Below are 57,312 nucleotides of genomic sequence, written 5' to 3'. Positions count from 1 at the left end.
CGAAAAGCGCAACATCCTAATATACCCGAATCGTCTCGTGATACGCCCAATCGTCGCTCTTCAGCGTGTAACGCATCAACGGAGCAAAACAGCCAAGAATCCCGACTGCGCAAAAAAAGAGACTCGCATCGCTCGCGCTCGAGAGAACAAATACAAAGTCATAACCGATTTCCCACTAAAGTACGTCGCCGAGAGAAAAAAGCAATACCGAATCGTAGGTGGCGGGGATCGGGAATGTTGTTTACCGATCTGTCGACCTCGTTAATTTTCACGCCGCTTGCGTGCGCGACGCTTTTGTTTATGTATATTGCCGAGCAATATATTGCGAGAAAAAGAGACACGAGTCGCGACGCCTAGGACTGCCTGGTACTTCGAGGAATGCGCCTCTATATAATTACTCAGCTTGCGCTAATTTTCGATTATGGAAGGAATACACTTACAAGCGAGACGATTCACTGCGCAGGCATTTTTTTCGCGAGTGCGTGCATCCGCCAACGCGAATGCGTGTTATACCTTATATTGTGCAGCTCCGCGGGAGATAAACGCGCGACGCTCGACGTGTTCGAATTGTTCGTATTTTTATTTGCGGTCGTCGAGTCGTGACGCGCTTCGTTAAATAAATGCCCGAAAAGGCTTAAACAAGCGCAGAAAATTATGCTAATCGCTGTTATAACATAGAGGTGAGTCAGTGGATTTTGGTGAATCAGGAGCTTTATTTATTAAATACATGTAGGATTCATGCAGCTTCGTGTAAACAGGAAGATTGCCGTCTCGCGGTTACGCGTAAAAATGATTTTCTAATCGAGCCGCTGTTCGCGCTTTCGATTTGAATTGCTTTTCTTTCGAGGAAAATCTCTTGCTCGACGTACGTACGCAAAATAAAAAACAACAATCTGATTCATTCCGTTATAATTTGAGCCGACGATACACATAACACCTCTCCAGACGAGCCAAACCTATATGTATAGTTCAGGATGACCTAATGCTCCATAGATCAAGAGTTTATACACTGCGTGCACGAGCTTTCCCCCGAGGCTTGCGGGTCGCGTCACCCGTACACACGCAGATCTCGATCATCATCGCTTCCATAGGTCTAAAAATACAAGTGCAGACGGTGAGAGAAAGAGAGTGAATCAATTCGAAGGAACTTTGCTCTCCCTCTCGCCCCGCTGGAGAAAGATTGTACATCGTTTTGCGCGGAGGGCAATGTGCGTGTGTGTGTGTGTGTGTGTGTGTGTGTTGGTGCGTAGGTGTATTGGCGAACGGCACTTCTGGATGCGCGCTACTTGAGAGAGCTAAATTAAGAGTTTCTGATATTTGCCCGCGGTCCCGATCGACAGGGCTTCGCTGCGCTGCAAGTTCGCGGAGTTTCGTCTAGATCGTTTGTGTGCTTCTTTTTTTTTCTTCGAGCTGCTTCCGCGGAAGACTGCTCGAGCTGTAGTTTCTTGGAAAATTGTCGTTATCAAGGCCGAGCTAGCGGTGATTGGAGCTTATTTTTGACGCTTTGAAAGAGTCGAGGACAAGAAGAGGTGCCGTGGTGGTTTTTATTGCGAAAATTCGATCGACGATCGAAATTCTAAATTTTTCCAAATACGCGAGATATACGAGGCCCTACATAACGACCCAGCTTATGAATCGGCAATGTTTATTTACGCCCGGGCTGGCCCCTCTCAGTCCAGCACCGACGCTGTAATTGAACGCTCGTGTCGCGGCGCTTGCGTTTCGTAGAGTATATACGTGTCTGATAGTTCGCGAAAACGGTACCGTCTATAGCTCGAAATTCGCGGGTTTTTAATAATTTTAATTGCGAAGTTCAGAGTCGATAATTTCGGTTAAAAAAGTGAAGTGCGACGGGAGAGACAGAGTGCGTGTTACGCCAGTATCAAGGGACACTGAGATGCTCGGTAGCAGCAGCAGCAAGAACGGAAACTTCGATGGCTCAGCCGTTGACGCCGCGGAGCTACTTTTACAAAGCTCGAACTGCTGCGCGCAGCATCGCTCGTGAGTTTGCATTCATTAACGTACGTGAGTATTCCGAGATCTGGCGAATTTTTTTTTCTTGTTCAAATCAATTTTTTGTCGTTCATCTCGCGTGGGAAGTTATCTATTGTAATTTTATAGAGCAATTGATGAATTGGAGGTATTGTTTGAATGGTTAGAGTTTAAAATTTTTTAGAGATAATTAATATAGTACTCTTGGCGTGGAATATTCTGGTCGTAGGATAAGGACTTTGATTTCATGGTAATGAAAGTCGCCTCAAACCCACCATAACACACGTGTGTATGTTGGTATGTAGCGTAGCGCTATTGTTTCATCTGGACATCAATCGAAATTGTTGATAAGTTTTGGTACACCATCGCATCCACGATACCCTTTTATACTGCCGAATATAAAATAAGTATCAGTAATAGATTAACTAAAATAACTTGCGCTTAAATGATTCCCAAACTCACGATGAGAAGACGTCTCGATCTCTGAAAAAGTGAAACTTAAAAATTCGTCGTACTGAAACCTCAAGAAAAATGTCGTGGTCAAGATTTTAAATTTCTGAAATGCTGCGCAGTGCTTTGGACATATTAAAATTGTCAAGTCAAACCCAATCCTATGGTCGTCCTATTCACCGTCGGTAAATTCATCGCACATTGGAAAAATAGCTTGCCGCAAAATAGGTTAGTTTTGAAATCATACACGTATTTTTAACTATAGCCCCCAAAAACAAATCTAACCTAGTTATATGCGACTCACTTAAAAGCAGAGCTTTGTTTACTTTTTCGATTCAAGGTTAGAAAAAGATAATCCAAATTTTCGAATTCGTTTTCGATCCGCGCACAGAACTAGCGAAACGAGTTATTCAATTAGCTCTGTAGCACACCGGCAAATCGATTAACCGTGAGAACCACTTCGTCGAGCTCTCTCTCTCTCTCTCTCTCTCTCTCTCTCTCTCTCTCTCTCTTTCTCTCTCCTCTCGCGTATATCTGCATCGACGACAAATTTTTCCCACCACAGAAATATCCCTCTCCGTCATCGTCCGCCGAAAATACCTCAGCCCTCCACTCGCGCAGCTCATATCTTTCTTGCTCGTCGAATTCGAAAATCGCGCGGATTCCAGCCTACTTTTTTCAACGTCGCATAAAGAGCCATCCGCAATGAGAGTATCGCTCCGGAAACAGAACGTGAGAGAGAGAGAGAGAGAGAGAGAGAGAGAGAGAGAGAAATCTCGGTGCCCTGGGTGGTCCCCGCGAACGAGGCCGAAAATCTCCCGAGGAGGACAGAAGCTGCCCGCGGGGTTGAAAAAAGGGAAGAGTCTCCCTCTCTCTCTCTCTCTCTCTCTATCTTCTTTATGTATAAGTATATATCTATATATACTCATCCGCGTGCCTGCCTGGAAGAATGCGACCGATGTCTCTATCCGCTTCTTTTGTCAGCAGCTGCAGCGGAGAGTTTCTACTCCATCTTCTTGGGGTATGATATAAGAGGGAAGGCCGCGCGTTGTCGCGGGGACCACACGAATCGATAATTACTCGTCCGCAGGAGAAATTGCCACCGCCTTTTCCGCGCTCTCGGCTGCCGCTTCGGCGTTTTTCTGTACGATGCGAGAAGAAGCGCGTCGGCGGCGCGACCGGTTCCTCGAGAGAAAGAGAGGCTTTTTAATGTAGGTCCGCGTTAACTACTTCGACGGTTAATTCGTGCGCGAGCAGGCTTCGATGGCTCTCCGCGTGCAACGAACCCTTTACTTATTTTTTATTGGGCTTTTTTTGAGTCGAGCGGTGATGGAGTTGTTGCCGATTTGAAAATAAGTAGCGGTATACGCGCGAAATTCAATCAATGCGATTTCGAATGCATAATCCGGCCGTTGTAGGATACTGTCAAATAGTTTAATTTCCAATCTTCCTTCTCTCTAGAAATAGGTACAAAGTAAGAAGATTATTCCGGTCTACTCCTTCCACATTTTCCCCGCCATAGTCGGTGGGGGTATGATATGCGGGAAAGAATCCTAATTATGAGTGACGGGTCATATCAGAATATCGGCGCCGGATTGACTATCTTTTGGGAAAATGGAAATTGAGCGTGGGCTCGAAAGTAGGACGTAGCAGCTTGCCGAATTTACGCAATTAATTTGCGTCTGCCGCTTAAAATAAAAATTCAATATTTCTCTTTCGATCATTTTCGTTCGCTTCGCTGTTTTAAACGCACGATAAGATTCGAATAATGGGCCTTACACTGTCGTACGTTGTTGGCTTATAGTAGGATGTATTTAAAAGTCGCGCAAACCAATTAAACCCACATTAGTCTCGACAGGCCGAGTGAAAGCTGTCGATGATAGTTTCTTGTACACACAGCGAGATTATCATACCGAGCAGCATAATTATCTCGTGTAATTTTTATTCAGTGACTAACGTACGATAACGCAATTCGATAGTAGCGTCATTTTTGCGCGATAAGCAATATCGCACAATTCGCACAGCTACTATAACACTAGAGACGCGTCTACTTTCCAATAACAAAATCCCTCAGTCTCAAATATACAAAAAAAAACTTCCGTAAGCTTTCTACATCGAAAACGCGCAGCTGATGAACACACCGCGCGTAAAACAAGACCCGTTGCGCGCCTTGGGCCGATTTACATCAGCCGATCGAGCCGCGAGTCGCGATTTCGGCATAGTACAGTCGCGTGTGTACAGTGCGTATACGTGAGCCGCGTCTCGTTTGCATCGGGGCCGGAAGTCCTGCGGCCTTGAAGCCGCTCGATACACATCGCATCGGTTCAACGTATTATATTCGCGAGCGTTCAATCGAAAGTATTATTAATAGCGGCCGGAGCGCGCGAGTTGCGAGTCACTTTGACACGCCGACTGCAAGCCAATTTAGGAGTGTACTGCTGTTGCGCTGTCGGAGTTTTAGAGATTGAGATGCGCTTTGGAATTACAAAAAATTATATTATATGGGTGATGCAAAACCAATTGATCGCTGCTATTAGAAAGAAGTGCTTGCACCATTTATCGCCAGGACAAAGTTGCTGAGTCACTCTCTAGGCTCTAAATGCTTCGTTTATGTCATCTTATATTTATGTCACATTCGAATGCATAAGATCCGCTTTTTTCTGAGGAAAGCCTGCGTAGTCACCACTTAGCTCTCCGGGTATAAACCGGTGGGTTGCAGTTTATAAAACCGTTACAATACACATAAATTGAGTGAAATCATGGACACCAGTTGCACGAAAATAGACCAATTCGCATCACATCCGGATGTTCATCATCGTCCTAAAGTTACGTATCTTAAAATAGTGCAAATCATGCGTCAATCTCTCTCTCTCTCGCATCCCTATAAGCTTCTCGTCTATGAAGTTTTCCGAGACTTCTATACTTTTTACTTAGTCGTCCTTATCAATTGAAAATAAAGCAACGCGCCCGACTACAAACAGTCTCTTCCTCTCTGTGCGGCAATTTTTCCTGTCGTTCTTTTTATAGAAAAAAATACACACTCGCGAGTCGGACAAAATAGATAAAAAACGAAAATATGTTAAAACTCGAAGATAAGCCGTATGTGTGCTCTCGGGACGGCATGCCTCCGTCAATGGAGAAAAATTGCTCGCTCTCGTGCGTGAGCTCCTCTCCTTTTTCTGTTTCATATACACATGCATGCATAGCATATGCACACTCGAAGGAGAAGAGAACGTGCGTGCGCGCACGCCCTTCCTTCGAGACTCGCAATCGCGCGCGAACTTTCGCAGGTGATGCTCGAGTTTCCGCGTCTCGTGAGCAGCTCACGTGTAGAAAAACGCTGTTGAATTCACTCACGCGAATCGAGAAATGCTGCGATTTATCGGTGGAAATTGAAGGTGGGGCGTAACAAACAACGAAATTCTGGATTGGTGATGATTTTTCCCCCTTACGCCAGGTGCGAGTCATGCGTGGAGATGAAAAAGTTGAAGGTCTTTGTTGTATGCAAACTTGTTTAATGTATTTGTTAACATTTTTTTTTTAATTTTTTACAAGCTTTATATCAGCGTTAAACTCGCTGCTAAGATCTTACGCACTCAGTCGTTAGATGCATTTGTTTTTATCTACATTGCTTTGATAACTCGAAGAATTTGATAATCTCAAATTATTGTAGGTGTATAGATGTACTACGTGAATCACTCGACTTTTCATTAATCTCAATAACTTTTCAAAGCTATAAGTATTTATCGTTGTCTAAGCTGAAAGTCTGATGTTTTTTGCAATAAATATTTCTTTGGAAATGTATATCAAATTCCAAAAATAGAATTCTTCATGAAAGTCTTATATTTATAGCTAGCATTTTCAGTAACATATTAAGTTAGAACATCATAATTTGTACAGTACTGACATTGCATTCTGTCAGAAAGAAACGCCCGTGAAGAGAGTCACGTATACAGTATTATCCGAGCTTTCACTTTCATTTCTTATTAATATGATCTTGTTCGATCGCGGAGAATATCCGCATATCAATAAAATGTAAGCTTCCTGAAGCTGAATAAAATTCCCCGATCTCGTAAAAACTGACACATCGCGATTCGAGGAATGATCTTTATTTTATCTCTTTGAATCTATATGCAACTATTACAAAATTAGAGTGATTAATCGCGTATTAAAGTTCAGTTTTATACATTTTTCATAAACTATTTTGAGCGAGCAATAAAACATTTTCAATAAATATGGCCACAACGTTCGAACGTCGCCATATCCTGACCTAGGTTATTCGCATTATTAATATCGCTCTTGTCTCCTTTCAATAAACACGTGATCCAACAATAAAAGAAACGTGCCAATGCTGAAAGCTCATTATCGAATAAATACACACAACGTGACCATGCGTATGCTCGCGATCTCTCGCGAAGGCGAGTGATGTGCATTTTTTTCCATAGTTGTTATTCGCTGCTTAGAGCGAGATTTAAAAATGCATACTGCCGCCTCGATTTACATTGGTCGTCAATATTATGATGATATTTTTGTACCAATGAACTCTCCTCGATAGCTCCACGCACTGATCAACACGTGAATTTCTACATAAAAATGTCGCCGATAATCGGGAATACGCAGTTTTTTTTACTCGTAAATATTTTGATGCTATAAGTGTGTGTATGTGTTGCTTCAGAAAAAATTCATGTTTCCTGTGATTTTTAAATCGATTAAATATTTAGCAAAAAGTATAACGGCACCGACGCATTTTACTCGAAGGAGTAGAGAGGGACGAAGGTTGAAGGGATTTTTAATCCGGGGTGCTCTAAATTAAGGTATGATGTGATTAATGTTGACATTAACCGTATTTGTAAGACGCAGTGACATCGATAATCTTCTAGACGGGTTACGGGCCGATGTGGTGTTTCCCAAATCCGTTTGCCGACAATACGCCAGAGATGACTGTCGCCGGCGTGTGGCGTTGGGGTTGAGCGCAGTCAATTCCGAGAGTCAAGGCGATTAAAGTTTGATAGCGTTACAGAGCGTGAGCTTTGTCATCTCTGCCTGCACGAATCTTCGTTTTTTCTTAAAAGTGATTTTTTTTACTTGTAAAAAGCAATTACATAAGCTTCGCGTTAATTGTTATGAAAATAAGCCGCTTTCACAAAACGTAAATTTTTACTCCCTAAAAACGCATGTTCGCCTTTGTCAATCCCGAATACGCGTACTATCACGTGCTGGAAGAAATATTTTTATTTTGAATTGATAATTGATTTATGAGTAAAGCGGTCGGTTTAATTGTAAATCATGTGTTGTTGTGTAGCGTAATTGTTGTTAAAAATACGAACGATTTTTATTAGTAAATTCGCTCTATCGACCGCTTCCTGAACAAAGTGCATGAATAAGGAAAAATGTATGCGCTATATCGCTTATCAATATTTTTTCTGCAGGAGTCACTGACTCCTGCTCGATACGTGTACACATCCTTGTTTATCCTTTGCCTTTCAAACGTGCATATTAATTATTGTCCATCCGGCGTGTTTACTAACAAATACACGCGTCCAAGTTTTAATTTAAAAACAAACGTCGAATTATCTTCGAAGGTTACAAGTTTTTTAAATTAAATAAAAAAAACTTCCCTGTACGCTTTTCTCCGACTCAAACGCGCCCGGCACTCTTTTCAGCCGTAGCTTGCATTGATTTTCGCACAGCGTCCCCAGAGACGATCGAGTTGACCAACAAAGAAATTGGATGGGTGGGACACCTTTAGACCCCCGATTATAGCCCCACCTCTCGAACAGGTTGAAGTGGCTCTCCTTTCAGGTACACAGAGCGGCGTCGCCGAGACGGGCTAATCCTCACCCCTCTATTGGCGGCCACGTACTTTTTCAATTAGCGCACTCGACGAGAATAATCGGCTACGGAGTTAGACTGGCGGGCGCGAGAATTTATGGTGGACCACTGGTAAGGCTAGCGACAAAACCACAAATTTTCGGTCGACGCCGACGCCGGGGAATATTATATTCCGAGTGGAGGTGTGGACGCGGATTCTTTGTCGGCGGAACTTTGAGCAGAGGGCTCAAGATTTTCGAGCATGATACGCTAAATACTTTGAAATAACAAGATGAGATGCGCGAGATACACTTGGTTTCTCATATTTTGGTTTACGATGTGCGATAAATGCAACATTCGTAGTCGCGAAAATAAACCGACAGGTGCGTCTAATTTTCCGCTGTAAAAATACCTTTGTAATGAAAAAGCGGGAAACAATAAATTTCCGAAGAAGCGCGGCGGCAGACAAGTGAATAAGAGAAAAAAAAGAAATAATGACGGAACTTTTGCATTGACTCAAATTGTGATGTACGACGGCTAAGTGAGACGAAAGTGCCGCGTCATACGATATTCTCTCGTTGTAATAAGATAAAGGAAGATTTCCAGATACGATGCTATTCTCGCGCCTCGCGTACACTGTACGATTTAGTGATGCACCTGGAATCAACATTTTAAGACGAACAATTTTTCGATAAACTGCTATAAATAAATTCATTCGCCAACGGCTCATCGATCACGCAGGCGCCGCGTGCGCTTCACGGAATGATGAATCGCAATTCACTAAAAAAAGAAAAATCGCACTAAGCGGTTAAAAATCTTACTCACGCTTCCTCCAACTCTCTTTCTCTCCGCGGCGACGACAATCGAAATACCGAAGACATGCACAATCGGCGCCAATCACCGATTCGAGTCAAAACACGATCGTCCACGACGCCGGTCTAAATGCCTTCTAAAAATACACCTCCTCTCGAAAACGCGCTTCATTTCTCACTGTCACCGGCACGATCCAATCAATCGACTTCACGCGTCAGAGCCGAATAGCCCGCGGCGCCTCGCTCGCGAATTCCTCGAAGAGAAATGGGCAACGAGAGAGTCAATCGTCACGGGCTGCGCGTATACGTATATAAAGTCGCGACGACTGGACTACTGGCGTCGTTACGTCACCGGAGACGCGACGATAATGCGAGCGCGTGCGAAGCTGCTGTATAAACGCGCGGGCGCCACACGGCGCGTATGTGCGAGTTGATTCACGTGGAGAGCAGCCGGCGAGGATGAATGAATGAATAGTCGCCGGAGTTTCTGGGGCACGAGGTATTGCGAGCGAGCCATTATAAGACCGAAAGTTCGCGGGTTGGAATACTGCCCGAAATAGAGATTCCGCCACTCGTGGGAGAGCTTTAATTGAATGGTTAACAATTTTTTTTTCCTCAAAATCAATGTTGCGCGAAAAAAGAGTTCTCTAAGTCATCGTTAGTGTCCCGCATCTGGCTGAGCGTGGGCGCCGGTCATTAGGGCCACCCTCGCCTCCCACGCGCTCCCTTTGCAGTCTCTGTGTCACGAAGTACGCCGAGCAAAAGGCCAGCTTGAATTGCTGGATTTTGAAGAGCTTCTCTATCATTCACGCGCGCAGCGTCAAAGCTCATCGTCGTTGAAGAGGTGCGTAATTTCACGTCCTTCGAGTGGCCCGCTCTCATCGAAGCTCATGGAAAATGGAGAGCTTATAGAAAAATCGAAGCGATTTCTCTATACCGATCGCCGGCCAATCATTGCATCGAACGACAGGAATGGTCGCATTCCGCGAAAATCTTATTGACACACAATAAGCGCAGAGAGCGAGGCGCGTTAAAGCGAATCCAAGATTACAGGGCACTTCCGCGTGACGCAAAGACTCTACCCTTGTCCGGAAATTCCATACCTGCCGTTGCGAGTAAAAACGAGCACCGCCGCCGCGATCTCGGGCCGAAATCTTCGCGGAAGCGAATTTCGTCTTGCGGATTTTTGGCTGCTTATGCGTGAGCTGAGCAAAGAGAGAGAGAGAGAGAGATGGACAGGGGGAGGTATGCAAGAAGTGAAAGGACAAGTGGTGCAGTTTGCGGATCCGCGAGTTTGACGCACGAGAGAGGTATGCCGAGTGGCTGATGTCGGTACTCGTGGGATTTTTTTTTCTGCGCGATTGTTAAAACTGGCGTTCGGAAAAGTTCTCTATCAATAGGAAAAATCTCTCGTGCGTGTACGTCGGCGTGCGAACGGAAAATTCAAAAATAGACTTGAAATTGCATTCCTCCACTAGCGCGGCATTGGTGTATAGGATAAACGCTCTAATAAACCGCTGATTTCATAACTAATCACCGCGATCGTCATTCCGCCGATTACGCGCGCGTGCAGCGTTTATTTACTATTGCACGATGAAAATTTCCAACTCCGTACCAATACATGCCTTGTGTGCATAGACGCTTGAAATCAGTCCTCCCGCACAACCTCGTGTGTGTACTACGGAATCCACGTCGCGTGCCAAGCCGTAGGAGGACTTGCAATACTCTCGGGTCCAGACGATTAGCCGCTCCGGCAGCGCTACAGTGCATAGTACAATACGCGTGTGTATGAGTGAGCGCGCGGGATTTCCCGAGCCGGCGTCGCGGTCACTCGACTCGCGGCTTAGTCACTCTCGCTTATCGAATAATCGCGAGATCGTAATTCTCGCTGCCGTAACCTGCGCCGTGCGAGATTCTTCTCCCAAACTGCAGCGAGCAGATGTCGATCGGAATCTTGACGTTTTTGAGAGTCTGCAATAACAGGTATCCTATACTTTTGGGGAATTTTGAGCTGTGACGGAGCATTTTCCGTTTTTGTGCATAGGCATAATTAGCCTGGGAAAATCGAATTTCCCGATGTGATTAGCCAGCCGTGAAAAGTGCATTTTTGCCGACACTTTTTGCAATCCTCTGTACACCGGCTTTATGGTTATATACACGCAGAACAAAAAGTTAGGTGTGCACTATCGCATAACCGGGGTAAACCCCGCGCGAAAATTTGCATCGCGCGACGGAGCGTAGCGAGATAAAAAAGAACGCACCGCACTCCTTCCTCGTGTGCCGCGCGCTGAGCTATTAACGGCATGTAGAGGCGCGTTTTTCCGACAAAATAGAAACTTCCTTAATGATTCAGCATTAAAGACGTGTGTCTCGCGTACGCACGACGTTCGAGAGTCGCAGCGGAAACTTATAGTCTATCTCAACCGCAGGCGCACTTCCGAGGAGCAGCTGCATTTTTTTCCGTAACTCGCCGATGCGCGCGAATTATGTGGGTATAATCGACTCCTACGTAATTTGGAAAAACTTCAAGAACGAAAGCGTGGAAGCGCCTGCATGACTAAGGCGACAGTGCTAAGCGAGCTTCTCTATTGATTTGTGTGTGTCTTCCCGATGTGTTGGCCGCTCGGGAGTGAGGGAGAGATACACGTTACTTATATTGCTACTTCCGCGCCGAGCTCTGGCTCGCTCTGCTTTTTTAATGATATTTATTGGGCTAACGAACGCTAAAGTGTTTCGGAAGTATGGCGATGATTCACGGGGGTGCAGTGACGAGTCGGAATCTCGCAAGGTTTATTTACCGCTTTTTTTCACGCGTCGCGATCTGTATGTGGACCAAGGTCGTGATTTTTTTTCCTAAATTCTATTTAGGATCTCTGTACAAAGGCGGCCAGACGAAATCACATAATTAAAATCATACCCCGGAAAAACGATCTCCCAACAAGCAAACGCCACAATTACACTCTTCCAGCGTCGAGTTACACGTACGTACACGCGCTCTCTCTCTCTCTCTCTCTCTCTCTCTCTCTCTCTCTCTCTCTCTCTCTCTCTCTCTCTCTCTCTCTCCCTACAACTGCGTGATTTTCCTTCCGCGGTGCGCTTTCATCATCACCCCCATTGTGCGCCTATAAAACTCTGGCTCGCGCGCGCGATTCGTATTTTCTCGATCTCCGAAAGCATAATACTGCGCACTGCATGCACGCGCCACGTATTCGGCAAAGAAAAGCGAGCCGCAGCTGCTAGTCAGGACCTGCAGGGATTCTTTTGCTATTCAGGAGAGCGAGCGCGTGTCGCCTAAGGGCTGCTGCCGCAGCAGCAGATGCAGCTTCGAGGATATTTTTCTCGCTGCGCTGCCGCCAACCATTGAAATGCGACGCGCGCACGTGCATGCGTGCGTCTACGATTTGACTCGGAAAATTTTACGAACGCCTTGATTTTGTCTTTTGAGTTTTATGGAGCCGATGTGCGATCGAGCGATTGAACAGGTTTGGATTTATTGGTGTACTTGGCGGCTTTCATTCGACGCGATGAAGATCGAAATTGTCGCATTTATAGCTTTATGGTTCGCTGATTGCACGAGACTTTCTCAATCGGCGCGTAAGAGGTTGAGGATCCTGAATTTACAAAAAGTGACAAGCGATTTTCAAGAGTTACTCAGCGTTTTTTTTTTCATTTTGGGACATCACAGTGAGCGAAATTTTGGATCGGATTTGGCAAGCGTGATTCACCGACGCGCAATGTGTATCAAGCGCTATATTGCGGCAGGTCTGCCCTTAAAATTGACCGAGACGCCATAAACTAGCGGCCAATTAAGATAAAATGTGCGCAACACTTTTTTGCAGCACGACTGAAAAATTCATTATGAAATTACGGCAGTGAGTGTGCGTGTTAACGAACACGTTTGATCGCTCACGTGCCGGCGGACACGCAGCAGCAGCAGCAGCAGCAGCAGCACTTGGACTTTGAATACATTAAGGAAATGGCTCTCGCGAGAAGATCTCGCGCTGTAATATGGAAGAAAGTTGTCCCGTTGCTCCGGATGAGGTAGATTCTTGAGGTGCATTGCGTAAAGTTGCGAGATTTTTTCGCGACTTTGCGTGGGAGTCTTGCAATAAATTTTTTGAGCGATCGTAATGCGCACGTTTGTAATTTATGGTTTACGACTACCGGTAAAGAAGTCGGAATTGAGTTGTTCGAATGCATCGTATCTTAACGACAACTCGATAATTTTTATGGCGCAATGAAACGTAATTTTAATCAAATAAATGATAAATTATCCGAGTTGAAAAAAACGATGTTCTTCTTGTAATTTAATTAGTGGCTTGAACCTGCAATAAGAAAAAAAAACATAGAGGAAGCGAAGCATCAGCTTTGCGGGAAGTGTTAAACGCCGAGGCTAAACGAGATACAGAAAACCAGTCGTTTGGTCATTATCAGCTGGTTATCGCATCCCGATCTTTCGGTTTGCCGGCGGCACGAGACCGGCACGCTGATGAACTCAGCGCAATTTGACGTCCTGCGAAAGCGAGTTTACTTTCTTGGCGACGCATTTTTTTTCCTGCATCGTAAAATTCGAAATACGAAAAATTTTAATCAACGTCCAAACCTGCCTCGTCTGATGCATGCGGGACATCAATGACAAGCTCTAACAAGGAATACACGTGTTATCCCACCAGATCTCACCGCAGTACACACCGAGAGAGCCAGAAGCTCTTATCTGCACAATACAGAGCGGAAAATCTCGGCGCACGGATCAGAGAGAAAGAAAAAAAAATGCCGCTATAATCCATCGTTGGCGAGAGTTGACGCAGGAGTGCTGGTCAGCAGCCGGCCGCAGGAGCATCGTCTGCTAGCAGACGACGACTCGCGCGCGACTCCGGAGTAGGGATGGAAGGAAGTGCCGGCGAGGTGGGGGTGCGGAACGCGCTGGTGTGCGTGCGTGCACTCCTCTCCCTCCTCCCACGAGCTCTCTTCCCCTCCCCTCCCTCCTCCCGCCGGGGGAATTATGAATGAGTCGCGCTGCCGAGGCGTCAGGGGTGGGGGATGATGCTGCTGTGGGGGCGTTAGACGAAGAGGAGAGCTTGTGTGTGTGCGTGTCTCTCTCTCTCTCACTCTCTTTCTCTTTTGCATCGGGAGGGTAGTGGTGGGGCTGTAGGGAGAGAGAGAGAGAGAGAGAGAGAGAAATAGACGGTGCAAAAGCGGGATACAGCAACGGCGGCGGCCACGTGCGTGCGGCGATCGGCGACAGGAGAGAAAGCAAAGGTGAAAAGAGAGAAGAGAAGACGAGCAGCACCTTCCACTTCCACCTTCCGCAGGTTCACTCCTACTACTACGAGCTGCGACAGAGAGCGAGAGAGAGAGAGAGAGAGAGAGAGAAAGAGAGAGAGAGAAAGAGAGAGAGAGAGAAAGAGAGAGAGAGAGAAGAGCCGACTGTGGGATTTGTTACCTACCTATACCTTCAAGCGCGCGCGTCACACGCAAACGCCGCGCCACGGGAGGTGATACAACACAATCTCTCTCTCTCTCTCTCTCTCTCTAGCTTGGCTCGGCCGCGGCGGCAGCCACGAGGAGCGAGCGAGGACTCACTACTCACTCAGTCACCTTCTGACACTCGGCCGAGCAGCTCGCGCTCACACAAACACACACACACGCAAGCGCGCGCGCTGCAGTTCACGCGCGCCCTTAAAGACGCTGCAGAAAGGGGGATAGATAAGAGACAGAGTGACGGAGAGGGAGTAACCACTGCGCTCTCCCCCCTCCCCGCCGGTAGCACTCACCGCCACCACCACCCACGAGAGAGTGAGAGAGAGAGCGGACGCAGCAGCAGCAGCAGCAGCCACCCCCTCTCGATTCGCTCTCTCGTCGCAGATCTTTTGGGGATCCGTTATAAGTATCAGTGCGTCGCGTGTGTCCGAGATCAGTGCTCGAGGCTTCGTGATAGCGGCATGTCGTCAGCTGCTCTACTACTGCCAAGCTTTTGGAGAACGCATTGATCAGTCGAGATACCGATCTGTACTGCATACAGTACACGAGCCCCAGTCAGCAGTGTTGTCATGCCAAGCAGCAGCAGCGCAGCCGATCCTCAAATCGAGTCTGCCGAGCCAACGGCGAGGACCTACATCGACATGTCGAGCAGCAGCAGCAGCAGCAGCAGTTCAGTTCAGGCCTCGGTCTGCCCCTCGGACGAGAGGACAATGCAGCGGATACTCACGAGGGACCAGAGGACGACGTATCACAGAGTGCGGAGTTGCAGTGACGAGAGACAAGCCGGCGTTGCGAACAGTGTAGTGATGACCGCGGCTAGTAGTAAAAAGTCGTCGTCGTCGTCGTCGACGACGACGAGGTGTTGTGGTGAACGTCATGATGATTGTGGGTGTAGTAAGAGCAGGACGCGGGACCTTGTTGTTACCGACGAGATCGCGAGAACCATGTACTCGGATGTTAGTATTAATAATAGTACTGTGACCAAAAGCTGTGATGATAACGAAGAGCTTCAGAAGGATTGCGAGCGGGGCTGCGCAGTGCCGAGAAGCTATCAGATTCAGGAGCTTGGGATAAGGAGAGCAAAGTTCGTTGTCGCCTGCGGCACGTGGCTGAGTAAGTTGTCAATCTCATTTTTTTTTACTAGTAAGATCGAAGTGACATTGGATGAAATTGGAGGCAAGTAGTATACGGCAGTGCGAACGGGGTCGGGGAACGTGTGCGACGGGAGGCTGACACTTGTTGCTTCGGCGGGACAGATTTGCACCTGGCGGGCTTCTCGCTTGAAAACTCGACTTTTTTTGCATTTTCAATCGATAGAAAGCGTCGCACTAATTGAATTATTTTTAATTACGATCGATTCAACAAATTATAGCTTTTAAATTAAAATCGCGATGAAGGCTAATTCCGGCCATTGCAACGCATCCGGCGCATGGCTCGTAAAATCCCCGGGAAAGTGTACGTCGGCAAGTGGCTATTTACACCTCAGACTAATTAAAGGCGTACCTCAACCCATTATAGGACATCAAGTGTCTCGGTATTCCCCCTTTGCGCCCGGTATCCCTTCCGAGCGTCGGGCCTAATCCTTTAAGCCCCTGGTGTAGCCCCATAACAATATGCGAAAATTCCCCGCGTCTGCCGTCGGCGCCAGAGAGTTGTCGATCGAAGGGGTGAATAGCAGGTCGATGCCGATTCACGGGGTCAGTCCGAGTTGTGTTCCAGAGTCGATACAATTTTCTGAATTTCTGCTGCCGCTGATTTACTTCGCCGAGGTTTCCCTATGGCAATTCGTAAGTGTCTCTTCTTATATACTCCGCAAAAAGTGTGTTAATTAATCTGCATATTTTCGAGCGGCTCGTAGATCAAAACGATTCGCGTATAAATTACGAAATAACGCGCATTCTTATGGTAATGCGAGGAGTCTACTCTACTCTCAGTTAATTTTTTTTTGCAAGCAACAAGCAACGCATTTCTCGAATACACTATTATAATACAGCACGTATACAAAAAACGCATATTTTCGGAGTTTTCGAACGTCTTAATCGCCGCCGATAAGACAGCCTATTAGCTCCCGTTTAGCCTCGTCACACAGCGAAAGATGGAATCGGCCATCACCTTTCCCGGAATAAACGACGCATTTCGCGGAAGGTTCCGAAGATTTCTCTGTATAACGCGGACGCGCACCTCGCCAAAACTTCGTACACTCTGCCGAAAAAAGGAGAGAAAAAAAATGTAACAGGTCAACGCTTCTTTCCTTCTTCCTCTTTGTCATTCTTATTACCAGTGTATATACTGTCCGGTGCGCGTACGGACACACACACGCGCATAGTAGCCAAACCAGAGTGTCGCGGTTCAACGCACGTCTCTTTCTCGGCGTTTTTTTTTCGTCGTTTAGTTTTCGTCGTGATTCAGGCGGAATTCCCACGGCATCAAAAGGAGAGAAATATGAAATTCTGTATATATGTACTTACTAACGGCTCGCGTGCGCTCGACGCGTCGCTCCAGATTTACGCGTGTCCGAGACGACGCGGAAAAATTACACAGTAAACACATCCCGAGAGTTGTTGCCATGTGACACTTTATTAGAGACGAATCAACAGCGAGATTTCCAGTCGCATCGATAGGCAAACATTTTCTCCGGACAGCTTGAAAAAAGAAGTAAATCGCGCAAAAAGCCCGTGTGAATCCCTCTCTCCAGCTCTCCTTGCATACAAAGTGTATCGGCGGCGCGCGCGCCGGAGGATTCCCCGCGGCGCCTTCCGCGCTTGCGCGCGATTTTCCCGCGGCAAATGCTCCTTTTTTCTCGCTCTACGGCCAACAAACAGGCGCGCATGACGTCAGTGTCTCGCGTGTGAGTCGCGAGCCGATGAACGTATTAGTCATCGCTGCTCGACGGACTCTCCCTGTGTGTGTGTGTGTGTGTGTGTGTGTAGTTGCTAACGGTTTGCGCGACTGTGCTTATCGATACCCAGAGCTCGTCGCATCTCCCGAGATGCAGCCAAAGTTTCTTTCCCTTCCTCCGTTATTATATAAATTAAATTAACGAGTGACTCGCGGAGGAAAACAATTGCAAAATACTAGGAGCTTTTTCGAGCTTCCAGCGCGCACAGGTGTGTGTGTGTCCAAAGAAAAACGTCGCGCGGCGGAGAACAATTAGCACGTCGTCGGGGGGCCGCATTAAAAATAATTAGCGAGGGATAACTCGCATATTTTCCAGCGGCTCGTTTTCCGCGTCATTTTAACCGCGATAGGCAGTTTTTCGGGGCAGTTTTCGTCTGGTGCGAATCCCGATCGTGACTCGGCGTGACGCGGGGAATTCGAGTAGTCTGAGTACCGTGAGTCAATGCGATCTCTCTTAGAGCTGCTGCTAGACGTTGCGTCATAAATCGTCACTTCGTCTATTGCAAGATACGACGCCATACAGCGCCGTCTATTTTCGCGCCTCTCCGATCTTTTTTCGCGCGCTCGATCCCGCCGCGGGCCTAACGGTTGGTTGTCCCTGTTTTCCCGATAACGTCGCGCATCCATCACACCTCCCGAGACACGACGCGCGCGCCGCTGACCGGGAGTCCCTTCGGGCGCGCGCATACGCGCTAAATTGGCGAACGTGTGCCGGGAGTTCGACCTACCGCAACGAATCCCGCGGAGAGCAGCTACATTGTCGTAATTGCGTATAATTGTCGCTCGGCCGAGCAATGCGCGAGGACATCGCAGGCCATTACCGCATTTTTCCGCGGAAGCTTTTTGCGCACGCGTCGGTCCCCCTTTGAGATCCTCGCTCGCCTGGCGATTTTTTATACGCATCGAGCTTCTTGCGGTCAAAAGTTTAGGTGTCGCGAGTGCGAAAGCGAGAGAGAGAGAGAGAGAGAGAGAGAGAGAGAGAGAGAGAGAGAGAGAGAGAGAGAGAGAGAGAGAGAGAGAGAGAAGGAGCTTGTGCTGCGGGGGGAAAAAATTCCGAGCCGAGCGTTGACGCTCGGTCAAGTGCGATAACGAGTCGCAGTCGCGCACACCCCCGCACGGGCAGCTATAATTGGCCCTTTTCTTCCGCTAATTGCCGCGCTGTGTGTGAGTATATCAATGTACTAAGGGACTGTGATTTTTTTCTGTTGCAGGGCTAGGTAGCCTATTAGTAGCGCTGCTCGCGATCTCGGTGCAGGGCGCCCCCACGATGACTTCGGAGGACAGACGACTGGCGTCGGTACCCAAGTGGACGAACCCTTGCGGTTTCGCAGCCGAGGAGTTCGAGGGCGACATCGACGTCATGCAGCTCAACGACGAGACGCTGCTATCCAACATCGTCATGCAGGCCAAGACTGCCCTCAGCTACGCCCAGGGCTTTCGCGACGATTACGTAAGTGCCAGTTCTTTTTTCTTTTCGCGCATATATAATGTGTGTGCATCGCTGCATCATCGTCGCGAAGTTAATTTTGATCGACGGGATATGCCGGCGGAAGAGAGTTATGGTGCCGCATGCTCTTCCGGTCGGACGTGCTCGTCGTTGCCGATGCGCCGCCGGTCGTGCGCCGATTTTGAGAGCGAATTTCTCGAGATGCTTATCTCGCTTCCCCCCGATCGCGTCTTCTTCTCTATGATTCTTCTTCGAGGATCGTCTCTCGGCCGGAGAGCGAGGAGACCCGTGCGACCGCTCGTTATCGTCAAGGCCGATAATTCAAGGTGATCCATCGGAGCCGCTAATTTATGCGCTCGGCAAAGCGTGTGCAGCTTCTTTTTCGGAAACCCTACGCTGACGCTCTGGCGCCTCGGGAAACGTGAGAAACCGCTAATCGAGCGCGCTCGGCTTGAAAATTGCCCCACCTGCTCTGCGCTTAAATACGCAGTGCGCCTATTATACGCGTATTTTCATCGCGAAAAGTTTCTCTCGCTTTTTATCTCGCGCGCTCACATCCGGACTTTGTATAATACGACTGCGCTACCAGCTATGGCTGCTGCGTGTGTATCGAATTGTCGCTGAGTTGGAGAAAAACATCGGGTGTCGAGTTGCGCTGCTTCTCGCTACGGGGCCGCTGATATAAGGGGATCGCAATTTAACAGTAGCTGCAGCACAGGAAGCTGTATTGATTTTGCTTCGCCTTTGTGTAGCAGCAGAAGTAAGAAGTTATATCGTAGAAGCGACAAAATCGCGCCAAAACGAGTAACGCGCGTAAAGATGAATCGATTAATTCGCCGCGCGCCGGATTTCGGCGAGCTTCCGCTCGATCGATCTATGACGAGTATGACGCCACGCAACGTGACAGCCACATAATCGGCCGAGCGCAGAGCTGCTACTCCCAATAAATCAGAATCGGCGTTTGCAGTCGCGCGCGCGCGAGTGTGTGTGTAGAAGTAAGAGAAAGAGCCGACGGCAGCGGGGCAGACGCCGCCGCCGCCGCCGTCGGCATACACCGACATTGCGTTGCTTGCATACTAAGGGACGTCGCGACCGGATACGCCGTAGTCCTCCTGACGTACTCCTCCTCCTTCTTTTCTCGCCGGCTTTCGGCCTCACATGCGCCGAGAGCGAGCGATGATGCTTTTTCGATCGTTCGCTTCGCGACCGATTTTTCAGACCTCCTCGCGCCTGACTTTGTACGAGTGTGTGTATTATACGAAGGAGCCGTCGCAAGAGTTCAAAGGGACTGCTTTCGCGGCGGTGATCGGTTTTCGATCGGTAATCGAACGCCGTTTTACGAGTCGATCTACTCGTGTTCTCGCGACTGTACACACACGCGCAGACATCGTATTCTACTAATGAATGCGCGTCGCCGAGTTTTTAATCGAATTTCGCGGCTAATAGCGGGTTAGCGCGCGAGCCGTGGAAATTAATCGTGAGGTTATAGAGAAAAATCTTCGGATAGAGACATTGTCGGCTGCGCGTATACTCGTTTCGTACCTCGTAAAAATCGCTCTCGAAGAGGGACACACGATCGTAAAACGAACCGGTGGTGCCTCGAAATCAAGGCTCGGCGTTGGCAGGAAGTATAGGTATAGCTATGGACCCGCCAAAATCAATTAGTCTCTCGTCTCGGCGATCCTCGGCGGCCGCCGCCGACTACTTTTTTTCTCTCCTTTGGCACCGCGCGCTTATTAGTAGTTATGAAATTTTCGGCCATGCGTATACGTGTGATTCTGAAGATCTCTGCGGTCTACGCGCGGGGATTTATTTTCATAAAAATCAATGCTCGCCTCTGTCTCTCTCTCTCTCTCTCTCTCTCTCTCTCTCTCTCTCTCTCTCTCTCTCTCTCTCTCTCTCTCTCTCTCTCACGGCTTAATTGGAGAGGTTGGGCAATTACATTCCCAGACGCGTTCTTCTCAAGCTTCCTTTGTCGGATCATGGGAGTGTGTGGCCGAGCAGCGCGCGACAATTATAATATAACATCGCGTGATGCAGGTATTCGCTCGGCCGTGTCAACAGCCATTATCGCCGTGGCGTCATTCCTCGGCCTAATGATAAGCTCAGCTGACTATCTCTCCCGTTTCAATGAAAAAGAAATGACTACGACGACGCTCTGTTTTGATTCCGAGCGCATAGGTGTCCGTTGCACTCGCTGATGTTCAATAGAGGCCAATTGAGCGAGATCAAACTGTACTGTTCACTTGCGCGAGCTTTTCCGAGTATAACATTTCGCGGCCGAGCTCTCCCCTTAACTCTCTTGAATCATCGCGCGCGCCTGCGTTTTACATCACACTAATGGCCCTCGCGTTTATCGCTGAGTAAGACCGCGCGGTTTGAAGTGCGATGCACCGCATCGATTTCTAGAATCAACGCGCGCTTCATTCGATGATCGATTCCCACGTATACGATTTTTTTTCTGGCGAGGCAAAAAAGGGACACGCACGCGATGGAAACACATAATATTCCAGTTCCGGCTCGTTTACGCAACCGCAGCGGTGGCGGCGGCGGCCTTTTGGTCCGGACCTTTAACATCGGCAGATAAGCCGATTTTTTGCGCGCTGTCTCCGTCCTTCGATGCGCGAATCTTCCGATGCATGATTGATGTAGCACAAACACACAGACGAGCGGTGGAAATAGAAACAAGTATTGTGTATAGAAGCGTATGCTCACGGCCGGTGTTATTTTTAATTACAGATCAAGCGGACGTTCAACACGGACTACGCGGATCTGCACTTGACGTGGAAAGACAACCACTACGACTGGCTGCCCGGCCCGAAGCAGATACCGAAACAGCTCGGCCAGCAGCTGGACAAGGAGTTCCTCGATAAGCTGGAAGTGCGCATGGTGAGTTATATTATCCATCTCTCGCGTCTGCTTCTATTATTAATCGCTTTGTGCTAATCCGAATCTCTTCTTTTTTTCCTTGCTCCCGCAGCTCGACACGGCACTGCTGGACGCCTACGAGTACATGCAGAGGTACGCGGTGGGTCTTGAGCAGATCGCCTGGGACCAGGAGGACCACGGTCTCGAGTTCCGAAAGCAGTTCAAGGATTCGGAATACAATCTCCGAGCGGTAAGCATCATCTCCGACTAGCTGAATTTCAGTCCCTGATTAGCCCGCTCGCTTTCTATATCGCGTTTACGCGGCGACTGCGAGATGTGCCGATCTAAAAGAGAAAAGTCGCGCGCGGATGCAGGCGATTCGAGCTGAAAGAGAAAAAAGCGAGCAGTAAACTCCGGCGAGTTGCGCAAAAAATCGCGTAGTAGAGATTTTTACGTCTCCCAAGCTCGTCGTGTTTTATTCTCGTCGCGGGAAAAAATTGGAAGAACGGGCGGATCGATGCAAAAAATCGCCGGCTGCTCAGCTCGGGCTACTTTCACAATGGCACACCGCGCGCGTCTGGGGGCTTTGAGAGATTATTAGCTCTGTGACCGCTCGCCCGCTCTCGCGCTTTGTCATTAGAGTCGCGCGGCGATATTTTATTTATGTGCTGTTTTACGAGCGATCTCGATTTTCGTGTTGAAATCGGCGAGCTTAGAGGATTTTCGCTTGATAAACCGTCGCCTTTAACGGTTCGCTGCCTGTATATTGTTGAAAAAATATCGCGTTTTAAAAGAGCCGATGGAAAGTTTCGCAGAGCGAGAGACAAGGGGAATTCCTCGTGTCAGGAAACGGCAAATAGATTCTCGTAAACAAAGGCATGAGTAGTCTCGCCGCGTCCTCACTAGCGAAATTTATCGATCGGTAACGAAATCGATCGTCCGTCGGAAGCGCCGGACGGCATTCCGAGTCAGCCACTTATAGAGATCGCGCAATTAGATTGTACTCGACGATAATACACCAGCTCTTCCGGAATAATGCAATAATAAAATCTTTTTTCTCTGTTGCCATGCTCACAGGTGCTGTGCGAGCTGCAGATGGCGCTGGCGGAGCGCGGAGTAGTGCCACGGCCGGACGTTTCCCGCGACATCATGTCACGCGAGTACCGCGACATGTCGGTCAGCGCCACCTATCGCAACCTGCGCGACTGGCTGATATTCCGCGACTACATGAACGGCCTCGAGTACATAATCGAGGTGTTCAATCAGTTCGTCCAAGGCATCAGGTCCTGAGGATGGCCAGGCGAAAGCCGAACCAAGCAGCTGGCAACCACGGCGACTAGCAGCAGCATCAACCACCGACTAGCCCGCTACCGTAGACTTCAGCGCGCCAGAATGATGCAGCAGCGTAAAACCGCCGCTATCTCCTCCTCGTGATGATGAACACACAAAATTAATACACAACACACACGCAAACGATGAACGCACAGACGTGTTGTCGCTGTCAGGGTACAGAACATAACGAAGCGAAGGAAGAAGGGGCGAGAGGGTGAGGGCGCCACCTGTATTGGAACGTCGACGACCGTTGAATGCTGTGCGCGGAAAGAGTGGGGATCGTGGGCTTCTGTGTGGTTTATCATTGAAAAACTGTGCGGTTCGGGTATAGGATGCATGTGTATACATACGCATATGTATAGCTGATGATGGATATGTAGCCTCGGAAAGGATTACGTAGTACACGTAGTGATGCGTATGCGCGAACTGTGCAGTTTTTGTTGCCGAGAACCGACTATATAGTTGAACATATAGTTTTTATGTTAAAAACTATGTAGTTGTCCAGTAATGAATCGTGCTCGAAACGAATAAGTATGTAGAAAGTTATATCTATATATATATATATATATATATATATAGTTTTTACATTAAAAGCTATATAGTTGAGTATATAGTTGCAGTGAAAGTGAATCTGCACCGGCGATACGATTCGCGACGATCTATTCGGTTTTCCTCTCGCGAAAGTCCCGCAGAGCATTCAACGGCGAGCGAGGGAGCAACGCGCGCGACCCTCCGCGAAATCCTCTAGCGGAAGAAGACTGCGATATCCGGCTGAAAAGGGACTCATCAGAGCCGCAACGCGGGATAACGTTTGAATGATCCCTCTTTCAACCAGTGCAACGCAGCTCAGTCGGAGAAGCTCGTCGTTTCGATGAAGATGAAAACGAGCTGGAGCGGAGAGCGAGGCAAGGGAGTTTGAAAAAATTAACGACTTTCGTTTGCAAGACGACGAGTATCATCGAGTATTCGAACAGAAAAACACACCAACAACAACGACACTTACACAGAAACGAGAGGAGTGGCAGGTGATGCATAAAAACATTGCTGAAAAGTCGTTGAAAAGCCAGTCCGTCGGCCTTTCGCCACCATGTCTCAAGAGACAAAACTAACCGTCATCGTGATCATCCCTCGCACGTTATTAAACACTGTAGGCTTACATTAACGTAGTGAAGAAATTTTCTTTCACTACTCCGATTTATAGAAGACGCTTTCGTTTTCTCGTGGTATTATTGTATAATTTAACTGCCGCAACGAAATCTCGCCGAGTGAGCGACCAACCGAGAGCAAAGTAATCGGCTTTGCTTTTTTCCTCTTTCTTCGACGCTCGGGTCCCCAGCAACGGATCCGAGCGAGGAAGAGTTATATTCATATATTTATGCGTTCGATCGTTTTTGCCGTTAGCGTCGAATTTAACAATTGGGAAAAACGACATCGGACTCGCATCAAATTCATATAGTACATCTCTTTGCGGCCGATTACTTCGCGCTCGCGTTGCGCGCGTAGATCAGCAGCGTGAATTGATGAATTTTCGTTGTGGATATAGCTGATTCGAGACAAGTGAACGGATCGAGTGTATTTCGATGTGTATAAATGTATAAGTGAGTATTCAGCGAGAGAAGCGAAAGACGTGTGAATTTCCGCGCGCGAGCGCGCGCGTGATTTGAGAAACGAAAAGCGTATTATTTAGTTGATAAATCTCGAAGCGGAATATGACATGTCGCTGGTCACGTATTATTATGTAATAGTTAACGCAAAACGTCAAGGAAGAGCTAGCGAAAATGAGAAAGTGAAAAATTGAGTCGTGAGATTGAGTGAGTGCGATCGATATGAGAGTGAAAAATCCCGTCCTTGTTAATCCTATGTACGATTAATATTTATTGACTAACCGTGTAATTATTCTTATTAATATTATTATTTTTTATTATATGCGTATTTATTCAGATTATTTATTTTATTTTTGTAAAGACTTTACGTGACGCCTGATCGAATGCTATATATATTTAAAAGTATATTATATATATGTGTATGTATAAGTACGTTCTGCGGAGATGTGGAAGGCGTGTAAATATAATGAGGATATTCGGAGAGAATATAGGGATGAAGAAAACGTATTAGACATATGTATGGAATATGCCGGCCACTACATTAACGAGCTTCCGGACACACATACACACACACACACATGCACATACACACGCGCGAGCTACGTTGCTGCGTCGCAGGAAAAACTTTTTCGCGCATAAAAGCAGCAGAGTTTGTCCCCTTTTAGCATTGACTTACCTCCCCGATCGCGGGGACTTGGATTAAAAAATGTCTCTTCGAGGCTCCCACACGCTCGGAATCCAGTTTTGCTATATTTGTCTTTTTTTTTAATGAAAAGTTTTTAACGCTTTTAATTTTGTAGACGTGTACCATTTTAACGAGCTTTTTTCTCTCTTTTAAATCGACGAGCAGTGTGCGGAGCCGCAAATTTCGAAAAGAAAAAAAGAGAGAAAATTTTCTCAACGCAGCAGCGCAGTTCGGAGACTCGTACTATATTATGTATCTAGAATTAACGTTAAGCGCGCCTCTGGAGTGGATTTAAGACTTAACTCAAATTTGCAAGTCTCGATTCCCGCGTGCCTTAGCATCTCGTGGCGCTTAATAGATCCAATCGAAAGAAAGAATCAGAAAAGTATACATAAACAATGTTCCTCGCTAAACCGGTATCGTCGATCGAGAGACGCGTAGCTCTCGATCGCGTTTCTTCTCCTCTCGCGTACTATACTTTTGTCCTTTGCTATGTATATTGTATTCTTTTGTACACTTTTTTACCTCGAATTGTATAAAATCTTCGCCCATGGACACCGAAGCGTGCGCATATGTGTAAAATTCTCCAGCGAACACACCACAGAACACAGATACACACTGCATTCGTTTTGTAAAATTCTGAAAGAATATATAAAAGTGAAATTATTATCATCGTAACAGATGGTCTCGAATTGTAATTTTGTTCCTTTCTTGGCATGCTGTATATTATTACTCTTGATCCGCTGCACCTATATAGTATACACTCTGATACGCATAACTCTATCGTTTTCTAGAAGCAACGATTTTATCCCAACGCGTATATGATGAATCGTAATACATATGATATCTCCGATCGGTGATTTATTTTATCATCGTATGCATATCACGCACGTCGATAAACGATAAATTATATTGGGAAGATCACATTATATAAACATATAAAATAGATCATAGTGACTGTATACGAGCTGCTGCACTTTTCAATGTTCTGGTTGGAAATGTCACACACTGCCAGTCACATTGTGGGTCTTAAGAGTATATATATATATATATATATATATATATATATATATATATATATATAATATATATATATATATATATATAGAGTAAAAATATCGTTAATGTATAAAAAATAATTTCTTCGTATAAAACATTGTATATAAAACAGATCCGATATATGAAAAGCTACGGAACATTAAATATATATGGATATGTAATAACTTTCACGGGCCTCGCGATTCCAGTCGCCCGCGCTCTGTTGTATCATATTAAACCAAAGACCGTTCAATCATCGAAAATGACGACTTGTTCTTCACACCAATCCCACATCCCAGAAATCCTGGCTAAATCACGTGCGAGAAGGCACGAAGTAGCTGCAGCGAGCGATTCCCGGAATAACGCATCGAGCTTACGGTACCGAATTTCAAGAGTCTGTCACCTCGTACACGCACATACTCGGTTAGTCAATCATCTCTCTCTCTCTCTCTCTCTCTCTCTCTCTCTCTCTCTCTCTCTCTCTCTCTCTCTCTCTCTCTCTCTCTCTCTCTCTGCGTTTGGAGCTGGTTGATCAAAGCCGAAACCGGCGCATATTTCCAGCCTGTTCTAACGATCATAATGCCTAGGCAAAACATTGACACCTCGCGTCGCTGCGCCGCGGCATAACGTCTCGTCTCGGCTGCTCTGGCGCGGCGTCTATCGTCGTCAAACACGGGTCAGTGGTTCAGCTCCTCGGCCACGTGAAAGGCATGTAACCTGCGCGCGGCCACACGTGTGTGCCGTACGACAACGAGCTAACAGCTTGTGCAAACAGGCCGGCTTCCTCTCAAACACGCGCGCGCCGCGACCACTTGTCGCGCGATCTTTCGAAAAATCGACGCTGGATTTATCTCTCTCTCTCTCTCTCTCTCTCTCTCTCTCTCTCTCTCTCTCTCTCTTATGGTTTTTTCCTCCGAGAGCCGAGCGCTGTTGGGGCTTTGAATATTTTTGTAGAGAGTAATTTAAAAAATCATCGGCTCTTCATAATAGATACGTCAATTTTCTATACACTGCGTAGAGTGTGTCGCGGGACACAACTAGTTCTATTAGTAACTGCAAAGGGCCGTCGCCGTAGTCTGCCTGTCCCTCGGGTCCTTGAAAAGGATGTGCGTCGTTGTGTGACTATACGTCTCCGAGCAACAGGTACGTATAATACTGCAGCCCCGTGCGATTGGATCTCATGCGGCGAAGGTATGAATGAGCGTCGTGAGAAGAAGACGAAGAAGAAGCTGCGGAGGGGAAGGAAAAAAATTTGTGCGTTTTGGAGGAGAGAGTCGGAACTGATGTGAATGGTGCAGAGCTCTGGGAAAACTGCGCGCGCGAGAGAGAGAGAGAGACTCAGTCGGACGGAACTTCAAGGGCTCGAGGAAGACGAAGAGTCGGGACGCGCTATGTACTTCAAGAGAGGCTTGCATTTTTTTCGAGCGTCGTAAAAGTTTATGGAGAAATTGTCACGGGAAAAGTCCGGGCCAAATCGCTGAAATCCGTAACGAAGCCATGTCCCTCTGTTTATCCTCGGAAAGCCCTAATCAATTCCACACTTGAAAAATCACGCAAACTCACGCGAGTCCTTGACGAGCAATTTCGATCCAGTCCGAGTTGCAGCGCAGAGAGAGAATTTCGGTCAACATCGAAGAGCCGCGGGGCGAAATATTTCGGCTTCTTTCAGAGGGACAGAGAGAATGAGAGAAGAAAATAAGTAGAGGGAGCTCTCGTTGTAATTAGGATAGTGCGCCCGCATGTGAGCATCGCTCCCGTCGTCTCTATCTCTATCTCGCTCGCTCCTTCGTCGTCGCGGCCTCCCACCTGGCTACATTCCTCCTAGTGACCCTCGAGAGAGAGAGAGAGAGAGAGAGAGAGAGAAACACACACACATGCTCGTGTGTGTTGCTACACACAACTTCCAATAAGCGCGAGAGACAAAAGAGAGCTCGCTCTCGCGCGCGACCGAAAACCCGCGGACGTACCCTGAATGAGAATGCCGGGGGATCGGAGATCGAAGGTGCCGCTTCTGCTTCTTCTTCTTCTTCTTGGTTGTTTGATTTTTCGTCTCCTCGTCTGGAGAATATTTTCCGAGTCTCTGGAAAGTCGCTTACCTGTGCAGGTGTGTGATGCGCCAAAACAAAACTCAAACAAGGCGTCCCATCGGAAGAGTTTATGCAAAACAGCCGATATGCTCAGGGCTCGTCACTAATCGACTGCGGTAACCCCATCCCCGCGAAACCTCTCGCTCGAACTTTCTCACTTCTCGTGCCGGCCGCGCACACTCTCGCTTTTTTTCGCTCCGCTCATCGTCGTCTCTCCTACCGCTCTTTATTATTTTACGATATTATCATAACCTCGCGTCACTCTCTCTCTCTCTCTCTCTCTCTCTCTCTCTCTCTCTCTCTCTTGAGAACGTCAGCCGGGCGCGCAGTCCGAAATCTCCGGTCCATCGTAGATCGCAATCTCGCCTCGTCTTTCCACCTTTTATCTCATGTTTCCTCCCTCTGCTCTACTGTATACACCGCGCGTGTGTGCGTGAGCTTCACGACTAATTTCGCCTTGTTAGCTGGCGGCGGCGCGGAAACAAATGCTCCCGCCGTCTATACGCTTCCACCTTGTTTTTTTTCTTCTCCTCCTCTTGTCCTTCGCTAATGGGCCCCGTCGCTCTTTCTTCGGGCCTGCTGGACTATGGACTTTCCACCTACAATGTTTCGATCAGAGTCATCGGCGAAGAAAATCACAATTTGCTGTAAAACTGCCGAAATTTCCATACACTCCGAAGATTCGTCTTCTTCGTCACCTTCGCGCTCTTTTTTCCTCTCTCGCGCACGCTCTCGAGTCGACGTCTTCATCGGCATTCTCCGAAGAAATCTCACGGTTCCCACGAACGGCTCCGCGTTTCTCTGAAGTTCGCGCCTCATCTTTGTGCACACACACACACACACGACGCGCCTCGGAGTTTCGCTCTCTTTTTGTACCGTTTTTCACGGCGCTCGAATGAAAATCGTATCGGCGCGCGCGCGTTCGCACGATGCGTCATCGCAAGTATGCGGTGGCATAGCGCGTCTTGTAATATCTATAGGAAATCCGCGGGTTGCGCGCCCTTTTCTCCATTGACGATCGAATGTCGGTGCGTTGCCGTTTTGTGTTGCGTGGGTACGTGTTGGTGGGACAATCGGGGAGGTCTTTTCCGGAAGGAAGGAAGAAAGTGAAATAGCGCAGTTTGTATTACTTGCCCCAGATACTTTCGAGAAGGTTAAGTACTGTTTTTGTTTTTCAATTATTAATAAAAGGGGAAGAGCCGACAGTGACGTCGGAGATCAGTGGTCCTTATATAGAGCCCATTTTGCGACAGCACCGCCAGAGAGTCAAAGTCCTGTCCGATAGCGGCGGCAGGACACACGAACACTCTCTCAAACCGGCTAATTGCCGTAGATAGGCTCTGTTCCATCTCGACAACAAAAAAGAGAGAGAAAGAGAGAGAGAGGGGGGGGGGGGGAAGGAACCGGCAGTCGTTCATCTCAAAAGCCGCGAAATGCATGGGAACCGTAAAACCTCGTTTGACACGCGCCGCGATCGCGAGTCTCTCTTTTTTAAACTCTTCGCGACGGCGCGCGGCGATATTTGCATATCCAACGCAGCACTTCGAGCCGTTCGATGCCCCCGTAGAAATGACGCAGGGTTTTCTGCTTCTCTTTGTCGAAGCTGGATTTATGGCCGGAAAATAAGACGAAGCCGGTGTCGAAAAGTGCATTAGCCGCGATCGAGCCTCGCCGTGTGCATTATTATCGGCTCATTCGTAATGAAAAGTCATTTCGGCCTAAACCCGCCGATAAGCGAGGCGTGTCTTTTTTTTTGGCTTTCATTTTCAAAGTTCGCATTATAGCGAATCTCGACAACGAGCCCGAGCTCTCGTCGTGAGCCGCGAGGGAAGTGTCGCGGCCCGACGAGAGAAGAGTGAGGAGAGAAATGAGAATGCATTACCCGACGCCTTTTAACCCAGTGCAGAGATCGACGTTGGTGGCTCGCAGGATAAACTCGGGACGTCTCCTGCTACCAGTGCTATTACAAGCATAAAGGGACTGCTGCATTGTTGGACGTGAAGTGGATAAGTATAGCTTTGTATATGCCTCGTGTAGATTTAGAGAGCGAGATCGCCGCGGTTGCGTCATTTCGAATTGGACCGGGCCGTGTGAAATCGCTGCAGAGTGCGGATTCGAAATTGATTATATTCCGATTCGATATCTCGTCCATATTCACGCATTCCAGCGAGAGTTCCACAAATGCACCGAATCCCTAATAAGCCTCCTCTCCCCCGTTTCCAAAATCGACAGTGTGAAGCCTTCCGAAAGAGAGAAGCGAAGTCGAAGCAGGAGAGAGATAAAAAATCAGGAGAGAGGGAGTGAGCGAGAGAGAATGCGATATATCCTCGTCTCTCCCTCTGTGGGCCAGAGCGCACGGCATTCCAAAGGAAAGACAAAAACGTGACTTTGGTTCAACGGTGGACAATATGTAAATCAGTGGCTGCCGCTAGTGTGTACGGTGGTCACGATGTCGCGACCTCGGCGACTGCTCGCATACCTCGCTACAGCAGCTCTCCGACTCGCTGCCCCTCTAAGGGCACGGGGTATATCATATGCGAGAGCGAGAGAGAGGGAGGGATAGAAATCTCTTGCCGATTGTTAATGCGGCCGGACTTTCCTCGCCGCGCTGTGCGTTATTTTATTTCCTGCGCGCGGCCGTTCGTTTCTTTTTTTTTTATTTTCAAACGCGCGCGTGTGAGAGATCGCATCCTTGAATTTTCCCGCTTGAATCGAATCTGAGTCAAAGCTACAGGACGACGATGATGAGAGCTATTTATTACCCATAGGGAATTCGGAAAATTGACGTAAGCGATCGTCGATAAGGAAGGGCCTGTAGGCGGAGATCCTTCGAGGAGTGTACGTGCCGGCCGCGACGGACTAATCAATAAAGTTGTTCGGATATTGTGCCCGCTCGCTTGCTTTTAATAAATAGAAACGTGCCAGAAATTAAGATAATCTACGACGTAAATTCGAGGCTCTATTTGTATCCATAGACAATTCCGGTGGTCCCAGATCCTCTATCTCCAGAGAGGTATGAGCCAGCGCGCGAGGCGTCCGAAAAAATGTAATTTTTCTATATCTCCAGAACTGAACCGGAGTAAAGCTGGACAGCGTTGCACTTTAAAACCCGAAATCCACAAATCAAAAAAGCATCTTGATACCCGGGCCATAATTCCCAGCCTCCGCAGAAACAATACGCTCGCAATCATTCCATGCAAATACGAGCTTTATCCTATCGTGCCTCCTTATATTATTCATTGTGCCGGGGCTCGACAATGCAGCGCATATTTCGGCCGCGCGACACACGGTTTTCACTTTTGACCCAGAGGCAAGTTCGCCGCAACAATACCCATTGAGAAGAATCTCAAGAGCGAGAGGGGGAGGGAGGAAGGACACCGACCGGAAAAGGCATCGATTACACCGGGGGTTCCCAGGTGTCGCGCCCAGGGCGCCCCGTGCAAAAACGGCCCGTAAAGCCGATCCTTCATGGTAGATTAAAGGGCGTCGCTGCGCGGCCGGAGCCGCGGGGGATGAGGTGGTAATATCGTAAAACGGCGTTATTGCCTGCTGATAGGTATACTTTGCACTGACTTGGCTTTCGGCTTGGAGACAAATCTTTTCGGTCGGTCACTTGAAAAGATCGCATTTCTATTTTAAACGATCGAATAAACGGGTGAAATTCGAAGTGCGACCCTGAATCTCATAACCGTAGAAAAACAACTAATTATTTAAAAGCCTCACACGCCGTAAATAAGACCGGCCGGCTTTTCCATCAAAACAATTTTTCAAAGTCAGATTTACGACGCCTTCTGAGCGCCTAGTGCCTCCCTCCGTCATTGTTTTGCCTCCTAGATCGTTCGTGCTCGGCAGGTACCTGTACGCGGCACCTGCACTTCAACGCCCTAAATCAACGCCGCTGCTTTACGATCGACGATTCGTCGCGAGCGGAAAATACCTGCGACTTTTTCTCCTTTCTCGCTCTCCTGCGAGGAAGAGGTTGGTCGTCGTACTCTTTTCCAAAATACGTGCGATTCGTCGCGCGCTCTCTTGACCTGCAGCGCAGGTGATTGATGAACGAGACGTTGGTCTGTCGAGTCGCGCGCTTGTGCGACTCTCGAAGAATTGCGACGAGGCAGAGCGCTGGTGCGAGGCTAATAGGCGATGTATTGGCGAAGGATTTTTATTTTTGAGTATATATAGGATTATGGAAGTTGACATTGGTGAAGAATTGATTTTATGGTGTTTTGAAAATAATTCATCTTTTTTTTTATTGATCGATTGAGCAGTTTTTACGCCGTTTTTGATAAAAGCTTGAGAAGCCGTGCAAAGTCCGTCAGATGGAGTTTTACTGATTTCGAGCACCAAAAAAAATTTTATGGAATTGCATTTTAGTCGATGGATTTGGACAGTTATATAGCGTGAGCGGCCCAAGGACTCCAAAAGGCAGTTTCGGAACAGTTGGCACACCTCTATATCTCCAGTGTCAACGCAGGAATCGATGGAGGAAAGCAGAAAAGTGCCTATGCGCCACCTAGCGTCACCGAGCGAGAGGTTCAAACTACCGCAAAGATCAACTATCAAGTGGTGGGGGAAAGGCCAGTACAAGCACTACTACGGCCTATTCTCGATTTCGCTTGTATATGTACACTCACAGAGTGGCAATTTATACAGCTCATATTCATCGTGCGTCAAGCGAAAAACCACATCATAAACAGCGCTAAGCAGCCGGCATATAATCGATCCACCGCCTCGAACCACAAAGCGACAAAAAACAATGAAAGGCCCACGCCGCCTGAGTAAAAAACAAAATAACACACAATGCCAGACGCAGTTAATCAAATCATCCGCTCACGGTGTAGATCGGAATCAACTCCATTCCCAACATCTCTCCCGATGACATAAGAATGTTACATACCGCCGAATATCCGTCTCTGGAGAAAAAGAAAAGCCGACGCATTTCGTATGCCACGCGCGGAAGGCCGCGTCGTCTGCGCGCTCGTTCATAAATGGGTTATATAGAGGATAAACGCCGAAGGAAAGAAAGAGAGGGAAAACGAGCGGCGGAAATGCCCCTCATAGCTGACCGCTTGCGCGCGCGAGGTGAGAGTATTATACTGGCGGGAGGTGCAAAGTACTGCGCGAGCGGTGTGTCATATACCGGCGGCGGCCGCGATTTGCTCGATTCGATTTTTTCGGTGCCGCCGCGCCTTGAAGGAAATCTCCCGCGTGCTGATGCTATCTTGGGTATTTCGTTTATATGCCGGTGCCTGTGTGGATATGCAAGCACTTTCGACTTGCGTAATTAGATATGTGCATCGGAACGGCGGCTGATGATTCATTCGACGCTTCTTAATCCGTCATAAATTATACACCGAAATCTCTCGGAGAAATTGATGGTTGTACATACGCCGTTGGCACGTAATACGCACCGGTGTGTAGAGATAAGTTTAAGAAACAGCGTACAATGATGTCAAGTCACGACCGCGTGATACTGGGAAAGCGGAGCATCGTAGGCGGATTCCCACCGCGACACGCTATCAAAACTATACTAACGTCAAACATCTCTCTCGGCGGCGCACTCGATACGCGTGTGCAACAGCTCCTTCGACGCTCCGGAGTCGCGTAGCGCCTCCTTTTTCAAGCTCTCGACTTCTTAATTCGACGCATGTTTTGCGGTTTGGCCGTTTCTCCGATTCTGCTATCTCCGCGCTGGTGCCGCCGCCGCCGCCGCCTTGAAAACTCCTCTCTCCTTGCGCGCAGCACTTCTTTATTAGCTCACGACGACACGGATGAGTCATCCCGTGTATACGACGAGCTACATATCCCACATGTAAATCGCGCATCGAGAGGCGTGTGCGCGCTGCATCGTTTGATTAATTTTTATTAGCATCATCGCGATATGTCCAGCGGCAGCTGTGCGTCCGGGAAAATCGGAATTAGCATGTGATGACACACGCGCGCGCATGGCTGTGAGTCAATCGGTCCTAAATTACCCTATAGAGCCGTTTAAATTCGCGTAGAGTACGAGAGAATGCGCGATATTATTGTGCGAGAGGAGGTGTAGTCGTGATGCCGGTTTACTCTACCCTCGAGGGCCGACTCGGCTCGTGCGCAGGCTTGTTAACATCCGCAAAACGAGCGTCAGGAATCCGAAAGAGCTTGTCCTATTAGAGTCGAGTGTGCTGGCACGCGGTGCTGATCTTTTCTCTCCCGTGTATGTATATACCTATAGAAACTGGACTCGGTTGCCCTTTAGCCAAGGAGAACGAGGCGGGAGAGGAGACAAGCCCGCCGATGTTTGCTCTGGACGGTTGCGAACTTGCGGTCGGAGGGAACGTGTGTGTTGGGTCGTGGTTATACATCGGATCGCCTAATTCTGGATCCTGCTTTGGGAAGCTCGATCGCGGTTGGCCAGATTATTCGCGATCTTTACTACTTGAACTAATCTCCAAATGCAGCCGTAGTGCACGTGAATATCCGATACGAAAATCATCCTAGCACCGCCGCCGTGGCAAAGGGTGACGAGGCGAGGCAGCGAAGGGACACCTATATTCAATGGCTCCAAAACAAGCACATTAACCATACACCAGCCGAAAGAAGGAACGTAGAGAGCGGAGAAGCGAGAGAAAGAGAATAGCGCGAGCGCGCACACAAGATCGGCGAAACAGAGGACCCCCCACGGCTTCTCCTCGCACTTTCCCACGTGCGGGTGATCCTGTTTCATCCGCGCCGACGATGCCGCTGCTGCTGCTGCTACTCGTCGCGAGTCATCGCGCGCAAGGCCGCGCGCTGCTATAATCCCTGCGCGCCGAAGATTAGACCGGATGATTCGCCGCTGGTTGAGAGGGTGAAGAGAATCCTTTTTCTGCGTCAGAGGAGCGCTGAGCCGAGATCCGCTGATGGCGCTTCTCTCCACATTGTTCGGGATGAGCTCTGCGATTTGAATACTCCTCGGTTCGATTTTTTTTTTGAGACTCGACGGCGCGCGAAGATTCAATTAGATTTTCCGTTCGATCGAGTATTCTTCTCACTCAATAGCCGTACAACGACGACGACAAGTGCATTAAACCCGATGGCGCTCGTTAAAGCCGTCCGCTCAGGAGTATCGCGCAGTCGGATCTAGAGCCAAAAAAAGTGGACTGCCCGTAATAATTCCTAATTCAAATTAATTCCAAGCTCGTTCATCCGAGCCAGGCCACCTTCCTGGCGCCTGTCGGCGAATTTCTGTAAAACACGCGGAATAATTAAAGCAACACGCTTGTAAAGTTGTCCGAGGAGAGAGAAGGATAGGCGCAGTGGTAGCCGACTCCGATGACGAGAGCGAGAGAGACACGATCTTTCGCTGCTAGTCGAGACAGGATAGACGACGGACGACTTCCTGAGGTGTCCCGCTCTCTCGCGCGCAGGTAGCGCGCGAACTCTTCATCTCTCGCGGCTTGGCGGCGAGAAAGAAGTGTCTTTTCTTTTTATTATAAGAGCGTGTTTCTGGGTCGTTTTTTTTCGGGAGAGCCGGCTTGTACCGACACGACTACGTTTCGTACAAGGGAACCACGTGTAAACGAGCGACCGATTCGGCAATAATTTATTTCTCGATGATTTAAAAGAACAATCGCTCATCGCGAGAGAGAAAAAGACGCGACGGTTCCTCAATACATCTCTTTGAAGCTCTCGGCGTCGGCGAATTCGCATGCCGGCGTCTCCTATTACCTCAGCGCTGCAGACCAAAGCCTCGCCGCCTCGAGATCCGGAAAGAAAGAGACGAACACTCGAGTAGCGAAATCCAGAAAAAAAAACGAACAAGCGAAACTACATACCTCGAGACAAAAACGAGCTCGCGCGCGCGAGCTCTCGATCCACAAAGAGATGCTTGGGACCACACGCGATTCCTCTCCGTCGCCCTCTCTGTGTGTGTGTGTGTGTGTCTTGTACACATATTATAATGTATGCCTAGCCGTAAGAGGCTGGAGAACGGATTGCTTTAATTTTCCCGACGTCCCGCGTCAAATACATCACGTTATAGCCGCGCGGCGATAATGTATTGGCCACCTCTAAGGCGGCTTCTTTTTCTCTCTGCTCGCTCGACGAGCTGCGAGAGGCCCTGTCACGCCCATAGGTGATCCGGCGCCGTCTGCGCTCCTCTATACACCCCAAGCAGCGACAAAGGATCCGATCGACGATCCGCAGAGGGATTGAAATGTTTTCGGTACACAGCGTCGAATGTAGGCGGTACGATGTGGGAGCCCTTTTTATAATTTATTTTAACGTTAATTTTTCGGAACTTCCAAATACGGAAGCTAACGCTCCTCGTTTAATTAAGAGCTATATACTCAGCGCGCGTGTGCACAAGTGCCTCTTATACAGAGAGACACGAGTGGCTCTTCACTTTACACCTCCCAAGATCGCATGTACACTGCTTCTTTATACTCCGTGTCCCTCCTCTCTGGCTCCGTTATCTGTCGCACTTTGGGTGGCGGCGGAATCTCGCTTCTCGTTAGTCCCTAAAGGCTTGCGCGCTGCTGCAGAGAGATCCAGAGGCATCGATACCCGCCGCCGACGCTCGACCAACGAAAGTGAAGTGTGCTCCTTTGCATACAAGCTATGGGCTGCTTAAGGGTCCGAGAGAGGGGGACAATAATTAGGACGTTCCCTCGTTGTTGTTTAATTTTAAGGAAAATAATTTATTTTCCAAAGCCTTCGCGTGCGACAATGCGGCTCGAGGGAGTCCGGCCGCTCCTTTGTTCGATCGAGTCTTTAACCGAGTTTCACTTGTCATTGTCGTGTGTACGACCGGCCTTGACCAAAAGATAATAAAAATTTCCTCAGAGCGCAGTAAACCGCACGCACGCATCTGTAGCGCGCGGGGAAAAGCGCATCGCCGCCGGAAAAACAGCTCCGACTGGTACCCGCGCTTTGGGAAAGAGAAAAAAAATGCCTGTAATCCTCGTAGAATCGGTCAACGGGCCCGCAACAGTAGACTACACTCCTAATCCCATCCCACTTGGCACAGTCGCAAAGTGCCGGAACGGAACTGACGCCATCGGGGCCCGGGGAGATTTTTGTGAATGAAACCTCCCGTCGACGCCGCCGTTTTCTTTCTCCGGTGCGCTTCGTGTTTTTCATCCTGTGCTCTGATCCCTTTGTGCCGCTGGCTTTAGAAAAAGTGGAGAGGAGTCTGTTATTTCGGTTCGCCTGTGATGCTGGTACTGGATCTTAAGGGATTTCTAATTGGTTATAGATAACGTCGGCACTTTTTTGTGCAAAAAGGTTTTATGCACACCGCTGAAGGAACTCCACCCTTGGCTCAAAGGATTTTGACGACCGGACAGTGTCGCCGCCGTAAACCCTGGTCGATCGCCTGCGCAGATCGTAATCAAACAAGAGGCCCAATAAACCAGCGAAAATATTTACAGATCCTCTCACCGCGGCTTCATTTGCAGCCCATTTTATTCGAGATTTCCTTTTGCGACCCGATCGGCTCCCATCTCCGTTGCGTTTTCTCTTTCTTTCTCTCTCTCTCTCTCTCTCTCTCTCTCTCTTGCTCCAACAACGTCTTGCCGCCGCCGCCGCATCCTCTCGAGATTCTGAACGAACCGAAATTCCCATTCACAAATACGCTCTCTCTCTCTCTCTCTCTCTCTCTCTCTCTCTTGGCGTCGGCACAATGGGCCTAACTAACAGATTTCGTCGGCGGTAAAGGTAAGACACACACACAGACGCGGAGACAGAAAGAGAGAGAGAGAGAGAGAGAGAGAGAGAGAGAGAGAGAGAGAGAGGCAGGCTATCCGAGGGAAATCCGAGGATGACCTCGTGAGCCCAGCAGTGGCTTATACCCCTGGAATGCCTCTCTTCCTTTTGCTCTATCTCTCTTCGTCGCTGTGTCCTGACCCGTGTCTTACACACACGCGCGCGAACGTTCATTCTTCTTCCTTCCTCTTTTATTTTTTTCCTCGAGGGCTGCTGCTGCTGCCACGACAATCTGGCGCCACTTTTCGTGCTACCATATACCACCGGGCCACTTTTATCAAATGCACAGCCGCGCGTGAATGTGAACTTTTACGAGTGGTGTATATGGTTAACGACGCTGTTCGACAACGAGGTGATTCTCTTTTTTTTTGAAAATTGCCGCTGAAAGAGGTAGACGGGTAGAAGAGCGCACGAGTCTGTTTATGGTCGGGAGTTAACGCGGGGATCGTATAAAATTTACGACGTGGCCCGCAGCTCGATTTGTTGGACATGTGTAGGGACATGCGGAGACGCGCGCGCGCGAGTCTACTGCGCGCCGATCAAGGTCTATGAATTATTTATGCCTTGTTTTTCGACGCGCGCGAGTTATGTGCCGACTTTCGTTAATGACCTTTTTACCCTATGCTGGCCCGTAGGTCCGTCATTAATTAAAAAAAGGATTGAACTCGCGTTTGACACGATCCATTGCACTACTGTGATTTCGACGACGGAAAACAAAAAAAAAAACGAGGGCGTTAATACACAATCGTCGATATACCTGCAGCACTGCCCAGTACCCCGCCGTAGTAGGACCACCAGTTGAGTGTGAGAAATGTCCAGTCGAAATTTCGCACAAAATCACCTACATCTGACGGCGTTTCTCACCCCCGAAATCCAAGCCCTCGCATTGTCTCCTCGTCTCCCAAACTAGCCGCTCGTCCGCGAACGCTGTTATACCTAGACGCCACACACCACCCCCGAAACGCCCGGATTTGGCAACATTCTTTCACACGCTAAATGCGCAACAATGGGCTTGTTTGGCCTATGATTTAGGTGGGCTGCCGCTTCTTCACACACGTACACTGTCCCGTATCCATTTCTCCATCTCCGCCCTTATTTCTTCTTCTTCTTCTCCTCGTGTCGATCGACGACGCGCCCCACACACTACACGTGTATCGTCATTTATCTTTGAATATTTCGTCGTCGCTATGAGAAACTCGAACACGTCTTTTGTATTCCTGCCTGCCGTTCATCTCCGCGCTCTCCTACGGGATATGGCTTCTTTTTTTCTCCAGCCCTTCACTTTTGCCGTCTTTGGCGCTATCTTGATTGACGTAAATTACGAGGAAAATTATTCGGTCCGTCGTGTGAGACGGATCGTCATCTACATACTTCGTTATTAATAAGACTAATCTCAGAGCTGAAGGGTGAAAAATCGACAAGAGAAAGAGTGATTCACTCGCCAATTCAACGCGCATTCTTCGAAAATCAGCGCATAAGTCAAGCATGAAAGGAAGCGTCGCGATGTTAATCCCATTTAACGAGCATCCTTCGGCCCGAATTCATCATCAAAAGTAGCACCATCCCACGTATGCTATATAATACCATTGAAATTCAAATTCGATAATCCCCGGCGCCAAGATTCCATCCCGGAAGAGGTAACCCTCTCGAAAAATTCGCCGCTTCTTCTCCCCGGTGAACACGTAGACACACGCGCTGCCCTCACTCGACACGATTGGCCGAAGCGTCGCGCAATCCCGAGAGCGACACGCCTTCCAGGTTTCACGCGCGGCGCGCGCACGTAATCTGCCGCCAAATCGCGATTTCACGGCTCGGCTCTGCCGTGCTGGGGCTGCGGCCGTGTCTCGCGCGCTCTCGACAGCGGGCACCGGGCATATATCTCGCTTGCGAAATCTCTCCGAGGGCTAATGGGCTGTGGTGTCGAGCGAGGAGAAAGAACTGAATGAGACCGAGAGAGCGAGAGAGAGGACTGAATGGAGGGCTTTTTAGGGTTTTAGGCGTCGCGATAGAGCGATTTTTGCGGTTCGAATTTTTTTCCCGTAAACGCGAGGAAAAACATTCTCGAATATTACTCAACCTTCTCGTCGACACCTCGCAACCTATAGCGCGCTATGCAATTCAATTAATCAATCATAAAAGAAATCCCCGGCGCAGCTAAACGCGTCACAGCCAACATGACGTACGCAGCGAGCATTCATAGAACGCTCGGCTACAGCGAGCCAAGCTCGCGAATTTTTTCCTCAAAAATCCCCGAGCAATCCATCCTCTGCTCGCTCGGCCGACTCCGCGTATGCACACACGTGAACGTGCCTCGGCATACGACATGCTTGCTACGACAATCGTCGTCCGCGCGGCGCAATTTCCTCCGTCGTTCTCACGCTGCGGCGGCGAAAGCTCATTGACGCGCGAAAATTAAATTGCCCCGCCGCCGTGTTCGCGCGCGAAGCTGAGTTACGATTCGCGAGCGTAAAAATAATTGATTTATGCGCGTTAAGCTGATGCGCGCGAGTGTATGAGCACCAGCCGAGGGTTATTATGTCGTAATTCACGCTCTTTAGGCTCGTCGCCGCCTGTGTGCTCTCTGTCGATGACAATGTTTGAAGCGCCGCGCGCGAAGGCACAGAGGAAAAAGAGAGGTTTATGCCGATTCTTTTATTTTTTCTTTCCCCGTTTCGCAATTGATCACGCGCCGAAAATTCTTGAATGGAGCGGAAACACCTACAATTTTAGCCTCTTCGCCCATTGTTCCCGCAGTGGCGCGAGCCTAAGTCACTTTCATCAAAATCGCATCTGCGCGTAGGCGGAAAGAGGCCGTGTCGTGGTCCTCTCTCCCTTTTGTGGTAGTGCGTCGTTTTCCCTCCCATTGTCGCTCGCAGCTTTCCCTCCTCTTGTGCCCGACGAGTACAGGGAGACACTCTCAAAGTCAAGTGCCGACCGAAAAAATCGCAGCCAGGAGAAGAAAGGTATACGAGAAAAAAATGAGGAGGAGGAGAGCCGGACAACATAAAGGAGACTAGCTGCTGCTCCTTTTGCGCGTTCTTTAAAAAAAAGAAGAGAAATAAAGGTGAGCCGATCGGTAGATCACTCGAGTACACTTCCTGGGCCCCATTGTCGTGTAGCAGCAGCAGCAGCAGCGCCGTTCATTCATGCCGAGTTTTCTCGACCCCACACGGCGCCTTGGTTGCTGCAGGTATGTACGCGCGCGCAAGAGTGCGCGAGGTTTTTCTCGCTTTTGGGTTATTGTTCTTATTGTTCTTGGTCGTTGTCGCAGTAGGTCCGTGCGTGACAATTCTCTGAGTCTCTCGTCGTCAATGGATCCGCTCTTGACCGTTGGTTTGGCGCATTGTCCAGCTCGAGGACTTTGGCGCATTAAGTTCTTGTTTCTTCGGGGGCCCGGGGAGTGACCGGAAACGAGTTGAATTATTGTTAGAAACTCACCGGACGCTGGTAGGGGATGACGCCGCGTGCGTTGAAGATTTTCGAAATCATTTGCGCTACCTATATATAGCATACTCCGGAGGAAAAAAAATCGATCCAAGTTCACAATTAAGGGCGCGTGACACTGTTTTCCCAACACGCGAAAGTCACCCCAAAACGGCCCCTAGAGAAGAAAAAAATAATTATCAAACAAAGCGCCCCGAAAACCAGACACAAAGCCTCGAACAAAGCGAGAAGGAGAAGAAAAAAAGCAACCTCTCTCGCGGCCGCGCGCAGAGAGACTCAAAGGGGCGCGAGCCCAGTTCTCGCGCCAGCCATATATACATATACTCCAGGGTGGCCCCATATACGCGAACATACGTATATAACACGGCCTGCTCGCTGTTTGTTTGCCGCGCTCGTGTGCATCCGTGTCCGATCGTGTTTCACGAGCTTTCGGTATGCGTCCGTCCGACAACTCAATAGCGGTGCGTTATACGTCCGTATACGCGTGCGTGTGTGTCGAGAGAGAGAGAGAGAGAGAGAGAGAGAGAGAGAGAGAGAGAAATAAGAAATGTCGGGAGGGATGTCGCGGTTTAGTGTACGACACGGCCGGGGCATAGCTACTCAGGTAGTAGGCGCTGATGCTTGCGCCGGCGCAACACCCGCTTACGCCGACACGCTCGCGATGCTGCTGGTGTGCAGGAATTCCAATGGTCGCAGAAGTATTCCGTTTAGTATACTTTGCAAAGACTGAAAGTTTGAAGAATACGGTTGGACAATTTTTGGGCTCAGGATGATTTGAGATTTGTATAAGCGGGAGCTTTATTCATTTACTACAATTTGTTTTGAACTATTACTTTTTCCCTAAGCAGCCCCTTCCGTAATAACGTCTAGGCAATGGTTCTACCGTAGGCTTAAACTTCACGATTTTCACGTCGTCGGGCTCGTCTTCTGGAAAGCATTCGTTGAGTTTCTGAAATTCAAACAAAAGGATGTGGTGTTATTTCCATTGGAATTGAGAATCATTGCAATGTCATACACATACATCGCAGCGTTTAGCTTTTTCTTTCGTGGCACAGTAATCTTCTTTTAGGACGCATGAGGTCACGTAAGCATTTACGGACTGAAATATGCATTAAAATTCATAATTAATTTTGTCGTCCGATGGATAATTATAACATATGTTTACTCGAATAATATAGCGATTAATTTACTTACATTTGTTCAAAATGCAATGATAAAAGCAAATACGAACAGAAGTAGCGACGAGTTCATTTTTCCAGGTTACTTGACACGTTCCATTAAAGACTAAATGTATTCAGCACCTATATGTAGAGTCGTATTCAATTCGTCATACGGCAAGAGGTAATTAAAATTTTAATAGCTCACGAAACAGCTGCAATACAATAATAACTTTTTCTGAAAGATCTTTTGGAATAGCGCAGTGATTATAATTTTTTTTAACATATATATATAATAAAATTTGAACCTGAATGCAATAAATCATCATCATCATTATGTCACAAAAAAAGTTACACTTGATAAGAAAACGTAAACAGCTTTTTCATCCGCATCCTTAGCAGCTAGGAGGTGATCCGAAGCCGTTAAACAAACAATTCCTACCATAAAATCCAGGCACCAGCTCGCACACCTACCTCCGCGCTCGCGCGCGGCTTTTAACATCAGAGAAAATTAGCCGCTAAGCAGACACAAAACAATTAAAGAAAAAGTATCTCCTTGCAAACTATAACAAGGCGGGCCGCACACACTCCCTCCTCTTCTCGCATAAACCTTTTCTCTTATTGTGTATCCCTCGAGCTCTGGTCCTTCTCTTTCTCTCCTTCTAACGCTAATTGGCGCGCCCTCCCTGTAATTTCATTAAGGGGCCCACTCGGACTCGAGCATTTAGGGGGATAACTGCGCAGGATGCGATCGAGGCCACCTATAACCCTTGTTCGTGTGTGACTGTGTGTGTTGCTGTGCGCGCGCGCGCGTCTCGCAGTCGAAATATTTTTGAAGCTGCCGCCGCCGCCGCTGCTGCTGCAGACGAGGACAATTTTTCAAGGTTCGGCGGTGTGGTCGGCTCTTTAATTAGCTCCTGCTTATGAGGCCGTTTTCGAATTTTGTCTTCGCGGACTTGCACTCTGACCTTTAATAGCTCGTGAAATTGCTGCACGCGGCGACTTTGGAATTTCTCCGTTGTTAAACTCGGCGTCGGGTTTGTTTAACCGGCAGAGTGAGCACAATTAATTACTCCATAATTGATTGCAGCGACTCGAGAGCGGGAATGCAGGAACTATTCGAAATTTCGATCTCAATCGGTATGCGCAGTCGTGGACGGACTCGGGAGTATCGGTGATAATTGAGCAGGAAATGATCTCTGTTTCTGTTTGTCTAATTCCCAGAGAGATGCTTGTTTTACCATTATCGCGCTCATCACTGTCATTTATCACTTTCGAGATAAACAGAGAAGCCAGTCCGCTCGTGTAGAGATAATTGCGGCTATTCTCTCGAACGAATGTAAGCGCCACTTCAAAGGTACCACCGTGAGAGGCATCAGCTCTCTTGTGAGAGAGCACAAACGCTAAAATATTATGTCAAGGATAAATATTCGACACGACCCTCTCAAAATTGTTCGCCGGCAAAAAAGCGGCGCCGTATAAAAAAGGCGCGCGCCTGCAACCCGCTGCGCTCTACGGAATTACGTAATGTTTTTGCACGCGCATCGATCGCATTCGAACAGAAGGTTCCATTTTTCATAAAGGATTGGGGTTTAGCTTTGTAATATTTATAACAGGAAGACGTACGCAGTATCGAGATTCGTTATCTCGATTCCAACACCCGGAATATAAGCGTCGGACAGGAAAACTGGATGTGCAAGGCAATATAGGTTAAGGGCACTACGTGACGCTATGCAGCGTATAAGCGAGTTGAAGAAGAGCCTCGGGGACAGTCTTTCTAAAAGCCGACTTTCCCACCCTTGTTTTACGCACCTGAAAGTATAGTGAATTTAAAATTCTATGAGTTCGTTTTGTATTCACGAAATTATTCCGTCGGGCAATAAAAGACTCGATATTTCACGTCTGATTAACGTCGCACTTCCTCGACGACGACGGCGCCGTAGAGAAATGCTTTCACGGCGCCGCTTATATTAATTGCCATGACGTGATTTCGTGATGTAACGATTTCTATGTTTGTTTTTTTATACATTTGTTCGAGGCTTGTAAGAGCACAAGAGTCGATGTTGAGGTGGAACATGGAATCGCGTTATCTTCATGGTTCAGGTGATAAGGATCTCACAGTTCCACCAGAGGTTACACCAGTGTAGATCTTATCGAAGATCGGTAACCTTTGGCCGATCTTTTGTTTTCCAAATTAGATTCTAAAGCTTATAGCTTATCGATTTATTCGATTTGTCTGCACTAAAAATACTAATGCAACGATATAATAAATAACAATCTTAACAATTTTTATGTAGAAACTGCGGGATGAAGCACGAGTGGCCCAAGCAGCTAGCCCAACACATCTATGAGTAAGTGAAAAACAAAAACCAACATCTTTCTCGATGACTTTCCCTCCCAAAACGATACCACACACCTATCTACCGCTCACCGCGCGCAGCATTAATCACAGTTAATTTTCGAAAGTGTGATCTCGCGGCGCCTGTGAATCCGCCGCCGACAACTTGGGCGATCGGTTCCCGAAAACGTCGATTACCATACGCAGCGAATATAATATAGAAGCATACGCAACCCGCCTACCGTCGATTAATTCCCCGCGGCGCCGCGGCAAAAGTCAAAAACGCGTCGCGCGCGCTTATAATCCGTAGATTTACGAGGCGAGGATGAGAGCGAGAAAAGCGCGCGGGGTGACTTCTCTATTAAGGAGCAGACCCCCGCGGCGCGACGCTCCCAAGCATACGCCACCTTCGTGTGTCGGATCGTCCGAGGCGAGTATCGACTGTATAGTATGCGCGAGTGTGGATGTCCTTTGTGGCGCAGACAGACGCCGCCGTCGCCGTCGCGGTGCGCGTCATTTTGCGACGACTGCGTGCGGCTTCTTTTTGGCAGCGAAATAGACGAGGGGATAGCGGAGAGAATCTAGATAAAGGAATGTAGCGGGCCGGATGGGATGCCGTGGCCATTGGTGAATGCGAGTTGTTGGAGGAGGAATTCGGACGATGGTCGTTGCGGCTATATAGGAGCTACGAGACGCACGCGGTATCCAGGGGGATGGTGAGGACTCAATAAGGGGGTGTTTTGCGGACGCGTGGGTTATTTCTGCTGGCCGCTAATGCGTGTCTTTAGAGTTTCTAGCGTAATTGGAGATGGCGGTCATTTTGAAATTATTGGTCGGCCGTATATTTTACTAGCGCAGGATATCGCACTCCGAGCATATTTTCGTAAATACACCGTGTAGAATTTGAATGCCAGGCGATGCGTTATTCATCCACCCATTAAAATAACAATCGTAATAAAATCTAGAAACATCACTGGAGTTTTTCACTGGCCTTCCCTTCGAGGTGTATTTATTCTTCTCTATTCAGCGAGCAAAGCCGAGAAGAGGCCTTCACCCCAACCGTCCCGAACTCATTAAAAATTGCGTTCACACCCCGTTGGCGTAAGTTAGCACCAGTTGCTCCGAAAACGCACAGGTGCCGAAATGAAGCCGTCCCAAATCCCCGCAACATAGGTACCTACAAACAGGCCCACGTGTATACCGCACCAGTCCACTCTCGGACCGAGAAGATCTCGAGGCGCGGGTGCGGACGCGCAGGGCGCAGCTAAAATAAAGAAAAACATCGGAGAGGGAAAGAGCCTGCGGAGAGAAGAAGAAAGGGACGACACGGCTGGTCTCGCGCAGGATATCGCAGCGGAGGCAGGTTCGGTATGTTAACAAGTTAGGCGATACAGAGATAAGGATCCCGGGCGCGCGCGCGCGCGCCTTTGTAGAGGAGCAGTCCAACCGGAGGAGGTAATGCGACACCGAAAACATCCGACCGGGACCACTGCGGACCGTGTCGGCATGCTCTTTCTCCGCTCACGCACACACGCTCTGATCTTCTGTACTCCTTCTTTCATTTTTCTCGATTTTGTCTGCGCGCCTTGGGCTGCTGCCTTTTTTTCGGAGACTCTGGGGCGCGACGTATCGACACTTGACTGTGCGCCCAGCTCTCGGTGATCGAATTTTAATGTACCCGGGTAGAATCTCTAATTTCTAGTGGAAACGCAAGAATCGACTCCGCGATTAATCATCGTTAATCACCGTCCTACCAGTCGGAGCAATCCTCCCCCGCATTCCTCTACGCGCAATCTTCGCACGCGCTGCACACACCGAGTCCCATCTCCAGCCGAGGATCTCGATTTCGCGCAGGTCCCTACTCGCGTCTCTCTTTCTCTGTCCTACGTATACATACACACACACATACACGTTCTGGAAGCTCAATGAAACAGAAAGAGACGGCTCCTCTGGTAGCGGGCGCCATTACCCCATTCATCTAAACGAGATCGCGGAGAAAGCACTCGCGCGCACTGTCTCGCCTCGTTTCCCACGTGAGGCTCTCCGCGCGCGCGGTGGCGGCACGTCGGAAACGTTATAACCTTTTCGGCAGAAATTCTCCCGGGCCTGGTGATTCATTGCAGTGTGATGCGCACTTGCATAATATACACGTGTCGGGAGAAATTCCTGTGGGTATCGTATACGATGCTTGCGATGCTTTTATTTCCGAATCGGAATTATGCTAACGACGTTTTTCAAAGTGTTTCGCCGGTTCAAAAATAGCAAAACAGTCTCGGCAGCGGAAATTTAATTAACATTCTTCGGAGCAGCTTCAGATTCGAAAAGAAGACGAAGAAAGAGAGGAGAGGACGATTCTATTTACGATCGGCAATAAAACGTTTTTTACACGTGCCCCCACGCGGTATCCTAATACATCGTGTCATCAGACTACGCGTAGCGAACTAGATTTCACAAGCGCGCAGGAGCGATCGCCGCCTGATAGCGGGCAAGTGTTAACTGCCCGAGAAACCAGGAATCAGTTTTAAGGGCAGAGCGGCGTGAAATTTGAAACGGCCGCGCGGAAGCCGTGAAACGGAGGCGTCGTCTTTGTCGCCAAAAAAGAGGAGTTTTTCAGCTGGCACTGCTCGCGCGCGCGCGCGGCAATATTCAAAGTAGCGGTGCGTGCCGCGCGTGGGAGCGAAAATTCTTCTCGAGTCCCCTCCCCATGCGCATTACTGTCGCCGTAGATGCTATCGAGGCGGTAGTTGAGGAGGTATTCTTTTCTGGATTAGTGGGTTTAGAAGGCGCTTTCGGCGCTGATGCTCGCGGGGATAACGTTTTTGCGGAGCTGGCCTCTGTGATGATGAAAAAATTTTTCGCCACAACGCTGATTTATGCGCAGGGTGTTTTTGTTTTGGCGAATTAAATTTTAAGCGGTTTCCTGAGAGAAAAAAATTTTATTGTTACAGCCTCGCCGTAAATCTCGGCGTTTATCCGCGTTCAGAATTGTAAATTATTACGCGCCCAATAATGCACTTGTTTATCCAGCTGCAAGCGGGGAGATAAAAATTTTTCTAATTTTAATTGCGAGCGGTGCTATCTTGCCTAACCTGCGTGGGAAGGCTCGTCCTCCTCGGACAAAGGAGAAGACAAAGTCCAGCACGAAGTGCAGGGAGAGCATCAAGCGGACGGACACGCAGGGGTATCTCGAGATGAAAACGCGTAATAAATAGTCGCGTCCGCAGGTGAAACGAACGCGTAAAATAAATATACAAGGCGCGCGTCCAGCTCGTTAAAACCGTCGCGCGCGCAGTCAAGCTCGCTCGCTCAGCTCTCATGAGCATCATGAGCATCATCAGCATCGTCATCCGCCTTTCTCGCACGACTTTATGCTAATCCAAATCCACGCGCGCGCGTATCATCACGTACATATAAATCCCGAGTAAAATATGCCCCAATTACCGAAATGACTCATCAAGTAATAGAGCATAAAGCCCGCGGGAGCACCTGCGAGAGAGAGAGAGAGAGAGAGAGAGAGAGAGAGAGAGAGAGAGAGAGAGAGAGAGAGACTACAATGGTACCTAGAGATGAGGCGATAACGCGCGAGTCTATGAGCTTTTACATATTCGGAGCACACGCGCGAGATAAGAGCTGACTTTCCCAAGCCGAGACTCCGCGCGTATGTGTGTGAACGATCGGTCAGATTTATTGTTTCTGTATGTGCGCATGCGGTTACCGGATTCTTTCGCTCATTTTTTGACTCATTTTCGAGCGGTTGACTTACGAGCTCGGCGCGACGTTTCTCAGCCGACTGCGCGGGGCATAGCGGCTCGTTGGATTATTCTGGATGTGTCGCGCGCGGACTGACCTGTCTACTCGAGAGTTCATTTGGGGAACATTGAAACGTTAATTAGGTGCGTGCGGCTGGTAAGTTTTTTATGCGATGCGAAGTCGTGATTTATATGGGATGATGTTTGCTGGAGAAATTTTTTGATGCGGTGACAAGCGCGTATATGCGTTTCCAGCTTAAAAACACTCGGGGAGATAACTTAATGAGGCAAAGATTTTCGAACTGTAAAATTGAACGCATGTACAATGTTTGCCCGATCAGCAGGTGAGCACTCCGGGTTGCAGATGTACAGGCGAATGCGAGCTCCTAATTTTTTTATGGTACATCGTGTCTGTACTTGGTACGGGCCAATTTTTATAATCAAATATATTACTAAAATTTTGTTATAAAAATAGTTCAGCGAATTCTCTCTTCTACTTTTTTGATACTATAGTACTCTAATTTTTTTAAAAACGCCATAATCGATACTGTAAAATGAAATATACCATATTTTTTTCAAATTAGATCTCTCGCGTCAACATGGGAAGCCACAATTTCAATCTACGCTTCGCGACTCATATCGTTACGTCACACCCAATCGATCAGTTACACCACACCGAATCTCCAATGCAAATCCTCCGAACTCGGTTAATGAGCCGATAAGCATCTCTACAAAATCTCCAAAAAAAAAAAAAAAATACAAAACGCGCATCTCACAGCAACAAGACGAGCATGAGTCTCCCTCGCACGGAAACTCTCCGCTACTCTCATCCACACACTCTCAACTTGATCGGCAAGGCAGATCTCTCCCGACTCGGAGAAAAAATTTTCTCGCGCCTACTCGGCTTCTTGTCCTCCGTAAGAAAAAAAATGCATCGCAGCTCGCAAGCCGGATAACGGAATCCGCGAATGATTAACCGCGCGAGCGATTCGCCTAATGATGATGCTTTTGCGCGAGCGCAGGTATATATACGTCGTTGTTGTTGATTTACGCGAGATCCGCGAGCGTATAAATTAAGCTCATGGCGAGAGAGATGGATTCGCGCTCATCGATCATGTCGGTTCTGACAGAGCGAGATTTTCAGGCGTCGATAGGGTTGCGCCTGTGCACCGAGACTGTATATACGGTATGCGTGTATGTTTAATAGCTCGGTGCGCGCGCACGTATACACGCTCTCGATTGAGATTTTTCCGCTTGTGTTTCATACACGCGGAGATAAGGGATATTTTTCCCTGGACCCCGATGCGCGCAGCGGGTATTTAAATACGCGTGTCGGGAGTTTGTAATTGATCCGACTGGGTGTGCGATTAGGTGAAAAATTCGGTGTTAGATTTTTCGCGATGAAGGTTTGCGTAATCGTTGAATAATCCATCGCGTCTTCGGCGATTAAATTTTCGTTAATTAACTCCGACGGGATAAGAATAATCACCCGCGTAATCCAAACTCTACACATTGTATACACAGTTTCACCAATTACCGAATCACGATATCGAGTAAGAGAAAAGTCAGCGATTCTCTTTCGCAGATTGGCTCGTCAGCTCGCCGCGAGGCGAGGCGCATAAATTAGATATATATTCTCGATAATACAATAAATTCTGTCGAATGCGTGTAAACGTCTATCGCTCGGCACTCGGGCCGTAAATTTCGCGCGCCGCCGAGACGAGAACGCGCGCGTAATGTAATACCAACGGCTTAATGAAGCATCGCGTGCAGCCGATAATCTCGAGACGCATCGTCTATGGGCTTTATTATTATTTTATATGGGAAATTATCTCGTGATACGCGTTTACATTATACGGAGCGAAGATCGGTACGTGTTACGAAAGAAATTCTGCTAAGTTGAGTATACGCAGATTATGCAGATTATCATTATCGATCATCCTTTTAGTTGTCACGATCCATACGCGCCGAGTGAATAGTTGTCAGACGCAGGTGCGAGAATTTCGAGCAAAAGGTTGATTAGATTCCGATCGGTACGACGCGTGCTGTAAAAATGTTGACACCTGCAGGAGAGATGATTGATTCGATGAATATACGCGCAATTGAAGTAATACGGTGAGCAACACAACAATGCTCATTGTTACGACATATATAGTTTAAATTATAAGTTCGAGCCTGTAAAATGAAGTCATTCAATAACTGCGAGAGCATTTCCATGATAATGATCTGATCTAATTTTCTCTCTCTCTCTCGCACGCGCGTGCAGTGACACGCTTTTCTTTTTTACAAAGCGTTTTATTACCGCGAGTATTGACCTTCCTTGAATCTCACTCGTGCCGATGACCGTAAAAAAGGAGCTGCTGCAGCCGCCTCCTCCTCTTTGTCCGCGTCCTTTTTATCTCGCGTATTTCTCAGGCCGGAGATTCATGTGAAAGGAATCACTCGAATTTTTCGCCATGCATATTTCACACCCACGACCAGAGTCTCGTCCTGGTATTTTTCATTGTCTCTTTCTCCCCCCCCCCCCCTCTTGGATCGAAATATAAATTGTGAGGTCTGTTTTTTTATTGCGCTTTACATAATGCATAAAAATCGTCGCAAAATTTCCGCGAGGCCGCACGCGCGAGAGCGTATAAGCGGCGGCAATCTCGCTTTCTTTGTGCCGACGACGACGCGCGCGAGAGGAAATTACGCTTTGATTTTTCAGCAAATTATCTAGAGGTATATAATATGTCGCGCATTGTGAAACGCTCTTAATGACTTTGGAGCGTAAGTGCGCGCGAAACGTAAATAATACAGGCTCTCGGGCACGAGCTGCAATTGATAAAACGTCACGAATTTTGAAAAATCGACTCACGCAATTATCGAAACTAATCGCTAGAGGAAAATTTTCTAATTACCCCGGTGCAGTGTAGTGTGGAGCTCCTATACCGCACAGACAGCATTTCAGTGCAAATGTAATAAGTCTATTAATAATTCTTTCGAAATCTCACCCACTTGACTCATCGATCAAAAATAGATCGCGCCATTCGCGCATCCGATGATTGATTGCATATCTGTGAAGAGACAGAGAAAAAATCGTATGTAAATATCATTCGATTAGAGACACTCACTCGCGAAATGTAACTAATGCATACCTACTCCTTCGCAGCGCCGTTAGCCGTCAGCGATGCAAGCATTATGCAAGCTCCGTGAGTGAGAGGGGAGAGCTCAAAATAAATAAAATTGACAAATCCCGTCATCCACCACGCGGAAGATTAATGCACTTTGCGCGCATAATTTCCATGCAAATTATCGGATTGTGTCTCTGTGATAGGCGCGCGCATCACCGTCATCATCGCCTCGGAATCCGTACGAGGTAATTCCTTTATTTAACCGAAATCCGCTGCGCTGGACCGTGTTTTTTACGAGCGGAGGCAAGATCGTAAAAAAATCCTTCGGCTATCTCGGGCTTTTATTGATTTTTTGAGCATTACGCGCGTAATCTCGCTCTAATTCTCCCCTAAATTGCGCGTCCGCGATGCACTACCCAAATCCGAGGGCCAGCTTATACAAAGTATCAACTTTGCAAAACAATATCCTCTTCATTACAGGCAGCGCGATGCAAAGAGGCTCCTCTGCGCGAACCGCAGACTTAATATACAATCTCCCGTCCCTTCTCTCTCGCCACCGTTTAAATCACGCGACTCTCCCGGGCCTCGCGTGCGCGCCGAGAAAAAAATCACGAGGCCCACGAAATTCGTCGGTGGTCGATCCCGTCTCTCTCTCTCTCTCTCTCTCTCTCTCTCTCTCTCTCTCTTTCTCTCTCTCTCTCTCTCTCTCTCTCTCCCTCTTTGTCCCACAAGCCGAGAGAGACCGAGCGCGATTTTTACGGCCAATAAAAATATTAGTAGGTAAGCCTTAGCCCAGAGACACACACACACACTCCGCTTTCGGCTCCTCTTTTTTTAGGACTCTCGGATGGGACACTCGGGCTCTTACACGTGTAAACGCGCGTGTATAAAGCCGATTTTACAGATTCTTTTTTATTGAGATTAATGCGACCCTTTTGCCCGGAGCGCGAGCGGTGATTATGGGGATGAGTCACTCCAGCGGCGGCGGCGACGATTTGTTACGCTTTTTCGTGAATACGTAATGACCATACGCGCCTGGCGTCACTGTGCGTTTATTTATTGATAGAAAATCGCATCGCGATGTGTACAGAGTTTCGCTTTGCGATAGAGAGATTGTATTTATCGCGATAATAATGTCTCAATTTAACTGTTAATCCTCGGCAGTGTTATCCCCGAATGAAATACGCGACGTATAACTCTCACACGCGCATACCTCGTCCGGCGCGCGTGGAATCATTTTCTCGAGCTCATAACAAGAAATATTGATTTTCTGCAGTCACTCCCGTGCATACATATGCAAAACCCGTCGCATTGTAAAAATAAAATTATTAATCTTTTTTGTCATCCGCTACGCGCATTCAAACACCTTCGCATCTCAACTCACAATAAATATTCTCTCTCTCGGCGGCGGATCTTTTTTTCGGGGACCGCCACTAACGGCATATTTCACTTTTTGGTGATTTGTGGAATGCTCTCGTTCGCTCGCTCGCTCGGATATATATCTGTTCCTTTCGGAGACTATACAGCTCGTATATTCGCCTTTCCGGTTTCTCTTTCTATATCGTCGTCGTCGAGCGATGACGGCACCGCCGTGTGTTGCGATTGTCTCTCGCGGTTTTTTTGAATTCCACCTATGAGAACCTCGTATAGCTGACGGCAGCGCGAGTCTGATTTAGAACACAACTGAATAATTACAGTGAGAAAGAAAAAAACGAATCGTTCCAGATCCCAATACCAGATACACTTAATGCTGCGCGGAGTCACGTGCGGCGCTCACTTTCGTTCTTCATTAAAAAAATCCGGCGAAATATCTCATATCAGCGCCGAGCGTTAATTAAAAACTTCGAAGTGCAAGCCAGGTATTACGAGCCCGGCAGAGAGAGAGAGAGAGAGAGAGGGGCGTGTCGCGATGTCCGCGATATCCGCCAAAAAGCCGCGTCAAGCATTATACGCGCAGACTGTGCTCGCCGGGAAAAAATTACGACGCAACGCACTTTTGAAAAACGCGCCTAACAGAGATTCATTCTTTCCCAAGTGTAATTTACGGAGTTTAGAGCGAATGTACAAATGACTGCATCAGCTTGTGCGTGTGTATAAATTAGCTCCTTTCAAAAGGGTGAATATTCCTCGACAAAAGGAGTATCCGTCATTCGGGGGCGACTGCTGTGTGTGTGTGTGTGAATAATAATTCGCCGCTTCTGCTGAATGAGCAGCGAGTTATTCACACGAGTGAATGAGCTACTCGCGATCGTGTGTGCATAGCGCGCGCGGGCAAATTGGCCGATGTCGAATTGTCGCTTTTCGGGAGAAAGTTATTATACGGCAAGAAACTCGCTGTGAATCATCGGTAAGAGAAGCGTATACGCAGGAATGCGGTATATTAAACGTGCGATTCGTAATGAACAGGGCGACTCGCGGGTGAATCAGCGAATATCATAATCGATTTGAGAAAACGATGCGGGACAAATTTCGGAGTAAATGAACGCACGCATAACTCGCCCGGCGAAATTCCTCCGCTGCGCGGCGAGAGTTATCGCGCTGCACTTGCAGGACGAGAGTCCCTCGTTCTGCATCCTGACGATAAAGACAAAGAATGATAATATCCTATAATTACGCATTAGGGATGCAGAGATCATCGTACCTCCGCAGCGGGCCAACCCTATAATTCACACGTAAAGAGCGGGTCCGGAGAAAAATTCTAATCCCTTGACAACTTCGTCCCAATTTTCGTCCTACGCGTGTTCTCGCTCTCTTGCGCGCCTGTCCTGTGAGTTTAAAAAACCTTCTCTCCCTCTCTCTCTTTGTGGCGAAAATAAAGGAGCAAGAGGAGCCTCGTGAGGAGAGCGAGAAAGAAACAAGAGAGAGAGAGAGGGGCAGAGCAACGTCCAATTACACGACGCTCGGCTTTGATAATTATGCAGTAGATCGGACCAAGTGAGAGAGAGAGAGAGAGAGAAGCCTCTCGGAGAAAAAGAGATCGTAGGAGGTATGGTAGCACAGCGTAACACACAGCGCGTCTTTAATTTGGCTATATATATCGGGCCCTCTCGCTCGCGCTACCTCGTTTTCGCTTCGTGTGTTGCAGAGAGAGAGAGAGAGAGAGAGAGAGAGAGAGAGAGAGAGAGAGAGAGAGAGAGAGAGAGAGAGAGAGAGAGAGACGAGAGAGAGAGAGAAAAAGAGTTTTGCTAGAAACCGCCGCTGGGCGCCGTACGTGGGAACAACGGATCGCACGGGTGGCCGACGGATATTTCGCGTTCGTCCGGCGAACGACTCGAGTGTCCTTGGCTTCTCTCTTTCGAAGGAGAGAGAGAGAGAGAGAGAGGGCCAACCTAGTAGTAGCAGCTCCTCTTTCGAAGATAGATCTAGCCGATCGATCGGATATTATGCTCTGCATATAACTACTTCTACACGAGGCTCCAAGTTTCTCGGATGCATTATTAGGATCGTTCGAGCATATACGGGGATATTAGTCTGGGATACGATGATTCGGATCTGCGTTTCTTTATGCGCCTACGCTGATGCTGATGATTTGATTAACTGATGACATTATTATGGCTACCAATTATCCGTGGCCGAATGGATATACCGACGGATACGTCTCCTAATTTGCCGTTCGCCATTATATTTAGAGCTCTGATTAATAAATACCGAAGACGAGCTCTATACTTTGGGAAACGCACGCCGAGCCGGTTCATCTCATTTGCATAAACTACGGTTCGCGCGCGTACACATAATTTTGCAATTGTGCAAAAGCGGAAACCAACAATAAATAAACCGAGAAGTGCATTGCGCGCCTACGCATCCATTCAATTATTACTCTCCAGCGATCGGTTTCACTCGGCCGCATTATTTCCCAATACTTTCGTCAATGAAATAAACGATCTCTCTTCTCTACTCCTATCAGTTTCTGATTTATCACGATTTGACGTCTGCGGATTCTCTCGCCTCGCTCGCATATGCGAAAGCTTCGAGAGGCACAAAGGGGACGTTAATATGCGCAGAACCGGATGAATAATCCTGACCGATGAAATTCATTTTCGACGCTGCCGGAGATATATCGCCGCCGATGATTAACTATATATAGACGACTCGGAGACAGCGACGCGCCGATTTTCGTGTGTAGTGGGTGGTCGCGCGCCGGCTCGCCGACAAATTACACGCGCGGATAGATTAATTGAACGATAATGGCCGCGACGTCTCAGTTGATAATTGCTCTTTGCTCCGCGTTATCGTATTGCCTACGAGTCTTTTCATTAATCTCCGAAATCGAGAAACTGATGCTTACGCCCATACTCGATTCGATTGATTTGGCGAAAACGGTTTCGCGCTTGTTTACGGTAATGCGTCCGTCTAACGGGGAATCACGGCGCATTGAAACGCGAAATATCCGCACGGCCTAATGAAGACGGAAGGCCCTTGTTTTCCGTGCGTCTCACTCCGGCGGCGGCCGCGCTTATCCGAAATTGTGGAGGAAAACGCGTGGGTCGTAACGCCTCGCGCGTAAATAGGGATAAAAAGGGTGATCAGCTTGGCCATTGAGGCTCCGCGGTTTATAATGCTCGCCGTGCAGGCCGTTCGCGATCGACGGGCCTAAAGTAGACACACGACAATGCCGGCGTAATGCTAAGCCATGGAAATACTGGTAGCGTAATGCGAGAGTATGTATCCGCGCGCGCGGGAAAATTGTGAAGTGTGCGATCGCGATGTGCAATTATTTCGCATTCTTCGGCCAGCTGTTTTTGTCGTTATTTAACAGATAAATAACGCGTATGCATCTCGCGCGCTCGCATAGATCTGGTTTAACAGCATTATTAATGCAACGGCCGAGTGATTTACGGCGCGCGGATATCGTTGCGTATGCATCGCAGCAGCTCTCGGATTCGCCCCTATTTTCGTCGGACTCGCGCGCGCGCGCTCGGATAATTAGAGTCGAAAAACGCCAGTCAACCTGTCAAATTTTACGGCCCATTATATACGGATTCGCTCCTCTCTCGCGCCCGAAAAGAGGAGTAGAATCGCGAGCTTCTCTCGTAAATATCGACGGCGAAACGACTCACCGACAGTCCGAATCTATCAGCAGGACATATGGACAGAAAGATTTACGCTAGTCGGGTTATTTATACTGTATAAAGAGTCGAAAAATTTCCGAGCACGCAAAAATCGCACCGATATCGGCCACTTTAATGGGGCGTCACGTCGAAATCCTCGTCGGGCTACTGACGCCTCTACTCGCTTCGCGATCGGACCCGATATTCAAATACGCTCCCTCGCGTGGAATGC

The 57,312-nt window shown here is 48.1% G+C and overlaps 1 protein-coding gene and 1 long non-coding RNA gene across 4 annotated transcripts; one reads left to right on the top strand and one right to left on the bottom strand.

Annotated features, from left to right (window-relative positions):
• The first annotated feature begins 1,073 nt into the window (after nt 1-1,073).
• Nucleotides 1,074-26,058, top strand: LOC100678690. 3 transcript variants are annotated; one of them, XM_016981214.3, is made up of 5 exons: nt 1,074-2,001; nt 18,656-18,894; nt 21,631-21,780; nt 21,872-22,009; nt 22,837-26,058. In XM_016981214.3, exons 1-5 carry the CDS (start codon nt 1,935-1,937, stop codon nt 23,047-23,049), a joined length of 807 nt encoding a protein of 268 aa, XP_016836703.1. In that variant the 5' UTR covers nt 1,074-1,934; the 3' UTR covers nt 23,050-26,058. The 3 variants fall into 3 exon arrangements, with proteins under 3 accessions (XP_016836703.1, XP_016836702.1, XP_016836701.1); XM_016981213.3 differs by having other exon boundaries at nt 1,074-2,025; XM_016981212.2 differs by lacking the exon at nt 1,074-2,001 and adding an exon at nt 14,686-15,659.
• Nucleotides 26,059-42,448: 16,390 nt separating this feature from the next.
• LOC107980960 lies at nt 42,449-42,954 on the bottom strand. Its single transcript, XR_001729084.2, has 3 exons — nt 42,870-42,954; nt 42,697-42,774; nt 42,449-42,624 (listed from the first exon to the last, which is right to left on the bottom strand). It is a non-coding gene; the product is annotated as an uncharacterized LOC107980960 (long non-coding RNA).
• Between the last annotated feature and the right edge of the window lie 14,358 nt (nt 42,955-57,312).

This window comes from Nasonia vitripennis, chromosome 1 (genome assembly GCF_009193385.2).
Source record: "Nasonia vitripennis strain AsymCx chromosome 1, Nvit_psr_1.1, whole genome shotgun sequence".
In the NCBI taxonomy this organism is placed as follows: Eukaryota; Metazoa; Arthropoda; class Insecta; order Hymenoptera; family Pteromalidae; genus Nasonia; species Nasonia vitripennis.
This window is presented reverse-complemented; position numbering and strand designations above follow the sequence as displayed.

Bases quoted from the DNA above. Each gene is read 5' to 3' on its own strand.
- LOC100678690 (XM_016981212.2), top strand. From the start codon at position 15,116: ATGCCAAGCAGCAGCAGCGCAGCCGATCCTCAAATCGAGTCTGCCGAG. The intron at 18,895-21,630 runs GTAAGTGCCAGT...TTTTAATTACAG, and splicing joins AGGGCTTTCGCGACGATTAC to ATCAAGCGGACGTTCAACAC. The intron at 22,010-22,836 runs GTAAGCATCATC...CCATGCTCACAG, and splicing joins CGGAATACAATCTCCGAGCG to GTGCTGTGCGAGCTGCAGAT.